This window comes from Sus scrofa, chromosome 4 (genome assembly GCF_000003025.6).
Source record: "Sus scrofa isolate TJ Tabasco breed Duroc chromosome 4, Sscrofa11.1, whole genome shotgun sequence".
Taxonomy (NCBI): Eukaryota; Metazoa; Chordata; class Mammalia; order Artiodactyla; family Suidae; genus Sus; species Sus scrofa.
In genome coordinates this window covers 95,321,889-95,383,947 of record NC_010446.5, presented here as the reverse complement: position 1 = coordinate 95,383,947, position 62,059 = coordinate 95,321,889, and the positions used below count along the sequence as shown (strand labels likewise).

Here is a 62,059-nt window from a genome sequence, read left to right as displayed (position 1 = left end):
TTTCTGGCAGAGGGAATAGCTTGAACAAAGGTGTGGAGGTAAGAAGCCATAAATAGGAGTTCCCGGGGTGGCGCATCAGAAACGAATCCAGGAGTTCCCGTCGTGGCACCGTGGTTAACGAATCCGACTAGGAACCATGAGGTTGCGGGTTCGGTCCCTGCCCTTGCTCAGTGGGTTAACGAACCGGCATTGCCGTGAGCTGTGGTGTAGGTTGCAGATGCGGCTCGGATCCCGCGTTGCTGTGTCTCTGGCGTAGGCCGGTGGCTACAGCTCTGATTCGACCCCTAGCCTGGGAACCTCCATATGCCGCGGGAGCGGCCCAAGAAATAGCAACAACAACAACAACAACAAAAAGACAAAAGACAAAAAAAGACAAAAAAAAAAAACCAAAAACGAATCCAACTAGGAACCATGAGGTTTCGGATTCGATCCCTGGCCTTGCTCAGTGGGTTAAGGATCTGGCGTTGCCGTGAGCTGTGGTGTGGGTCGCAGAGGCGGCTTGGATCCCAAGTTGCTGTGGCTGTGGTGGAGGCTGGCAGCCATAGCTCCGATTAGACCCCTAGCCTGGGAACCTCCATATGCCGCGGGTGTGGCCCTAAAAAGGCAAAAGACAAAAAAAAAAAAAAAAAAAAAAGCCGTAATAATATTGTAGAAACGTATTTATATTCAGAAAATGAGGTTGAGAAAATAAAGATGGGCCAGATCTTTTAATATGAACCACAATACCAGCAATTTGCATATTGTTGTTCTCATCTTACACATCAGGAAATAGAGACTCAGAGAGGTTAAGTAACTTGCCCAAGTCACACAGCCAGCAAATGGCAGAGCTGAGATGGAAACACTATCTGTCTGACTCCCGGCTGATGGATTAGAGATGGGAAGGCCCCCTTTGGTGCAGGAGCCAGGTGGGGTCTGAGACACCTGTTCTTGGGCTTCAATAGCCCTCTTTCAAACTCACCTATCTGAACAGAAGGCTTTCTGCAGCCTTCTGGTTTTAGACTGCAGCTTGTAGTCCCTCTTTGATCATTTTCAGGTCTGTATCTGCCACAAGTAGGGGGAGGGGCAACCACAGTGGGAGCCCCACCGCAATGTCATTTTATTTATTATTTATTTTTTATTATTTAAAAAAATTTTTAGTGCTATACAGCAGGATCTCATTGCCTATCCATTCCAAAGGCAATTGTTTGCCACTATTAATCATATTTATTTTATTATTTTTGAGGGCCACACCTGTGGCCTGTGAAATTTCTCGGGCAAGGACTGAACCCGTGCCACAGCAGTGATCCGAGTCACAGGAGCGACAATGCTGGATCCTTAATCCACTGAGCCACCAAGGAATTTTAAACAGCAGGAGAAAGGGCCAGTGCCAAAAGATCTACCTTCCAACATGTTTTTTTCCCTCGCCTGTGGGTGTGGCTGGAGCAAGCCCACCCAAACCAGCCTCTGGCATGGGGTGGGTCGGGGCAGGTGCCTGGTTCTGCCAAGCACTGCTGATGGGAGGTTCCCACAGAGAAACCTAGAAGCACGCCGGCTGCATTGCAGAAACCCTATTTCTTCAGGCCGGATCCTATCCCCTGGGGGCTTCCACCAAACCATGCCCACTCCTGCTGCCCCAGGAGCCTTGGTCCTGGTCCTGAAGCCCAAAGTGGAAAAGCACATCTTCATAGGCACTTGCTGGGCCAGAAACTTCTCAGCCTAGACCTTATTTCAGTAATTTTCATTCCTTCCAAACTCAGCTCTGAGGCCACCTGTCAGATTCAGGGTCCCTGGGGAACCTTGGTGGGCCCTTTAAAGAGATGGTTGTGGTTGCTTCTGAAAGCCAAGTACCAGTTTCTATCTATCACATCAGGAGGGTGGACGTGCCTGTTTTGACATCGATGGAGCACCTGTGGTCTGGACCCTGTGTCAAGTGTGTAGATCTTTATAACCATGGTATCTTCATAACCATCCTGATATTGACTTTCTTATCTCTCTCTGACATAAGAGGAAACAGAAACTCAAAAGATTTCACACAGCTGTCACAGAAGGTGGAGGTCTGGAGGGGATACTTCCATTTGGAAGCTTCCAGAGCCCAAATCTGTCCCTGGCCTGTGCTGCAGGGAACACAGGCACGGAGAAAGGATGAACCTTTACTCTATCGAGGATCTCGATGCCCGAGCCTCATCCCAGATCCATTAAGTCAGAATCAAATCCATTAAATCTCTGGGCGTGAAGCGATACATCGGTGGCTTTGGGGGCTCCCCGAGTGATTCCGAGGGGGCAGAAAGGGCTGCCAATCGCTGCTTTACTCTAACAGTAAGAGGCACATCGCCTCCTCCAGGCTCTCCAGGTGCTCCTTTCACAGAGTAATCCTGGTCACGAAACCAAAAATCAAAACCGAGCTGGTGGCGTCTAATTCTCCTGTTCTCATCAATAGAAGGAGAGGGAGGGAGAGTTCGCCCCCGCTGGGCTCGGGGCTCAGGGCCTCGCGGCTCAGGTGCGGCGCTGCGGCCGGAAGCCACCCCCTCCGCTCGGCCGGTGCGCGGGGCTGTTGCGCCATCCGCTCCGGCTTTCGTAACAGCACTCTGGGCCGGCCGAGAGACGACTCCAGCGCGAGTTCCTCAAATGTTTTCCTGCGTTGCCAGGACCGTCCGCTGCTCTGAGTCATGTGCAAGTGGGAAGTCGCACTGACAAGGAGCCCAGCCAGAGGGAGCCGAGTCGAGTGCGGCGCGGGGCTCGGGGACTAGCCTTGCGTGCTGAGCGCGGGCCCCCCGGGGATGGGGGCTGCCCTCGGGGCTTGAGCCCGCCCGCCGCCCCGCCCCGGCCGCCCGGCCGCCCGGCCGCCCGCCCGCCTGCCTGGCTGCCTCTCTGGGATCATGGGGCATTAGCTGAGGAGGAAGCATGCTGGCCGTCCGCTGCGCGCTTCTGACCGCTCTGCTTGCCGCGCCCGGGATGGCGCTGGCCCCGAGGGGCTGCTCCAAACTGGGTAAGGGCTTCGGGCGCACCTGAAGGGCTTGGACAGCTGGTGGGTGGGGGAACCTCTGCGGCTGCCGCAGACTCAGGGCAGCGGAGGGAGGCAGGAGGGGTGACGGCCCCCCCTGGTCGGGGCTAGTTTGGGTCCCCGCGGCACAAGGTGCGGTCCCGGGCTGCCCCGGCTGTCCGGTGGCGGCCCCTCGCTCGCGCGCCCCCTGCTGCGTCCTGCGCCTTTGGCCGGGCGCGCTCTCCCCGTGACGGCTCTGTGGCCGGGAAGCTCCCTGCGGTCTGCGTCCAGGACAAGGTGTGTTCTCGTATGTCCTTCCCAGGGCCCCCGGGAATCCTTACACAGCTGTCCCGGGTTACTTTAAGAGGCGATGCCCTAGCGGAGTGGAGTTCTTGCCCGGGGCGTCCTTGGTACCAGCGCCCCGTTTGCCCCTCAGCTTTGGGGAAGGCACTCCTCCTGGCTCTCCCCTCCGCCCCCTGGGTTCATGTGTGGATGACAGTGCCTTGACTGTGAAGGGACTGATTTCATGGGCTCTGAGTCACGGACTCTCCCGCTGCCTTGTTGCCGGCACTCGCTTAGGCAGACACGAGCTCTAGCAAGCTGGATGCCTACCCCCTGAGAATTGAGGCCAAGTGGGGAGGCTGGCCAGGGATTGGGGCGGCTTGAGGCTGGCACACACTGGACTCCACTGCCAGACCACAGGAGGGGGAGGCAGGGGGACAGGGGGCACTTGTTGCTCCTGCGGACTGTAATCCGCCTCTGGCCGGCAGTCCTTTCTCTGGGCTCTGGCGGCATGCCCAGCTGCGTGTCTAGTCGCTCCTCTGGAGGAGCCGGGCAACTGTTTGTCCAGAGGTTTATTTTAGGGTCTGAGGGCTTCTTTGAGGACACAGTGGAAAACCATGCGGGCAGCCGGCAGGCTTCTGGGAACGGATTGCTGGCGAGGTGGGGGCTCTGGCTTTCACTGCTAGAAGGCACTGCTAGACCCCACGGTGCTCCTGCCCCAATGAACACCCACCCTCTGCCTGTCTCTCACTCCCTGCTGCAGAGAGCTAGAGGCTGATGTGCCTGCAGCTCTCTGCTTTCTGAATGGTTGTGTTCCTTGGCTTTGGAAGAGGAAGGTGAAGGGATTCTTTTTCTTGGCACACATTTATAACTCCTGTGGGTAGTAGCCATTGTTGATGGAGGCCTCTGGTGCTTGACATGAGTTTTCTAATCCTTCACCACGGGATCTAAATCTTACTTGGTTCCAAAGAAGAGACTGAGGGTCACAGAGGTTGGGATAGGAGGTTGTCAGGCTCAGTTGGTGGAGGCCCACTCCTCCATGTTCCTCTGCGCCCATGTGGTAGGTCCCGAAGACTCCCAAATGTAGAACTAGCCCAGCAGGCAGAGCTGGGGGTGTTTGGGGGGCAAGCTGAGGGTCCTCCTTGGCTGGCTGAGCTCTGGGCAGAAGAGGCCAGGGGAAGGGAAGGCCTAGGTTGGTCGGCTGTGCTGTCAGAGGAACCCGAGGCAGGGTTGAGGCCTGGGTCACCTGGGAGGGAGCAAGGCTTCTTTACCTGCCTCTGTTGCTACTCGCACCACACCCCAGGGCACCTGCCCCAGGGGAATGACTGCTGTGGCTGCCGCTTCCTTTTGCTTCTGAGTGATTGCAAGGTACGGTGAGGGCAGCCGGTTGCAATCAGTTCTCCATTTTCCTGGTCCTTAGGTGGGACAGGCAAAGTGGTCTCAAGGCCTGGATGGCCTGTGCAAGGCAGAACTGAGAGTTTGGGGAGGAAGTGAAAGCCCTCCCAGTTCAGAAGGAAAATGCAGAGAAGTAGAAAATACCCAGCTCCCCCCTCCCACACGCACACAGACTCAGCCCACAAACTCAGAGCAAAAATAAAGACCTCGCACAGGAAACATGGAGCGAATGACTGTGAGCGCTCTCGCTTTGGAGAAGAGAGGGGCCGGGGGGAATTGCAGAGGCTGGTTTAGAGGGGGAAGTCCGCTGCTTCCCGGGCTGTGGGCTCTTGTAGCCAGAAGGCGTGTTTTCCTTGGGAACAACAGCTGCCCACACCTCTGATTGCCGGCGGGGCTGCTCAGGTGAACTTGCTAGAGGCCTGGACTAGCTGGGACAGAGGTGTCGGGTGTGGAAGGCCTGGACATCGGTGACTCAGGTTCCTTCCGTCTTCTGCAACGCAAGACTCTACACAACACAAACACCTGTCAATCTCTCAAAGTTCTGTCTCAACCTCTGAACTTCCCTTTCTGCCCCCAGTGCCTACCTGCCTTCCTAGCTTACCCGGATTCAGTATATCTCAAAAAGGTAATCCCTGGATCTAGTAGAATTGTGTGTGTGTGTGTGTGTGTGTGTGTGTGTGTGTGTGTGTGTGTGTACCCATGCGCATGTGCTGGGAGTGGGGGAGAGGTGTTTGATCAAAACACTGATTCTCAGAGTTCCCGTCGTGGCGCAGTGGTTAACGAATCCGACTAGGAACCATGAGGTCGCGGGTTCGGTCCCTGCCCTTGCTCAGTGGGTTAACGAACCGGCGTTGCCGTGAGCTGTGGTGTAGGTTGCAGACGCGGCTCGGATCCCGTGTTGCTGTGGCTCTGGCGTAGGCCGGTGGCTACAGCTCCGATTCAACCCCTAGCCTGGGAACCTCCATATGCCGCGGAAGCGGCCCAAGAGATAGCAACAACAACAACAAACAACAACAACAAAAAAGACAAAAGACAAAAAAAAAAAAAAAAATACTGATTCTCGGCCTCCACCCTCAGATATTTTTTACTGAAGAGAAAGACCTAGGAGTGAGGCTCAGGAACCATCCTTTTCAACAAACACTCCTTGGGGTTCCCACATTTGAGACTGACTGGCTAAACGCTGTGATTGAGGAACTCAAGGAAGCCCCCCACCCCCACCTTGGGGCTTCTAGCTGCCAGAAATCCTGGCTTTGGCTCTGCCCCTTGTTTACTTATTATAGCACACATTTCTGGAGTCGTGTGATGCCCTGGGATCAACTACCAGAGTCTGCCCTAAAAGGAGCTTGGTCAAGCGGCTGAGAAAACCCTCAGACCCATCCTACTTGGTACCAGCTACCCAAAGTCAAGTTGTCTGGCGAGAGGGGTAGACCAAGACCCCAGCAGCAGACACATGGACCCTGTCTGCATATCTCATCCCTGACCCTCAGCATCCCTTGCTGCAGACTGGCTTAACAAACCCTCCCCTTCCAGGGTGTTTGTAGGGATTACTGAAAGCCACCCAGGTGCTCGCTGCTGTAAATACCCTTGCCCTCTGGTTCTCCTGTCCCCCCAGGCCTGCGTGCCACCAGCCGATCAGTGCTCTGACCACCAGCCAGAGCATTTCTATCAGCAGATCTGGGCTTCTCCAGGCCAGTGTTAAGGGCCTACGGCTGCTGTCTAATACAGTCGTACCTTACTAAGTGTGGCTCTTTGAGTTTTCATTAATTAAAATGAAATCAAATCTCAAATGTTGTTCTTGGAGTTCCCACTGTGGCACAGTGGGCTCGGAGGCATCTGCAGCGCCAGCACACAGGTTCAATCCCTGGCCTGGCACAGTGGGTTAAGGATCTGCAGTTGCCAGCATAGATCGAACCTGTGGCTTAGATCTGATCCCTGGCCAGGGAACTTCCATATGCTGTGGGGTGGCCAAAAAAGAAAGAAAAAAAAAATGTAGTTCCTTAGCTGTACTAGTCACACTTGGCTACCATATTGGACAGCTCAGAATTAGAGCGTTTCCATCATTGCAGAAAATCCTACTGGACAGCGCTGAATAGAGAGCTAAACAGTTTCTTCCACAGGTTTTCTCTTGTGTCATCCTTTATCCTCCTCTGGACCTTTTTCTCTCCACCCGAACGCAGCTCATCCTGTACAGTTAATTGTTAAGGGTTTGGAGCCAGACAGGTCTCTGCCCAGCCCTGCCAGGGAGAAAGAACGTGAGCCCAGGCGAGGGCTTTTATCTCTCGGAGACGCACTGTCCTCACCTAGGAAAATAGAAATAACTACTACATTACCTCGCAGGGTGGTTACGAAGACGAAATGCACTAAGTACTGCACACACTGTGTAGGGAGGTCTCTAGCACCAAGCAGATACTTAAATATGTGTAGCTAGTAATTTACTCACTTGAAAATGGTATTAGGAGCTTCTCCTGTGTTCCAGGCACTATTCTAATAGATCTATATCCAGGATCTATTCTGGATACAGCAGTGAGTAAAAGAGACAAAAATCCCAGCTCACTGGGGCTTCATCCTGGTGGGGATGTAAATTAAATATATGGTATGAGAGTGGCGAGTGCTAAGGAGGAAAAAGAACGCAGGGGAAGGGAGAGGGGGACTGAGTACATGTTGAAGAGGATGTAGAATTTTTTGTTTTTGTCCTTTTTAGGGCCACACCGGTGGCATATGGAGGTTCCCAGGCTAGGGGTCCAATCAGAGTTACAGCTGCTGGCCTATGCCACAGCCACAGCAACTCGGGATCCGAGCTGCGTTTGCAACCTACACCACAGCTCATGGCAACGCCGGATCCTTAACCCACTGAGCGAGGCCAGGGATCGAACCTGCATCCTTGTGGATCCTAGTCAGGTTCGTTTCCACTGAGCCACAACAGGAACTCCAAGGATGTAGAATTGATCTTTTTAAGGGGAGGCCAGGGAAGTTCTCACCAAGAGGGTGATGTTTGAATGAAGGCCTGAGGAAATGTAAAAATATTTAGGGATTTTTTTTTTTTTTTTTTTTTTTGGCTGCCCCCGGCATAGGGAGTTTAGATCTGGAATCAAATCTGAGTCACAGCTGCAACCTATGCTGCAGTTATCTGGATCCTTTAACCCACCGTGCTGGGCCAGGGTTTGAACCTGTGTCCAGGTGCTGCAGAAACACTGCAGATCCCATTGCCTCACAGCAGGAACGCCTTAGGGAATTCCTTATACTCCCATCTTGGGCAGAAACATTCTTACCTCCTTTTTAACAATTTGTTCCTACTTGAGGTCCTGTGGGTTCTGAAGCAGAGGGTTCCCTGGGGACGCGTGGGTGATCCCTGCCCTGGTGAAGCTTGGGGTGGTCACTGGGGAGACCAGGCATCAGACATTGGGCCCTTGCGACTCCAGTGGGACAGGGAAATGCTAAATGTCCGGTTATTAACTGTGCCGAAGGATGAGTCTTTAGAAGAGAATCAGTAAGGGCCGGAGTGGCAAGAGGAAGATGGTTAAAAAAAGAAAAAAAGGCTTTTACCTCTTAGAGACCCTCCTTGGTGACCCCTGGGGAGTGTCTGAGTTTCTTTTGGGTAATCTTTGCTCTCCTCTGGACTCAAGATCCAAAAAGGTCCAAAGTCTCTGTCAGAATCAGGGGCTTTTCTGGCACAGTCCTTCCTGGGTTTGGCCTGACTTCGAGCTGCACCTGGGCAGGCTCCCCCACGCTCACCTGCCCCCACCAGCTCTGCCCTCTGTCTTTGCCCCTAGGTTTGTGCCCCTGCAGCCCTGGCTCCAGGCTGTCTCCCAACTTCCTTTCCTGGAAAGCATCCTTTGGTCTTCCCTCTTCCCATGGCGGTTAAAACAACTGTTACCATCACTGAGTACCGATTGTACACAGAACTTGCTAGGCTCTTTGCATCCGGGACCTCACTTGCTCTTTACAGCAGCTGGGTGGAGAGGAGCGCTTATACTGCATAGCTGGGGTCCACTGCAGGACAGCGTGTTTTGTTGGAGGGGGGGGGTAAAATCAGGAGGTCAGTTGAGTATTCCATTGGACAATGGAGAGAAGATGCTGAAGAGTTGGATACAGGATCTAGAGTCTGGGCATGAGGACTGAAGTTGAACTATGAATTTGGAAGTTGGCTGACAGCAGATGTTATCTCAAGCCTTGAGAAGAGAGGCAGGAGCGCAGATGAAGGAGAGAAGAGGCCCTGGGCTGAGTCCTGGGATGCTCCGATCTTCTCTGGCTGGAAGAGGGGGAAGAGACTGAGAAGGTGAAACCGGTGAAGCAGGAGGAGAAGCAGGAGAATTGTTGTCCTGAAAACCCAGTGAGGACAGTGCATCAAGAGGCGGGAGCTGGAGTTGCCTTGTGGTGCAGCTGGTTAAGGATCTGGTATTGTCATTGCAGCGGCTTGGGTTGCTTCCGTTGCTCAGGTTCGATCCCTGGAGCTAGAACTTCCGAGTGCTGAGGGCATATCACCTCTCCCCACAAAAAAGAGGTGGGAGGAGTTCCCGTCATGGCTCAGTGGTTAAGGAATCCGATTAGGAACCATGAGGTTGTGGGTTCGATCCCTGGCCTTGCTCAGTGGGTTAAGGATCCGGCGTTGCCGTGAGCTGTGGTGTAGCTCACAGATGAGGCTCGGATCCTGCGTTGCTGTGGCTGCGGTGTAGGCCGGTGGCTGTAGCTCCGATTCGACCCCTATCCTGGGAACCTCCATATGCTGCGGCAGCAGCCCAGGAAATGGCAAAAAGACAAAACAAAACAAAAAAGAGGTGGGAGCCATCAGTGGTGTCAAATGCTGCTGAGAAGAGGACAGTGTGACCCGTGGACTTAGCTACATGCAGGCTGTTGGTGATCTTGATGTTGTGTGAGGCGTTTCTTTGAAACGGTGGAGGGCTAAGGTTGACAGGAGTGGATCCACGAGAGAATGGGAGGAGGGGAACTCGAGCTGCCAGGCAGAGGCTGCTCCTCTGAGGACTTCAGCTGTAAAGGGGAGTAAAGAAATGGAGTGTCGTGGGCTGGAGAAGTGGGGCCTTGAAAAAGATGTTTTACAAGATGACGGCTCTCTCAGCACGTTTGCCTACTGATGGAAATGATCTAGCAGAGACCGAAAACGGACGGAGAGGTGAGAATTGTTGAAGCAGTGTCCTTGAGTAGGCGAAAGGAAACCGAAGCTCAGAGAGGTGAAGTAACTTGCTCGAGATCGCACAGCAAGGAAGTGACAGACCTTGCTTTGAACTCTGCTTTTTCCATGATATCACGTGGGCTGCCAGCTACCCCCACCCTTCCCAAAGCCCTCGGACGTCAAGGTCATTGTCTCTCTTCTCAGTATTCTGAGACTCAGTAACTCCATTCCCACCAGTGTGGCAGAGACAGCCCACTTTTTGCCCCAGGAAGCATCATACTTCTTCAGTACTTCTTTTGAGAAGAATCCTTAAGGCCACAGCATCTGTTTAAGCCCTCGTACTGTAACCCCAGCCTCCCCATATCCATTCAGCTCATTTTGGGTCAGGGGAATGTTTTGCAACCACATGTCACTGTAATGAACTTTCTCTGTCTCTGAACGAGGCAGCTGGGCTGGAGAGAGGGGAAATGAAAATAGCTCAGGGGTCAGACAATCCAGGCCTGTCTCTTGGCTGTCCACTTAACAAGCCAGCCGACCTTGGGCCAAGTCACTCCAAGCCCAGGCAGAGCGCTGCTTTTTGAGGCTGAAGCAAACCAAAGTGGGTGCTTAATAGCTGTTTTTGATCCCCAGAGTCCGTTGTGACGGGAGGAGGCTATAGTATGGAGACCTTCTCGGAGTTCCTGTCGGAGTTCGTTGGCGCAGCGCAAACAAATCTGACTGGGAACCATGAGGTTGCGGGTTCATTCCCTGGCCTCGCTCAGTGGGTTAAGGATCTGGCATTGCTGTGAGCTGTGGTGTAGGTCGCATCTGTGGCTCTGATTAGACCTCTAGCCTGGGAACCTCCACATGCTGTGAGTGCGGCCCTGAAAAGCCAAAAGCCAAAAAAATGACTTTCTCACAGAAAAGGGGAAAGACACACTAAATGCCATGGGAATAATAATTACAATTGCTCACATTTTTTGAGAGATCAGACGTGTCTTGAAAATAGTGTTAAGTTTTAAACACTGATTATCTAATGCAGTCTTTGCAACAACAGTTTGAAGTAGGTATTATTATTTCCATTTTATGGATGGGACAAGTGAAGCCTAAAGGGGTTAAGAAGCTAGTTCAGGGTCACAGCTAGTGACTGACCCAAGGTTGGAACTTGGGTGTGTCTGAATATTGGGCTGGAATTCTAAACTATTGAACCCAGTGGACTAGGAAAGAGTTCATTTATTTCTATGAAATAATGAACTTCCTCTTTAGTTTAGTTTTGTTTTGTATTTCATTTTATGGATACACCAAATTTATTTACCTGGTGTCCTTTTAATGGACATGGGCTTTGGCTTGTTTCCCATCCTGCCATTACAGACGGTGCTCCGGGGAATAATGTTGCAAACCCCTCTTGCCTGAGTGCAAGAACATCTGCAGGATAAATTCCTCGAGGGTGAATCTGAGGGTCAAAGGTTCTGTGCACTTGTACTTTTGAGTGAGGATGGAAGTTGCACCGCTTCATAATACTTGCGGCAGCGATGCGAGAATGTTCTCTTCCCCACACCTTTGAGGAAAATGTGTTTCTGCACAGAAATGGTGTCTGTGTGGAATTAATTTGCATTTATCTTTCTTTTTTTTTTTTTTTTTTTTTTTTTTTGCTTTTTAGGGCTGTACTTGGCGGCACATGGAGGTTCCCAGGCTAGGGGTCCGATCAGAGCTGCAGCCACCAGCCTACACCGGAGCCACAGCAACTCGGGATCTGAGCCGTGTCTGCGACCTCTACCACAGCTCACGGCAACGCCAGATCCTTAACCTACTGAGTGAGGCCAGGGATCGAACCTGCATCCTTGTGGATCTTAGTTGGGTGTGTTTTCTGCTAAGCTACCAAGGGAACTCCAATTTGCATTTATCTTATCTGAGTGTAATTGTACAGGTCTTTCTGTGTTTAAGAGACATTTGCATAATCTTTGTATAAACTGTTGGTTCATATTCATTGCTTATTTAAAAAATTATGTTGGTCTTTTACTTATTGTTTACAAGAGTTCTTAATATATTAAATAATTGTGATTTGAGTTACGAATATTTTTCTCTATTTTGTCATTTATCTTTTTTTGCGGGGTTTGGTTCTTGCCATGCATTTTTTTTTTCTTTCCTTTTAGGGATGCGCCCCAGCACATGGAAGTTCCCAGGCCAGAGGCTTGCATCGGAACTCCAGCTGGCAGCCTATACCACAACCACAGCAACTAGGGAATCCAAGCCGTGTCTTTGACTTACACCACAGCTTGTGGCAACGCCAGATCCATAACCCACTGAGTGAGGCCAGGGATCAAACCTGCATCCTCACAGATACTAGTCGGGTTCTTAACTCGCTGAGCCACAACAGGAACTCCTTGCCATGCATATTTTTAAAAAAAATTTTAGTTGGGGGGAGTTCTTGCTATGGCGCAGTGGGTTAAGAATCAGACTGCTGGAGTTCCTGTCGTGGCGCAGTGGTTAACGAATCCGACTAGGAACCATGAGGTTGCGGGTTTGGTCTCTGCCCTTGCTCAGTGGGTTAATGATCAGGTGTTGCCGTGAGCTGTGGTGTAGGTTGCAGACGCGGCTCGGATCCTGCGTTGCTGTGGCCCTGGCATAGGCTGGTGGCTACAGTTCCGATTTGACCCCTAGCCTGGGAACCTCCATATGCCACGGGAGCGGCCCAAAGAAATAGCAAAAAGACAAAAAAAAAAAAAAAAAAAGAATCAGACTGCAGTGGCTTAGGTGGCTATGTAGGTTTGCTGTCAATCCCCTGCCAGGTGCATCAGAATAAAGGATTTGGTGCTGTTGTGGTGTAGGTCACAGCTGGGCCTCAGATTCAGTCCCTGGCCCAGGAATTTCCATGTGCCTCGGGAGCGGCCATAAAAAAAAAATTTGTAGTTGAGTTAATCAGTCTCTTTTATGATGTGTAGGTTTTGTATCATATTTAAGAAGATCTTCCCAGACCCAGAGTTGCTCTGTGGCTCAGTGGGTTAAAGACCTCGTATTGTCACTGCTGTGGCTCTGTTCAATGCTGTGGTGTGGGTTCAATCCCTGGCCTGGGAATGTCACCATGCCTCCTGAGTGGCAAAAAAAAAAAAAAAAAGATCTTCCCAATGCCAATGTTGTTTTTAAAAATTCTTTTTTTTCTGGTATCTTTAAGAAGTTTTTATATTTAAATATTTGATCCATTTTGAATTTATCATGGAGTGAGGTATGAGGTATGGATCTAACTTTTTCCTTCTGGTTATCATCTGATGTCCTGTTTTATAGTTTATTGAATAATTCATCTTTCTCATTGATTTTATTATTTTCAATAAATTTATTTTATTGAAGGATAGCTTTTTTTTTACAATGCTGTGTTAGCGTCTGATGTAACAAAGTGTTAAAGTGGGGCTTGGTTCTATGTTAGCAAAGTGATAAAATGTGTACTTTTTTAAGATTTAATATTTTTCTATTATAGTTGATTTACAATGTTCTGTCAATTTCTGCTGTACAGCAAAGTGACCCAGTCATACATACATATATATATATTCTTTTTCTCACATTATCCTCTATCATGTTACGTCACAAGGGACTAGATGTTTCCTGTGCTTTATATACGTACTTTTTATGTTCCCTGATCTTACATACGTACTTTTTCACATTCCTTTCCATTATGGCTTATTACATTTTTTTTTTGTCTTTTTGACATTTCTTGGGCTGCTTCCGCAGCATATGGAGGTTCCCAGGCTAGGGGTCCAATTGGAGCTGTAGCCACCGGCCTACGCCAGAGCTACAGCAACACGGGATCCGAGCCGCGTCTGCAACCTACACCACAGCTCACGGCAATGCTGGATCCTTAACCCACTGAGCAAGGCCAGGGATCAAACCCGCAACCTCATGGTTTCTAGTTGGATTCATTAACCACTGAGCCACAATGGGAACTCCAATTATGGCTTATTACAGAATATTGAATATAGTTCCCTGAGCTATACAGTAAGTATAGCTTCCCCCCACTGATTTTAAGTTTACCTTTAAAAATCTGCTGTATATGCTTGAGTTTATACTGCCTGTCAGCATATTGAGTAGTTAAAAATCACAAATCCTGAGGCCTGATTGTCTGAGTTTGAATCCAGGCTCACCCCTAATTAGCCGTGTAAGCAGCCTTGTTGAGATAGGTTCTTGGGAGGATCTAGTAGGTGATCCATGTGCATGCTTAGGATAGCACCTATATGTAGCCAAAACTCTAAGCTATTTTCAAATAACTGTGGTAAGTTACACATAGCATAGTCACACAGTTACACGTTTATCATCTTAGCCCGCTTAAAGGGTACAGTTCAATAGTGCAGATTGAGCAATTTTGGTTACTATTATTTCTGAACTTTCTAGTCTCCTCCATAGCTTTATCTGTCTATTCATGTGCTACTACCACACTGTTTTACTTACTGTAGCTTTGTAATATGCTTTAGAGTCTGGTAGGGCTAACTCTGCCCCCAAGAGCTCTGCCTTTTCAGAATTCTCCTGGCTGTCCTTGCTTGTTTACTTTTCTGTTTGAACTTTAGAATCAGTTTGCCTAGTTCTGAGAAAAAAAAAAAGTTCCATTGGGTTTTTTTTTTTTTTTTTTTTTTTTGATCTATTTAGGGCCACACTTGTGGCATACAGAGATTCCCAGGCTAGGGGTCGAATCGGAGCTGTAGCCACTGGCCGATGCCATAGCCACAGCAGTGCAGGATCCAAGCCGTGTCTGCGACCCACACCACAGCTCACAGCAACGCCAGATCTTTAACCCACTGAGCAAGGCCAGGAATCAAATCTGCATCCTCACAGAAGCTAGTCAGATTCGTTTCCACTGAGCCATGATGGGAACTCCTGTTGGTATTTTTACTGTTGGTATTTTTATTAGGATCAAGTTTAACTTCGAGATAACTTAGGGAGCACTGACATATTTGTAATGCTGAGTTTTCCTATCTCCAAACATGGTAGGCCTGGTGGGGCTTATTTATGAGGGGAACGGGGCAGGAGCAGAAAGTTGGAATCCAGATTTCACGGTTTCGCTGAGGGTAGATGTGCCCGCTCTTCCATTCTGAGCTGCTTCCTTCATGGAGACAGGACGCTGGGCCAGTGTGTGCGCGCGTGCGTGCATGCGTGCGTGCGTGTGTGTATGTGTGTGTGTGTGTGTGTGTCCTCATGGCACTTGGAGATAAGGAGAGGGACATAGGTTTGAATTCAGGCAGGAGGACTTTGGGGCTTTATAAAAATGTATATGACATTATAACATATACACGGAAGGGTGGACTCAGCAGAAATCTAACAGTCCAGTGAATTTTCACAAACAGCATAGACATGTAACCCCCATTCAGGTACGGGACCAGCCCCAGCAGCCTCTCTGTGTCCCCTTTTAGTCCTCCCACACATACCTCCTTTCTGTGACTTCTTAAGTCTTTAGCTTAGCTTCTCACCACCCAAAGCGGTGGAGGAGTGGAAGCCAGGGGTGGATATGGTTTGGGATGGGGAAGGGGGAACAGATAGCTAGTGGGTGCTGCCCCCACCCCCACCCCCTTGCTTCCACAGACACATCAAAGCTCCTGATGTGGGCCAGGCTCCCAGTTAGACTCGGAGACCAAGTTCAGAGACAGAAAGACAACACCTGTTGTGCTGTGCTCCTGGGAAGGCAGTGGGCCGGGGTTCCCCACGATCCAGAGTCCCAGGGCCCAGGTTCCAGTCCCAGCTACACCCCACACTGGCTCTCTGACTTCTGGGCCCTGGTTCTCCTCATCTCTAAAAATGGGCAGGTTGGCCCGAATCATCCTTAAAGGCCTTTATCGCCCTAGAAGAGTGACCCTTAGCTCAGCACCCACTCGGTGGCTGAAGTGCCAACACAGCCCCTTTCAGGACCCAAGTCCTGGCTGTATCCACCTGTTGGCATCAGCGCCCTTCACGCCCTGCTTGGTCTTGTCTTCACTCTTTTGATTTTTCAATCTGCTTCTTGGGGTTTGGTGGGGGTGGGAGCGTTGGTTTGTTTGTCCTCCTTTGATATCTCTTCCTCTAATTAGTTTATAATCTCTGAGAGGTGACCCAGGCCAGACCTTCTGGGCCCGGGGCCAGCTGCTTATCTGTGATGCTGCCAGGGGAGGATTAAATGTTTTTCTCTTGAGGAGTTGGTCACACGCGCTGCTCTGAGTCAGCAGCCAGTGTTACCTTTTTTATGGTCCAAAGGAACCTCCCAGGCCCTCTCCCCAAGCAGCAAGTATATAGTCCACTGTGCGGATGGAGGGGAAGGCTGCGCCAAGGTAAATACTGACTCCGCCAAATACAAGACAAACACGAGCAGGTACAGGAGTACAAACACATTACAGGGGGAGGACAGCGGGAGTCCGCTGAGGAGGGGGCTGTGGAGGAGGTGGGGCTGGGGGCTGAGTTAGAGAAGGCGGCAGGGGCCAAGCCCTAAGTGGCGGGGCAGCTGGGTCTGGGGATTTTAGGGAGGTGAGTGGGTGATCTGGTGAGGGCCTGAGATTGGACGTCGAGGGGAGGGGGAAAACTTTTTAACTCGTTTTTAAGTCACAGGATTTTTTTTTTTTTCTTTTTTCTCTTTTTAGGGCCACACCCACGGCATATGGAAGTCCCCAGGCTAGGGGTTGAATCGGAGCTACAGATGCTGGCCTACGCCACAGCCACAGCCACGCAGAGTCCAAGCTGCATCTGTAACCTATACTACAGCTCATGGCAACGCTGGATCCTTAACCTGCTGAGCGAGGCTGGGGATTGAACCCGCATCCTCATGGTTCCTAGTCGGTTTCGTTAACCACTGAGTCGTGAAGGGAACTCCAAAGTCACAGGATTTTTTTTAAGTCACAGGAGTGCTGCTGCTCTATCGGGAAGGGAGGCAGGTCCGGGGTGCTTGGATCCTGGCTCCCTATGGGAGACCCCGACGGGCTACTGGGTGTGGCAGGGCTGCAGGCTGTAGGAGGGGAGGCTCACTCCCCGATCACACAGACCGTCTCCCCGCCCCAGGACTCCCTTCTCTGCCGCAGGCTGGAGGAGAGGAAATTGGGAGGGGGGGGGACTCGGTGCTGGGCACCCCAGAGAAGGGGGTCTGGTCTGGAACACAGGGAAGCACCTAGATCCCTGGGAGCAGGGGGGTTTTGGCCAGACTCCCCCGGAGCCAAGGCAGACTCCCCCAACCCCCACTCATTGTGTGAATTGGGGCCAGGGCCTTAACTTCTCGCATGTCCATGAAGATGGGGACGGGCCTTGCCTGCAGCAGGGTTGCTGTAGGAGGCAGAGCTTTTAAGTAAAGCTCCTGGCATGTGCTAAGCGCTGTAAGCAGTGGTGAGCGAGGGGCTTGTGACTATGCGGGAAGTCAGGTCGTCAGTTTCAGTCCTTAGATGAGGATGCAGGGAGAGGGTCAGAGCATACTGGGGACTCGTTCTAGGCCCCGTGGGACCAAATTCTGCACGCGTCTCTCTTTGGACATTGTGCACAGGTTCTCCTCCTCCTGGAGATGTTTCAGCAGCCGCCTCCCTCCAGATCAGGGCTGTGATCGCTGTCAGGGGCCCTGTGTTTCCTCTGTGACCCCTTCTGAGATCCTGTGTCTCTGCGACCCCAGAGGCTGGAGGCCATCCTGTGCTGCCAGCTGGCGTCCCTGCTCAGAAACCAGGGCGGTGGGATTAGCAGGCGTGAGCTAAACCCGGGTCTGTGGTGGCACCGGGCAGCTGCTTCACCGCTTACATAAACGGGGCCAGGAAGCCAAACTTGTTTTTGCTGGCAGGAGCAATAACAAGCTGCAAGAGAGTTGAGAAATATGTGTCTCCATGTGCGTGTTTTTCTCTGGTTATTGACATTTGCAAGTTTACTTGAAGAAGGAGAAAAGTAGAAAAAACAACAAAGCTGTCTGGGTTTCTGGCACCCAACCTTAGGTCCGGAGTGGAAAAGGACCCCACTTCCCAGGGCTGTACTGCAGAGTTCCCAGGCCTGAGAGGTGTTGGCTCTGGTGAGGGGCCCGGTGGTGCAAGGAGTGGGAGAGAACCAGGCTGGGAGGTGCGGGCTTGGTTGCCAGGGGTGACTGGGACCTAAATTCTCTGCCCCTTGAGGAATGGGAGGCGAGGGGGCTTGTGGGAATTTCCCTACCCTTGAGCTCTCTAGGGATGAGATGCATTTGTCTGAGGGCGCTGATATGCCCTGGTCGACATCTTTCTCTAAAAGTCATCGGCTATGAGATTAATAAATCCGTAGATTAATTGTGTTTTCACCCTGGGCTATTGTCTGAGATAAACAGACATGCTTCCTGCTCTCTGAGAGCTAATGATTCGGTGATAAGGTGCTGTGGCAGAAATGGGACAGCAGGGAGCTTCAGGTTCTAGTCTGAACCCTCGTCTCACAGAGGGGGCGAGTGGGGCTCTGCCAGGGGCTGCAACATGCAAGTCACTGGCAAGACTGGGAGTAGAACTCTGGTCTTCTGATAACACAGGACTCTTTCCTCTCTGCCAGGCTGCCGGTCACTCTTTGAGATGTGCTTTATGTTAAAGGACAAATCAAGACAAGTGTGTACCTTGGTGTCAGCCCAACCCTACCCAGGGAGTAGTCAGTGACTAGACCAGACCAGACCAGATGCCAAGTGCATTGACAGTTAAGGAGGCAATTTGGGAAGGCTTGTTTTCAGGAGAGGATGCTTTTCTGCTCTCGGTCACAGGTGGGGTGCTTTTGTCCTCTGCTCCATTCCTTTTCTTTGTAGGAACTTGGGATGAAGGGTGCTGCCACCCTTCATCTGACATTGGCCTTGGTAAGAGCAAAGATGGCTCAATGGTCCTTGGCTGCCCCCTTCTCTCTCCTGCTTCTGGGATGCTTCAAGGTGCACTGGGAGGCCAGGAAGGGGCCATGGGGGTGGAGGGTGGGGGGCGACTGGATGATTAACAGAAGGGGGAAGCACTGTTGGCTCCTGTCCAGCAGGTGGGGGTTGGAGGTGGGTGGGCACTGAGCTTGCCTTCAGAGTCAAGTCTGATCCCCTTGAAGGACACCAGAGATACCTGCTCTCCCTGGGCTCTCACTTCTCGAAGCCTTTCCATGCTGTTCCTTCTTTATAGAATGCCATTCCCTATAACTCCACTTCTTTTTTCTTTTTTTTTCAAATGGCCACACCCATGGCATGTGGCAATTCCCGGGCCAGGGATTGAATCCGAGCCGCAGCTGCGACCTATGACACAGCAATGCCAGATCCTTTAACCCACTGCGTCCGGCCGGGGATGGAACCCCCGGCCTGAGCCGCTGCAGTCGGATTCTTAACCTGCTGCACCACAGCTGGTTGCAAGTCCTGTAGCTCCACTTATTAAACTCCACTCCTGTCTCAAAGCCTAACTCAACTCTTCCTTCCCTTGGATCCCTCCTCACTATGTTGGGGACATTTATCTTAGGGTGGCCTGTATTATAGGCAGCTTTAAGTTCTCCGGGGTGGGGGCTTGTGGAGAGGCATGTCTGTGCATAGTAAGTGTTCAATAACTGCCCGTTCTTTCTCCTGGATTAGGATTTCTGGCCTTGCACTTGATCGTGCACAAAAAAATTCTTGAATTCTTAAGGAGGGGACAGGCAGAGGCTTGCCATCCTGGCCCCACATGGCTGAGCAATTGCTCAAGGGCAAATGCAAAATTGCGTGCTGTGCTGAATGTCAGCGTGTGCTAGGCAAAACCCTCGCTCCCCGCCCTGTCCCCTCACCGCCCAGAGAAGGAGTGTGGGGATTGCTGGGGCCCATCTCTGCGGAGCAGGAAAGACTGTCTCAGGAGCTCCCTCCTCACCTGTTCCCCACTGTGCCTCTCCCCTTCGGCTCCTCCTGATCAGGGAGGGCCCTGGCAGACTCCGGGGAGCAGCCAAACAGGGCAGGTGGGGAGGGATGCTGTCCTTGTGTCCACCGGGGTATGAGGCCAGCACAGCGGAGGGGCTGTGCGGCAGCCAAAGCGACAGAGCACAGAGCTGCAGGGGTGGGGTGTGTACGCTCTCTGGCCTGGGAGGTGCTTTCCGAAGCTGCTTGTCCTGAAAAATCCACTCTCACCCCATCCCTCTTCCCAGCCCCCTCCACTCTGCTCCACGTCCTCTTTCTCCCGGGGCGTAACCACCTGGACAGACCCAGGCGCTGTGACTTGTTTGTTTTAAGTAGATGTTTATGTTATTGTAAGAATAATGAAAACAATTTATAGAAAATTGGAAGAAAAAAAAAAAACCTGCCGAAAGATGAAAGGAAGAGAAAGACATCACCTCTAGCCCCATCATTTGGAGAGGTGGGTAGAGGTACCAGCAGGGCATTCTGTGAATATCCCTTCTTCCTCTTCAAAGAAATGGCCCTCGGGCTCCGGTGCAGCCATGTGGGTGTCACAGGTGCTGACTCAGAGATGCGGGTCAGGAGGCTGAGGGGCGGGGAGGGGGAGGGGCAGCACTGCCCACTCGGACTTGAGCAAGTGTATTTTTTTGGTGGTCTTTCCTCTTGGAGTATTTGTGATCCTCCTGCCCAGGATGCTTTTAAAGGCGTCGTTAACACAGCGTTGTTGGGAGGCTCTAGAAGAAATGTATTTTGCAGAAGGGCAGGGACAGGCACTCCTTGCCAATGGGTGGTTTATAATTAATCACTCCCCATTAAAAAAAAATAGTGACTCAGTTTTAAAGATTCAGAAAACCATTACTCAAGTTCTTTGGCAGAGGAAGCGCCTATTATGTTGCTCCAGAAGCTCTGCTTTAGCAGGAGGGGAAAAAAAAGTCTTTTTATTGGCCATTTCTCTGAGCTGCCCAAATCCTCTGGCCATTGTTAGTGAATTCAGGAATAGAACAGCCCCTGCTATTGTTCAAGCTGGTCACTAAACATGGCAAGGGCTTCCATCTGAACTGGGGGTAAGGGAAGTGACCAGAGAAACGTATTTCCTGGAACTGGCAAAGGCAGAAACAGAAAGGACAGTCCCCTCTGGCTCCAGGCTCATAGTTGCTTTGCTCAGCATCTCCTGGTTGTGACAAGCTGGCTCCTCTGGTCTCTAGTGTAGGGCCTGCCCGCTGCACAACACAAGGGACACCGCACAATGCAAGATCACCTTGTCCCATGTGACAGGGGCTCCTGGGAGTCTTCGCTGTGGAGGTCCTGACCCCGTGGGCACCACTTAGGTGCCCTATATTAAACATTTCTTAAGCACCGACTGAATTCTCTGCTGAATGTTAACAGGAAGTCACAGTCTCGTAGGGTTAGGGATAGGAAACCTGTATATAGTTAAGGATGCTGCCATGTGAAATGTACCAGTGCAAGGATGAGCCTGCCATGGTTCTTGACCCCTACTTGGCTCCTCAGGTTAAGGATCCGACTCGTATCCATGAGGATGGGGGTTCCATCCCTGGCCTTGCTCAGTGGTTTAAAGGATGTGGCATTGCTTTGAGTTGTGGTGTAGGTCATAGACTTGACTCGGATATGGTGTTGCTGTGGCTGTGATGTAGGCTGGTAGCTGCAGCTTCCATTCGACCCCTAGCCGAGGAACTTGCATATGCTGCAGGTGTGGCCATATAAAGAAAAAAAAATTTAAGAAAAATTTAGGGATCCATGAGTAGCAAATCTATTTTTAAAAGTGAGGGAGTGATGGAGTTCCCGTTGTGGCTCAGCAGGTGAAGGATTCAACATTGTCTCTGTAAGGATGTGGGCTTGATCCTGGGCCTCACTCGGTGTGTCAAGGATCCAGTGTTGCTGCAAGCCGCAGCTTAGGCTGCAGATGCGGCTGGATCCAGTATTGTCGTGGTCATGGCATAGGCCCCAGCTGTAGCTCTATCTAATTCGACCCCTAGCCCAGGGAACATCCATATGCCCCAGTTGTGACTGTAAAAAGAAAAAACGAGTGAGGGAGGGATAAACCCAAAATGTAACACCTTTAGAAGCAGGGAGGCTGGGGGCTACAGAAGTACAGGAGAAGCTTCAGAGACAATGACTCCCCCCAAAAATAGAGTTGCCATATGAGGCAGCAATCCACTTCTGGGGATATATCCAGACAGAACTATAATTTGAAAAGATATATGCACCCCTATGTTCACAGCAGCACTATTCACAATAGCCAAGGCATGGAAACAACCTAAATGTCCATCGAGAGATGAATGGATAAAGATACGGTATTATATACACAATGGAATACTACTCAGCCATAAAATGGAATGAAATAATGCCATTTGCAGCAACGTGGATGGACCTAGAGATTATCATACTGAGTAAATTAAGTCAGAAGGAGAAAGATAAATAATCCCATGTGATATCACTTATATGCGGAATCTAAAATATGACACAAATGGACATATCTACAGAGCAGAAACAGACTCACAGACATAGAGAAAGGACTTGTGGTTGCCAAGAAGGAGGGGGTGGGGGAGGGAAGGGTTGGGAATTTGGGGATTAGCAGATGCAGACTGGTATATATGGAATGGATAAACAAGGTCTTACTATATAGCACAGGGAACTAAATTCAGTATCCTATGATAAACTATAATGGAAAAGAATATATGTGTGTATAACTGAATCATTTGCTGTACAGCAGAAATTAACACACATTGTCAATCAACTATAGCTCAATAAAAATAAAAAACAAAAACAAAAACATTCCTCCCAAGAAAGAAAGCTTTGCAGTCAGGGGGACACTGGTGCTGGGCCTCCAGGCCCAGGAGCACAGGCAGGAGGTGAGGTCAGGTGCCCAGGCTATTGCTGGGCCTCTCAGAAATCTTTGATCAGACTTATGGCTGCTGTTGGCTAGTAAATGGCTACACATTTGGTTAGAACGGCCAAGTGTGCTTAGCATGAAAACTTGCTGTTTTCTCTGGCTTCATTTCCCTCAGCTAGTTAGACTAATTTAATGAAGTAATTTTTAAATTTCTTTGGCTGCCCCGAGGCATATGGTGTTCCCAGCCCAGGGATCAGATCCAAGCCATAGATGCAACCCAGGCCACAGCTGCGGCAGTGTCATATCCTTAACCCACTGTGCTGGCCGGGGATCGAATCTGCATCCCAGCACTCCCAAGAGGCTAGTCCTGTTGTGCCGCAGTGGGAACTCCAGTTAGACAAATATTTATATATAGTCTTTTCAGGGCAGCACCCACGGCATATATAGGTTCCCAGGCTAGGGATCAAATCAGAGCTGTAGCTGCTGGCCTACACCACAGCCACAGCATTGCCAGATCCCAATCCCCTGATCAAGGCCAAGGATTGAACCTGCATCCTCATGGATACTCGTTGGGTTCATTATAACTGAATCACGATGGGAATTCCTAGTTAGACTAATCTAAATCTTAGATTCTATGAATCTATCTAACCCATACTGAAAAAAAAAAAAGTTTACCTGTTTATTTATTAATTGGCCATGCCCTAGGCATGTGGAAGTTCCTGGGCCAGGGATCAAACCTACACTGCAGCAGTGACCCAAGCCCCTGCAATGACAAGACTGGATCCTTTACATGCCACACAGGAACTCTTTTTTTTTTTTTTGCTTTTTAGGGCTGCACCCGTGGCATATGGAGATTCCCAGGGTAGGGGTCAAATTGGAGCTACAGCTGTTGGCCTACACCACAGCCCCGGCAACAAGGGATCTGAGCTGCAACTGTGACCTACACCACAGCTCATGGCAATGCCAGAGCAGGGCCAGCAAGTCCCTTAACCCACTGAGCAAGGCCAGGGATCGAACCCGCAACCTCATGGTTTCTAGTCAGATTCCTTTCCGCTGCACCACGACGGGAGTGCCTCCTTTAATCTTTAATATCCTTTCCTTGAGTGGCACACTCATAATTTTTTTCAGGGGGTGAGGAGTACCTTTGCTCTTTTTTACTTTCCAGTTGGGTCCCTGGAATAAAATGGGCATTACCCAAGGTGGTTTAATAGATAGGTGTAGGGTTCTGGAGGGAGCACTGAACAGAGCTGGAGACCTGGTTTGCATGTCAGCTCTGTAGCTAAGTGATGGGTGATCTGGACAAGTCTCCTCATTCCTCTGTGCCTCAGTTACTATCTGTAAAATGGGCCACCTACCATAGAGACCCTGGGATTCTGAGACTGCCTGCATTCTCATGCCTCTTGTGAGTCCCACTGGGCCTAGGTGCATTCATTCATTTACACATGTACCCACCCAGTGCTCAGTGGGCCCTGGCCGTGTGCCAGGCAATTATCTAGGCACTGAAATATAATGGAACAAAACAGAGAACCTATTCTTGTAGCTTTTGGAGTCCTGAAGAGAAGAGGCATATGGAATTGGTAATTATAAGGTGACACAGTAGAGCAGGTAGCAGTGAATAAGGGCCTAATGCAGCAGAGGCTAGGGAAGGCCTCCAGGGAAAGGACATTAAGCTGAGACCTGGCAGTAGGAGGAGGTGGGGTGGGGGTGGAGTTGGGGGAGAGTGTGCGAGGGAGTCTTCGGGGGAGGGGCCCTGTCCCTTCTAAGGCAGAGAAGGAAAGATGGGGCCTCAGAGCTCAGCAAGAGGCATGCCTGGACCAGGCCTCTAAACTTGGACTTCATGCTATGCACAGTGGCAGGCGCTTGAAGGGGTTTCTGATCAAAGGGGTCAGGGGGCCAGATGGTGGCTTGAGAAAGCTCCCTCTGTAGCTGGATGGAGAGGGCCAAGGCTGGGGCGGAGGCCACAGGGAGGCCATTGCCATAATTGAGGCAGAGGTGACGGGGCCTGGGCCTGTGGATGGACTTGAGAGATGTCCCACCCTGGAGCCTCTTGTGGCTCTCAAATCAGAAACGGAGTCCCTTCCTCAGGCTGCTGTAGGCTTACCGAGTTCTTCTCTCCCCCAGCAGAGGTGGCGCAAGACGTGCTAACCAGCCTGCCGGGGGCCAGCGTTACCCTGACCTGCCCTGGCGGGGAGCCGGGGGACAACGCCACCATTCACTGGGTGCTCAGGAATCAGGTCACAGGCTCCCCCGACGGCCGACCGGCTGGCGTGGGAAGGAGGCTGCTTCTGAAGTCCGTGCAGCTCAGTGACTCTGGAAACTATTCATGCTACCAGGACGGGGTCCCAGCTGGAAGTGTGCGCTTGCTGGTGGATGGTGAGTTGTGTCCTCAGAGCTCCCAAGACAGCTCCCAGCGCGGCCCCGCGCATTCCAGTGAGAGATTCCCTGCTTGACCCCTTAAATTCCTGTTATTGCCTTGGCCTAAGCATTTCGGGGAAAGGCCCAGTGATCTCGGCCATGGAGACTGGTGGAGCGGCCAGCTGGGTGGGGGCATCTGGCTGATGGAGATGCCGTCCAGCTGGTCTTGTTGTGTAGTTAGGGCTTAGAGGTCGGGGGCAAGGCGGCCTGGGTTTGAATCTTCCTCCTTCATAACTTAGCTGCCCCTCAGTTCTGTGTTGTAAAATCAGGTTAATTTTATTAACATCAGGATTGTTGGAAAGATTAAATGAGTGTGTGTGTGCGCGCACATACTTAGGGTGTTAAAAACTCTGCATTGCACAGAGTAAGCTCTCAAATAAACTGTCTTTTTTTTTTTTTTGGCCATGCCCTAGGCATTGGGAAGTTCCTGAGCCAGGGACTGAACCCTTACCACAGCAGTGACAAATGCTGGGTCCCTAAAGACTAGGCTACCAGGGAACTCTCTCAAATGAGCTATTTTTTTTTTTTTTTTTTTGCTTTTTGCTTTTTAGGGCCACATCCTTAGTATATGGAGGTTCCCAGGCTAGGGGAGCTGCATCTGCAACCTACACCACAGTTCATGGTCCTTAACCCACTGAGCAAGGCCAGCGATTGAACCCGCAGCCTCATGGTTCCTAGTTGGATTCGTTAACCACTGAGCCATGACGGGAACTCCTGAACTATTCTTATTTTTAGAAATAGTAGGTTCTTAGCTCACTCCCATCTCATAAGACACCTGAGAGTCAGATGCCCTGTGTGCCAGGTACTTTCTTCCTTGGTGTCTTGTGTCATCCTTCCAATGTCCCAGTGAAAGAAACAGAATTATTATTATTATTATGTTTCTTTTTTGGCTACCCTGCAGCATATGGAGTTCCCAGGCCAGGGATCAGATCTGAGCCCCAGCTTCGACCTACACTGCATCTATGGCAGCGATGAATCCTTTTAACCCACTGTGCTTAGCCGGGGATCAAACCTGCATCCTGGTACTGCAGAGCTGCCATCAATCCCATTGTGCCAACAAGGGAACTCTGAAAGCTGTATTATTAGGATTATCATCGTTTAATTTTACAGTAGAAACTGAAGCGAGGTTGGGACTTTCCCAGGGCTGCACAACCAGGTCTGTGTGACACTAAAGCCCTTTTTTTTTTTTTTTTGGTCTTTCAAGGGCCGCACCTGTGGCATATGGAGGTTTCCAGGCTAGAGGTTGAATTGGAGCTGTAGCTGCCGACCTACACCACAGCCACAGCCACGCCAGATCCAAGCTGTGTCTGACCTACACCACAGCTCACGGAAACGCCGGATCCTCAACCCACTGATCGAGGCCAGGGAGCGAACCTGCAACCTCAGGGATACTAGTTGGATTCGTTTCCACTGCGCCGCAACAGAAACTCCCAAAGTACCCCCCCCCACCTGTCCGTCTCGTTCCCCTCTAGGCCAGTTAGCTCCCTGGGTGCCTCCCTTCACTTGCACCCTTTCCTAGCCCGACACGAGGACTTTGCTGTTCTTGAGTTTCTGGGCCACAGTTAGATCTGTGTGTGCCTGTCTGTGTGGCCTGGGGCCAGGGCTGGGGTGGGGTGGGGCCGGGCCAAGGGCTCCCTCAGAAGGGAGGTGAGCTGTGTTGCCCCTCAGCCTCTGTGCTCTCTTTGCAGCTCCCCCCGAGGAGCCACAGCTCTCCTGCTTCCGGAAGAGCCCCCTCAGCAATGTGGGCTGTGAGTGGAGACCTCGGAGCCCCCCGTCCCCCACCACCAAGGCCGTGTTACTGGTGAGGAAGTTGTAAGTATCTTGGGTGGGGCTGTGTGTCTGTCTCGTCCATCCTTACTGAGGCCGGGGGAGTGTGGGGGGCTCTCAGAGGAGCCAGGTAGGACTGGCTGGCCAGTGGGTCCAAAGTGTTATCATAGGAAAGTAACTTCTTTGGCCTGAGGAGAAGGGAATGGGGGAGGGAGATGAGACTGCCCCTCCTGTGCCACGTATTTGTCCCAAGAGCCACGGGGGGTGGGAGCAGGTGTTGTCCTTAACTGATGGAGAAACTGAGGTTCACGGAAATTGATTCTCTTGCTTAAGGTCATCTAGCTAGTAGGAGGCTCTGCCAGGAATCTAACCCCAGCCTATCTGATTTCATTCAAAATATAAGGGTTTTGGGCGTTGCTCTTAAGAAGATGCAAATGTCCTTGGGAGGGGAAGGGCAGCGCGAGATCAGAGTCCTGACTGTGAGCTTATCAGGCTCTCTCCTTGATAAGGGCAGAGGAGAGGAAGTGGTGATAAAGTGGGGAGAGGGAGCTGGGGGCAGGGGGGCAGGAAGTCACGCCTGCTGGGGGGGTCCCTGTGACCCTGGGAGCTGGCACAAAGTGGGGGCTCCACGATGCAGAGATCACATCTCTGCAGTCTGGGGTCTTCATCTCCGACTTACGGTCCCCGTAGTCCAGAAAGGCCAGCATCCAGAAAGGCCAAGCCGTGACTTCATCCATTGTGTTCTGGTTTCCACATGCGTCTGTCTCGGGAGAGTCACCAGATGGTAAATACATGTGTTGATTGCCCACGATTGCACATCTGCACACCAACAGCCACCCTGAGGGCTGTTGGCTCACACTCTAAGAGAGGGAAGGTCAGAAACTTCCACAACTCAGAGTTCCCGGTGTGGCTCGGTGGTAATGAACCTGACTAGCAACTATGAGGACGCGGGTTGGATCCCTGGCCATAATCAGTGGGTTAAGGATCCAGTATTGCTGTGAGCTGCAGTGTAGGTGGCAGATGCAACTCAGATCCTGTGTTGCTCTGATTGTGGTGTAGGCTGGCAGCTGCAGCTCTGATGGGACCCCTAGCCTGGGAACTTCCATATGCAGAGACTGCACCCTAAAAAGACAAAAAAGAAAGAAGGAAAGGAAGGAAGAAGGAAGGAAGGAAAGAGAAAGAGAAAGAAAGAAAGAGAAAGAAAGAAAAAGAAGGAAGGAAGGAAGGAAAGAGAGAAAGAAAGAAAGAAAGGAAGGAAGGAAGGAAAGAAAGAAAGAGAAAGAAAAAGAAGGAAGGAAGGAAGGAAAGAGAGAGAGAGAGAGAAAGAAAGAAAGAAAGAAAGAAAGAAAGAAAGAAAGAAAGAAAGAAAGGAAGGAAAGAAAGAAAGGAAACTTCCATAACCTGAAGCCGAGTTAGGATATAAATTGTCTGGGACCTAGAAGTCATTCCTTCACAAGTCAGGCTGTTCTGCTGGGGGGAAGGAGCCGATTCAATTGACACTAGCTCACAGCCTCCTCCTGCCAGCGACCTCAGGCGCTTCCATCCTCCTCCTCCTGGGCTGACTGCACTGAGCAGAGGAAGGGGTGTGGGGAGCCACAGCAAGAACCTGGGGTGTGCAGCGTGCTCAGACCTCACTCAGGCCTCTCCTTGGAACTCTGGGGTGAAAGAGGCCCCTGGAAAGAGGTTTTGTGTTCTGCTCTTTTTCTCCTGTGTGTGCACACGTGGTCACTCCCTCCCCCCAGGGGGCTCGCCTGCTTGCTCACTTGCTGGCTTGCTCTTCGTACCTGTTTGGCGAGACTTGAGCATCAGCCGTGGGCTGGGTGCTGTACTAGGGCTGAGGAAGAGACAGGAGGCAAACAAGATAGGCCCCTGCCTTCAAGCCCCATGGGGTGGGGGACACACCTGTAAGCAGATGAGCCCACCTTCTCAGTGTGAGGTAGGATGGATGTGTGTCGGGGGGAGGTTCTAACTCAGGGCAGGAAGGTTGGAGCAGCCGGCCCAGAAGGAAAGAGTTTGTCCTGAGCCCAGGGGTCCAACTCAAACTAGAACTTGGTGATCCATCACTGCAGCGGCCGAGCAAGTGGCTGCCGTGGCCTCGCATGCCCACACATGTCATATGTGGGTGAAGTCTTGGGCTTCTAGGGCAGGTGGGACAGGGTCTGACTCACCTCCAATATCTTCCTCACCCAGAATTCCTTTCCGAGCTCACCTGCCAGAAACACTTCCACCTCCTTGCAAACCCCTCCAGCAGCTGGTGCCTCTGGAATGACAGTCTACTGGCTATCCCAGTTCTCGGAGGGCAGGTCTTTTCAGTAGTGCCCTGAGGCCAGGGTGAGGCCTCTCCATTCCTCTCTGCACCCCGCCCCCCTACAGTGCCAGGAGCACAGGACTTGGCAGGGAGCCCCAGTGCACCACCTCTGTGATGCCTCAGTGATGGAGCGTGTGCGCCCTCTAGTTCAGCCCCTCTGACCCCCCAGGTGCTAAGCCAGATGTTTTACACTCATTTTTCGATTAATCCTAACAAACCCTTGTGAATTGGGTATTGTTAATATTCCTATTTTCTTCCTTCCTTCCCTCCCTCCTCCCTTCCTTTCTCGTCTTTTTAGGGCTGCACCTGCGGCATATGGAGGTTCCCAGGCTAGGGGTCAAATTGGAGCTCCAGCTGCCAGCCTACGCCACAGCCACAGCCACAGCAACATGGGATCTGAGCTGCATCTGAGACCCACACCACAGCTCACAGCACAGCGAGGCAGGAATTGAACCTACGTCCACATGGACACTAGCCAGGTTCGTTACCACTGAGCCACAACAGAAACTCCTAATATTCCCATTTTCAAATGAGAAAACGGAGGCTTGGAGAAGTTGGTAATTTACTCAGAACCCCAAATGTTGGGGTTCCCATCATGGCACAGAGGAAACGAATCCGACTAGGAACCAAGAGGTTGCAGGTTCGATCCCTGGCCTCGCTCAGTGGGTTAAGGATCCGGCATTGCCATGAGCTGTGGTGTAGATTACAGACTTGGCTCATATCACCCATTGCTGTGGCTCTGGCGTAGGCCGGCAGCTGTAGCTCTAATTCAACCCCTAGCCTGGAAACCTCCATATGCCGCAGGTGCGGCCCCCCCACCAAAAAAAAAGAAAAAAGAAAATCCCCAGTGTTACAAACTGTGGAGCAGGGATTCAAACCCAGGGTCAGCCTGAGGAGCTTGAGCTTCTAACCCTTGCCCCCTCCTCTCTCCCCTCCTGAATTGAGGCAGTGACCGAGAGCCTGATTGCGAGCCCCACCCTTGTTTTGTGTCCACAGTCAGAACAGTCCCGTGGAAGACTTCCAGGAGCCGTGCCAGTACTCCCTGGAGGCCCAGCGGTTTTTCTGCCAGTTGGCAGTCCCGGAGGGAGACAACTCTTTCCACATAGTGACCCTATGCGTCGCCAACAGTGCTGGGAGCCAGTCCAGCACACCCCAAACATTTGAGGGTTATGGAATCTGTACGTAAGCTCTTCAGGCCTCCCTCTCAACCCCTGCAGCCGTTTGCTTCTCTTGTGATTTCGTGCTCCGCTTGGACTTCTTGGAGGGGCAGGGGGCAGCTGGGTGAGGGGTTTGGTGAGCTGGTGCCTTTTGGGCTTTACTTGCAGGAGATCTGACTGTGGTGGGAAGCGGTCTGCGGCTGGAGGTGGGGTCCTGTCTGCTGGGAGCTTGTAGTCTTCATGGGTTTCTCTTGAACTTGCTGCTACATAAGAGCCATGCTCGCTTTCCCCACAGTGCAGCCCGATCCACCTGTCAACATCACAGTCTCTGCCGTGGACAGAAACCCCCGCTGGCTCAGTGTCACCTGGCAGGACCCTCCCTCCTGGAACTCCTATTTCTACAGGCTGCAGTTTGAGCTCCGATACCGAGCTGAACGGTCGAAGACCTTCACAACATGGATGGTAAATTCTTCTTTTACTTCTGGATGGAAGAAGAGCCTCTAGGTCCTCAGGGGCAGTAGCAAGGGTGTTAGAAAAAAATGAGTTTAGGGTCCGGCTCAGCCACTCACTATCTGCGTGGCCTTGCATAAGCTGCTGAACCTCTCTGAGCCTTGGCTGCCTCGTTTATAAGATGGGAATAATAACACCAGGCCAATCGTCTCTTGACAGGTCTGATGTGAGAGCGAGCATGTGACCTGGGCAGAGAGATGTGCTGTGCGCATGTCAAGGGTGTGCTTTGCAGAATTCTGTGGTGCGTGGGGGCGGGTCAGTGACGTAGCTTCTGCCCTGTGGGCTCAGGGGGCAACCCCACCAGGCTCTGAGCCTCCAGGGTGCTGTAAGCCTTTGGAGCATCTCTGCCCAGATGTGTCACCCACGGGACCTGAGAGAGGGAGCAGTTGAATGGTTGGAGGTGGCCTAGGACTCCCATGTCCCTGCAGAGCTGTTTCTCGAGTGCCACCCAGGCTCCACCCCCGAGTCATGGTGCCTCCCGCCCTCAGGTCAAGGAGCTCCAGCATCATTGCATCATCCACGATGCCTGGAGCGGCATGCGGCATGTGGTGCAGCTTCGGGCCCAGGAGGAGTTTGGACACGGCTTGTGGAGTGAGTGGAGCCAGGAGGTCACAGGCATCCCTTGGACAGGTAGGTCGTGAGCTTCGCGACTCTATCCATCATCTATTGCTTATGTACCGAGTCACCTCCAAACTCACGGCACCATAGCAACTGTTCATCTGCTCCAGATTTGGAACAGCTGGGCAGCTCTTGCGCTGGTCTTGCCAAAGTCAGGAAAGCAGCTGCCTTAGGGCTGCACGGTCCAGGATGGGCTCCCTCTCACCTGCGATGGTGGCCATGGGCTGCTGGCTGGGGCCCCCGGTGCTCCCTGAGGTCCGTCATCTTCCAGGAGGCCAGCCCAGACCCCAGGGGAGAAAATCCCTTCACAACTGGATGGGAAGAGCTGCAAAGAATTTGTAGCTCTTTTTAATCTACCACAGTTACTGATGCTTTTGACTTGACAAAAAAGATGTAAAGGTAATAATAACCACCTGTGGGGAATTACCGCCATGAGCGTGTTTGTTGCCGAACATGAATAATTCCAGAAAAATAAAAAGAAGGATGATCAGCAGCAGTCTTACCACCTAGGGAAAACCAGCGAGAACATTTTATTATACTCCTTTTCTAGGTATATTTGTGTGTGTGTGTTTGTTTTTTTTTTTTTTTTTTTTTTTTCTGTCTTTTTGTCTCTTCTAGCCGCACCCGCGGCATATGGAGGTTCCCAGGCTAGGGGTCTAATCGGAGCTGTAGCCGCCACCGGCCTACACCACAGCCACAGCAACACCAGATCCGAGCCACGTCTGCCACCTACACCACAGCTCACGGCAACGCTGGATCCTTAACCCACTAAGCGAGGCCAGGGATTGAACCCGCAACCTCATGGTTCCTAGTCAGATTTGTTAACCACTGAGCCACGACGGGAACTCCGATGTGTGTGTATTTGTGTCTAAAATATCATGAGCATTCCCATGATATTAAATAGTTTGGGAAATGTATTGTTTAGCAACTGCATGACTAATTTTTTTTTTAACCCATGGGAATTTTTGTAAACTTTAAAAATTTTTATCAAATTAAAACATGCTTGCGGCAAAGAAGGGCTTAAAATAATAACCAGTGTCCCTTGGCCCACCCCTTCCCATTTCCAGCCCTGCTTTCTAGAGGAAGCCACACACTTTGTTTCCAGTTCTTTGTCGGTGCGTCCTTCGCGCTGAACAACAAATTCATGTGGCTGGGTTTTTTTCTTTTTGAGAAAATTAATTTGAGATGTTATCTTTTAACGCCTTGCTATGAAAAATTAGGATTTAATAGACCTACACACAGTGGAGGAATCTCCCTGACTATAACCCAGAGAACTGTCGCCTAGCCTCTGCTTGAATGCTTCCAGGGATGGAGAGCTTACTACCGCTTTTGCAGCCTGTTCCGTTGCTCCCAGTCTCCTTATTATAGAATAGCTTGCAAGCTCGCTTCAGTGTCAGATCTCTTTAGCCCAGCAGCATAATTGAACCAAATCAGTTGTTCTTAATTACCAGGCAATTAAAAAATACCCATTTATTGAGTGTGTATGGATAAAAGGGAAAGATAGAAATGGCATCAATTGCTCAGGCCCGTTCTTTCTCCTACCCCTGGCTTCAGGAAGACTTTTACGTGGAGGCTGGCGTTCTTTCCCCAGAATGGATGCTGTGATTTGATGGGCTTTCCTCTTCCCTGCCTTTGCTATGTGCCGTCCTTGTCTTTCCTGTCCTGGGTGAGCCCGAGGAGGGGGCTTGGGAGGTAGGGTGTCTTCTTCATTAGATGTAGGCAGTGTCCAGGGCAGGTTCAGATCTTTGTTGGTGTTGGCCCCTTCTCCTGTCCATCATGAGCAGGAGGCAGATTTCTACTAGATGCTCTTCTCGAAAGTTTACTTCTGGAGTTTCTGCTGTGGTGCAGTGGATTAAGGATCTGGCGTTGCTCCAACTGTGGTGTAGGTCTCATGTGTGACTTGGATTCGATCCCTGGCCCAGCGACTTTCATATGCCGTGGGTGTGGCCGAAAAAGGGAAAAAAAGTAAAAAAAAAAAAAAAAAAAAAAAAAAAATTTACTTCCTGGGAAGACCTGGGCCAGAAGGGAGGCCTAAGTCCTACATCTTATTTAGGAAGACCATTTAAATAAATCAGAACATCCTTCAGGCTAGATTGTGTTGACCTGTCTATGGTTGTCTTTGATCTGTATGCACTTTGAGCCAAAACACACGCCTTCTTTGAATGCCAAATGTTATTATGGCCTCGGGAGCCTTTGCAAAGGGAGAAAATTTGTAACACTGTGCAGAGGAAACGTTCCTGGTACAGGCTGACACCTGTTTGCCTTTTATCCCAACTGCTTAATTTAGATGGTCACAAATAGCCTTAGGATGGTCAAAAACAGCCTTTTTGTTAGAAAGCTCTTTCTTTTTTTAAAATGTGTAATTATGATGAAATGTACATAATGTAAATGTACCATTTTAACCATTTGTAAGCGTATGGTTCAATGGCGTTACTTACATTCAGATTGTTGTGCACCCACCACCATCATCCGTCTCCAGAACTATTTTCATCTTGCAAAATGGAAACTCTCCATCCATTAAATAGTAACTTCCCATTCCTCCCTGTCTCCAGCCCCTGGCAGCTTTCTGTCTCTATGAGTTTGATTACTCTAAGTACCTTATATAAGTGGACTCACATGATATTTGTCTTTTTGTGGCTGGTTTATTTTATTTAGGATACCATCCTCAGAATTCATCCATGTTGTAACATGTCTCAGAATTTCCTCCCCTTTTAAGGCTGAATAATATTTTCTTTATCCATTCATCTATAGATGGACACTAGGGTTGCTTCCACCTTTTAACTATTGTGAATAATGCTGTTATAAACATAGGCGTACAGGAGGTTCTGTTGTGGCTCAGTGGTTAACAAATCTGACTAGGAACCATGAGGTTGTGGGTTCAATCCCTGGCCTTGTGCAGTGGGTTAAGGATCCGGCGTTGCCGTAAGCTATGGTGTAGGTCACAGACGAGGCTCCGATCTGGTGTTGCTGTGGCTGTGGTGTAGGCCGGTGGCGGCTACAGCTCCGATTTGACCCCTGGCCTGAGAACGTCCATATGCTGCGGGAGCTGCCCCAGAAAAGGGAAAAAGACCCATAAATAAATAAATAAATAAATAAACTTAGGTGTACAAATAGCTGTTTGGGTCCCTGCTTTCAGTTCTTAAGGGTATATACCCAGAAGTGGAATTGCTACATCATGTGGTAATTCTATTTGTAATTTTTTGAGGAGGCACCAAACTGTTTCCCACAGTAACTGCACCTTTTTACAATCTTACATTCCTGTCAGCAATACACAGTGTTCCAATTTCTTCGCATCCTTGCCAACGCTAGCTATTTTCCCTCTTCTTCCTTCTTTTTTTCTTTTTCAGGTCCACACCAGCGGCATATGGAGGTTCCCAGGCCAGGGTCAAATCGGAGCTGTAGCTGCCGGCCTACACCACAGCCACAGCCACGCCGGATCCTTAACCCACTGAGTGAGGCCAGGGATCAGACCTGCAACCTCATGGATATTAGTCAGATTTGTTTCCGCTGAGACATGATGGGAACTCCTTTCTCTTCTTTTCTTTCTTTCTTTCTTTCTCTCTTTCTTCCTTCCTTCCTTCTTTCTTTCTCCTTCCTTTCTTTTTTCCTTCCTCTATGTTTTTTTAATTTTTACTTTATTTTTTTATTTTTATTATTATTTTTTTGTGTTTTTGCCTTTTCTATGGCCGCACTCATGGCATATGGAGGTTTCCAGGCTAGGGATCCAATTGGAGCTGTAGCCACCAGCCTACACCAGAGCCACAGCAACTTGGGATCCGAGCCGCGTCTGTGACCTACACCATAGCTCATGGCAACGCTGGATCCTTAACCCACTGAGCAAGGCCAGGGATTGAACCTGCAACCTCATGTTTCCTAGTCGGAGTCTTTAACCACTGCACCACGACAGGCACTCCTGTTTTTTTTTTTTTTGTTTTTTTTTTTTTTTAATAATAGCCATCCTTATGTGTGTGGTATTGTGGATTTGATTTGCATTTCCATAATAAGTAGTGATGTTGAGCACCTTTTCATGGGCTTACTGTTCATTTATGTGTAGATGTTTATTGGAGAAATGTCTATTCACTTCGAGAGTTCTTTCTCATGTGAACGCAGCTCTGGCCTCACAGGGCCTTGCTGTCTAGGGTAATCCCTGACAAGTCTGCTCATCTACTCTCTCTGGGTTTCTGTTCCCCTGCCAGAATATTGGATGGCTGGTGGCTTCCGCCCCTGTCTGCTCCCCTTGCCTTGAAGCTGCTCTCTTTTGTGGATGCTCCTCTTTATATTGTTTTGTTTGTTTGTTTGGTTTTGTTTTTTTTTGTCTTTTTCTAGGGCTGCACCCACAGCATATGGAGGTTCCCAGGCTAGGGGTCGAATCGGAACTGCAGCAGCTGGCCTACGCCACAGCCACAGCAACTTGGGATCTGAGCTGCATCTGAGACCCACACCACAGCTCACGGCAATGCCAGATCTTTAACCCACTGAGCAAGGCCAGGGACCGAACCCACAACCTCATGGTTCCTAGTCGGATTCGTTAACCACTGAGCCACGACGGGAACTCCCTCCTCTTTATATTGTTGATGTCATCCCCCCACACCCCCACCCCATGGAGCATGGAGTAGCAGGGACATGGTCTCTGCCTTTTCAGCCTTGGGTCACCATGCTTCTGTGACTCGCTAGCGTAACTGTGTAAGCCCAGATGCAACACCTGGCCTCTTCTCACGTAAGCAGCTGAAGAGTTTGTGGTGCCCACTCGGAGCAGGTGTGTTTTGGGGAGGTCTTCACACCCCCAGTGGTGCATATATCCAAGAGAGAACCCAGCTGCTCCCCTCTGCACTGAGGGCAGAGCAAGAAGAACTTGGATGATTCTGATGCAAGAGAGATTTAGGTTGGAAATTGAGGAGCCCTTCTGGAAAATGAGAGGGAGTTTAGAGCTCTAGGTTCGGGGTGTCTTACTGACAGTAGGGATATCTGACTGTTCAGGACATGTCAGTGCCCCAGCTACTGCTCTGATGGCCTTTCCAACCCCGAGGACCTACCTCCCACCCTCACAGCCCAGACATATAGGATGTCCCTCGCCTAGGGGTGGGAGTCATGACCCAGAGGTCATGGGAAGTACATTGGACCTGGGAATCAGGTTGTATGACCTTGGTAAAGTTAGCTTATCTCTTGGGGCCTCAGTCTTGTTATTGGTTATGTAGAGATGATATGACCTGTCTTGTCCTCTTTGGAGAGTTTCTGTTTGTTTGTTTGTTTTATCTTTTTGCCTTTTCTAGGGCTACTCCCACGGCATATGGAGGTTCCCAGGCTAGGGGTCGAATCAGAGCTGTAGCCACCGTCCTACGCCAGAGCCACAGCAACGTGGGATCCGAGCCATGTCTGTGACCTACACCACAGCTCAGGGCAACGCCAGATCCTCAACCCACTGAGCAAGGCCAGGGATCAAACCCACAACCTCATGGTTTTTAGTCAGATTCGTTAACCACTGAGCCACGATGGGAACTCCCCCCTTTGGAGAGTTTTTATGAGTTTAGTGAAAAGATATCCCTTAGACATAATAGCCCTTACTGCACATGTAGGGGGATTAGCAATTGCAGTGTGTATTGGTTGGTTCCTAAAGAGAGTGAGGCTATGGGCATGCCAGAATCACTGCCTGGATGCAGTCTGGAACCCACTGAATTGGAATGTGGAGGGGGATGTGGAATGGGTAGTTTGGGAAAGATTTCCCGTTGATTATAGGACGTGTTGAGGGGCTGGGGGATCTTCCCACTGTGATCTAGTGGGAAGTGATAAGGCCGTGGCGTAGACACTTTGTGGGGCCGTTTTGAGAGAGCAGGAGATGTTTGAGTCTTGCAGGATGTGTAGGAGTTTCCCACTTGGAGGATGGGGTTGACAGGCAGAGCGAACAGCAGGTGCAAAAGTACAGACTGTGAATAAAGGCAGGATGGTTTGGTGAGGCTGGACGGTTTTGTGTGGGTGGGAGGTCCGAGTGGGCCAGGCGGCGGCTGGCATCTCCTGCTGGAAGGCCTGCAACAGAGTGGGGTGGGGGTGAGGGGGTAGGGGGGTGGGGGAGGGAGCTATGGAGCCTGGACCTCAGTGAGTGCTGCCCCCTCGAGGATAAGCCTGACCATAGGCAGGCTGTGCCCACAGGGAGGTTCCCTGAGTGAGGGCAGGGCCCTGAGTCACGCAGTCTTGGGGCCCCTGCTTGGCGGGCAAGGCCAGGTGACTGCTGACAGCAACTGCTGCGGTGACTCATCGAGTTCCTGCACATCAGGGCTTATGTCACGCTGATGTTAGTGCAGGAAGACGAGGTTACACATTGATGGGGGCTTGTCAGCAGCTCTTTCCAGAGTAGGAGTTCCCCCAGATGTATCTTCTCTGATAGCACTGGCAGGGCTGCCATCATGCCAGTCTGCGGGCCCTTGGCACAGCAAGCTTGGGGCACAGTGCCTGGGAAAAGCCCAGTCGGACATAAGAGGGTTATTTCCTGCTCCTCCCAAATCCCTTAACCTCCCTCTCACACCTACGCCCTGTTCACCTACACGCAGAGAATAATTAGTACCATTTGTGACGGGAAGCGAGCCGTGGGGACCCGTGCTTGGGAATCACACTGATGGAGGAGGTGCTAGAGCTTTGCCTCCGCAAGGCTTTTGGGGGCCTGGAGGCCAGGCCTGTGGACTCTCGGGGCAGGTGGGTCTTCCTGGTCTGTTCCCTCAAACCCTCCGGTTGTCCCATTCCCCAGAATGGAGGGGTGTCTTTTTATTCCTCTCCTCAGCACCGCCCTAAGGGGGAAATTGTGCAGGTTAAAGAAGAGATCGTGCCCTGTTCGCCTCTCTGTGTTCATCCCCTGAGTCCACTGGTACCCCATTTTCCATGGTATCTCCACGTGCCCATTCCATGGGGTGGCCTCGCTGTGTCCACTCTGTACAGTGTCATTGGGCTCTGGCTGCCCTGCCCATTACCAGTGTGACAGTAGGGAAATGCCTAATAGAGCCCAGGTTTGTTTAGTTATCGAATGGGAATAATAATGCCTGCCTCCAATCCCCTAGAACCAAAAAACCCACCTCGTAGGGTTGTGAGGATTAAACGGGGTGGAGAGCGATTAGTGCACAGCCCAGCACATGCTAAGTGTATATTAAATGCCAGCATCACTGGTGTTCACCTGTGTCTCAGGCCACACATGTGTCTTGAGCTCTGGATGCTTGTCTCCACTCTGTTCAGAGCTGAACTCGAGTCCTCCTGCACAGACCTCCCTGTGTTCCTTGTCCAGCTAAGAACACCACCACCCCGCCTGCTCCCCAAGCCAGGACATCCCCAGGACATCAGGCTAGAAATCCCCCTCCCTTGGCTCAGGTTCTTGTCCCATATCAATAGAATTCCTACAAAGACCCCCTGCCCCCAGCTGATCTCTGCCTCTGGTGTGCGAGCATCCACGCCACTGCTATGGGCATATTTCGAGATCCCAAGCCTGGGTCTGCCACTCCCTAGCCCACAGCCACGGCTCCCATTGCCTTTGAGGTGATGCTCAAACTGCTGAGCTTGGAGCAACCAGAGGGCCTTCTTGGGCTGCCTGCCTGCCGTCCCTCGTGCCTGGCCCTCCCTTGCCTATTTCCCTCCAGCGGGACTGACCCTGGCCCATCACCTTTGCACGCACGTCCTGTCCTCCTGCTGTGTCTCCATCTGCTGACCTCCGCCCTCCTTCCGCGCCCATCTCCTCTTCACCTCCTCCCAGACCTTCCCTGCCCGCCAGCCTCTGCGCAGGGGTCAGAGGTTCCTGGGATTTCTGTAAAATTTTTTAAAAAGTTTCGGGGACCAAATAAGGCTACCAACTTTTATTTATTTATCTTTTTTTTTAAAATTGTATTATATTGGCTGCAGCATGCAGCATGCAGCAGCCTGATGTGGGATCTTCGTTCTCAGACCAGAGATGGAATCCTGGCCGCTTTGGTGAAAGCGCTGAGTCCTAACCACGAGGCCACCAGGGAACTCCCAGTCTCCAACTTTTAATTTTGCTAGTAAGGAAATAAAATCAAAAGGTTAGGTAAAAAGTAGCTATTGCCAGAGTTCCTCTTGTAGCTCTGCAGGTTATGAAGCCCACTAGTATCCATGAGGATGCAGGTTTGATCCCTGGCCCAGGGGCTCGGTGGGTGAAGGATCTGGGGTTGCCGCGAGCTACAGGGTAGGTCAGAGATGCGGCTCAGATCTGGCTTGGCTGTGGCTGTGGCGTAGGCTGGCAGGTGCAATTCCAATTCAACCCCTGGCCCAGGAACATCTTTTTAGGCGCGGCCCTGAATAGAAAAAAAAAAAGAAAAAAGAAAAAGCCGGAGTCGCTATTGCCGTTGCCCATTGCCCTTATTTCCTAAAAGAGAGGAGGAGACAAGCACTTAAGCTCAGAAGGAGGGACACTTTGGCAGCCTAGTACCCTGTAGACAGATGTCCACGCTGCCTCGTCCATCTGTTTCTCCTCTGGCCTCAGACAAGTAGACGTCGCCACAGACCATCCCGCTTGGTGCTGGGACCCAGCTGGAGGTGCTTTATTTCTCCTCAGGAATCTGTCAGCTTCTCAGTGAGGTTTTGGGGTTTGGGGGTATTGTTTTTCACAAGTGGAGGAGCAGTGGTTAACCTTCTGGTGGGCGCTCAGAGTGGAAGGCACTGCCTGGCGAGGCTCCGCCGCTGGGTCGCTGTGTCCCCTGCCCCCGCCCCTCCGTGAAGGTCTGGCTTTGCGGTCTGCCCCTCTCCCCTTGTTCCTTCATCTCTCTGCCACCTTCTGGCCTCCTTTTGCTTTCTTTGTCTTCTTATTCTCAGCCTGCTCCTGTTTTCTGTCTCTGTACTCCAGCCCCTGAGCCCAGTAGCCCATAACTTAACTGGTCTTAAGGCAAAATTTAAAAATATTATGTTACAAACTGTTTTATGGTCTCTGTTCTGAATTTTGAGAGTTTTGAGAGTTGGGTCAATTTTTAAACAGGTATTAGGAGTTCCCACTGCGGTGCAATGGGATCGGCCGTGTCTCTGGAGCCCCAAGATGAAGGTTCAATCCCCGGCTGGGCACAGTGGGTTAAAGGATCCGGCATTGCACTGTGTGATGCTGTGATGCTGCAACTGCGGTTCAGATCTGATCCCTGGCCAGGGAACTCCATGTGCTGCAGGGCGGCCAAAAAACAAACAGATATTGTGTGCTGGGCCAGTGCTAGGTCCTTTGAGCCTGTGATGCCAGGTGGTTTGTGCAGGAGGAAGTCATCCCCTTGCTTAGAAATGAAGAAACAAGGCCTAAGAGAGGTTGAGGGTCCTGATCAAGATCACACATCTGGTATGAAGGGCTCTGCCATCTTTTATTCATCTATTTTTTAATTTTTATTTTTGGCCCTGGCATGCCAGTTCCAGATCAGGGATTGAACCCGGGCCGTAACAATGCAAGCACTGCATCCTAACCACTAGACCATCAGGGAACTCCCTGCCATCTTTCGTATTGGATTTCTCGGTTCCAAAACCCAAGCAAGCAAACCCAAACTAATTCTCAAATTAACGGAAATAAGTCTCTTGTTTTAAAAACTCATGTGGGAAAAGCTCTCAGATGGTCTTTATCCATCTCACTTACTGGAGTATGTTATTCATTCATTCACTTTGTTATGAATATAAAAGTACGTCTTCCAGTCTGGAAATATGAATACAGGGGGCATAGTGTCCATGTAAATGTATCTAATAGTCTTTTTTCCCCAAGTGATTTTCCATAATTGAAGTTTTACTGACCACACCATATTAAGTACTGAGTTTACAAAATTGAGTAAGATACAGTCCCTGAAATTGAGACATATTCAATCTAGAGATGATTTTTTTAATTTTTCAAAATTTTAATTTTTTTAATTTTTAAAATTAAAAAAAAAAATTTATGCCTTTTAGGGTCGCGCCCGCGGCATGTGCAGGTTCCCAGGCTAGGGATCGAATCGACCACAGCCTCAGCAACGCAGGATCCGAGCCGCATCTACAACCTACACCACAGCTCACGGCAATGCCAGATCCATCCTTAAACCACTGAGTGAGGCCAGGGATCAAGCCCGCAACCTCATGGTTCCTAATTAGATTGTTTTCACTGCACCACAACAGAAGCTCCGAGATGATTTTTTTTTAACGAGTTAATTCATGTGAAGTGGGTAGAATGGCGCCTGGCACATGGCAATTGCTCAATAAACATTTGGCTTGTTATCAATGTTGCTTTCTTGTCTCGTTACCATCACTGCTGACCCTACCCCTGTTAACTTCCTGGCACACAGGGGGCACAAGAGGGCTCACGAGGGCCAGTGAATGATAGTTCTCCCGCTCTTTCAACCAACATGCCAGCAGTGGTGAGGCGTTAGGAAGTTCTCCCGCTCTTTCAACCAACATGCCAGCAGTGGTGAGGCGTTAGGAAATGTAAAACTCTTGAGGAGAGATATAAAATACTTTTCTTTGGAGTTCCCATCATGGCTCAGCGGAAACGAACCTGACTAGCATCCATGAGATTGAGGGTTCAATCCCTGGCCTTGCTCAGTGGGTTAAGGATCCAGCATTACTGTGAGCTGCGGTGTAGATTGCAGACGCAGCTCATATCCTGCATTGCTATGGCTGTGGTGTAGGCTGGCAGCTGAAGTTCTGATTTGACCTCTAGCCTGGGAACCTCCATATGCTGAGGATGTGGCCCTAAAAAGACAAAAAATAAACTACTTTTCTTTTTTTTTATTTATTTTTTTATTGGCTGTACCTGTGGCATATGGAAGTTCCTGGGCCAGGGATTGAACCTGAGCCCCAGTTGCGACCTGAGCCACTGCAGAGACAACACCAGATACTTAACCCACTGTGCCACAGCAGGAACTCCTACTTTTTTTTTTTTTTTTTTTTGTCCTTTTTGTCTGTCGAACCTGAGTTCTCATGGATGCTAGTTGGGTTTGTTAACCGCTGAGCCATAACGGGAACTCCAGAACGCCTCCTATTAATATTATCAATCTAATTTATGTTCCCCAAGCCTCGGTTTCTTCATCTGTAAAATGGGAATGATTATTATTCATAACAATAAGGAGTTGCTGCACCTTCCATCTCAGGGGACAGAGGGTCTGAATCAGGGGTCCCCGCTGCCATCTAGAGAGCTTTTAAAAGTTTTGTTATGGGAGTTCCCTTCGTGACCCAGCAGAGATGCGTCCGACTAGGAACCATGAGGTTGTGGGTTCGATCCCTGGCCTCGCTCATTGGGTTACACAACTGACGTTGCTGTGAGCTGTGGTGTAGGTCGCAGACGTGGCTTGGATCCTGCATTGCTGTGGCTGTGGCGTAGGCTGGCAGTTGTAGCTCTGATTAGCCTCCTAGCCTGGGAACCTCCACCTGCAGCAGGCGAGGCCCTAAAAAGATAAAAGGAAAAAAAAAAAAAAAAGAGAAAATAGTCTTGTTATGTAAGACAGTGTTATTATGCATTAGAAAAAATGTTATTCATTCTGATAATATTCCTGGGTTATTTGAGATAAAATTCCCACTTTATCCCCAGAAATCTGAGCCATCAAAGGCTAAACATCCTTTTCTGGATCAAATACCATGTTGGGGGGGTCATAGCTGAGGGTAGAAATTACAGCGGTCTGCCTTTCTTCCTGAAACAGCTCTCTGGGTTTGGGAAAAAAAAAAACAAACCCTGATGTCTGAATCCTGTCCCCAAGATTCTGAGGTCATAGGTCAAGGATGGGATATAGAAGATGCTGAGCATGGCTGGATTTGGGAACCACCAGACTGAATGACCACCCGTGGTCAGCCACATTTCCTATGCAGTGCTGCCCCTCTCCTGGTTTTAGCTTTCATTCTGGTGTTCCTTCACCCTCTCTCTGTTCATCCTTCAGTCACCCCCTGTCCTGAGTCTAACTGTTCTCTGGGCTGGGAGGGACACAAAGGAATAAGAGACTGTGTCTCTCCCATTCATCCTAGGTTGATTTGGGGCTAACTTGCTGTGTGACCTTGGACAAATTGCTTTCCCTCTCTGGTCCCGTTTCCTCTCTGTACAATGGGGAGGGTGAACATGCTCTTGGGTCCCTTCCAGCGCTGCTGATCTGTGGTTTTTCTCCCCTCCTGGGGATGGCACACTCCCTCTGGAAATTCTCTCTTGAGCAGAAGCAGGGTCACCCTCTCCTCTACCCCATTGCTAGTCCTTATTCTACTCCTGGCTCAGGGAGGCTTGACATCTTTGTGTAAACCAGTTCTGTGGTATTTTCAGTTTCTTGATGGAAAAATGATGAACTGAAAAGAAAATATTTGAAAATCCAGAGCATTCCACCCATGGCCTGTCACGGTTCGGCGCCTGGTCCCTCGGGCCCACGTTTGCCGCTGAGCCTGGCTCTCGCTTTGATGCTTGACCTTTTGCTGCCTTGGGGGTTTCTGCAGAGCACAGTTCCCATGGAGTGGGAGGGGCCTGGGAGGGTGCCCAGTCTGCTACCCTTCTCTGGCAGAGTGCCTTAAACCCACCTAGGTGGATGAGAATATTTGTTGTTTATATATTTTTTATTGCAAAAAGGTGCATAGGAAGAGATTCAAGTGTTACTAGTGCTTATATCTGGTGCTGTGGATCCTTCTATTTTTTTTTCTCCTTTCTCTGTGTGAATATATATTATAGTATATCATGTAACATAATGAATAATGATGTAAATATGTTTCTTTAGAAACTTTGCATCAAACTCTGGACTTTTTCTTGCATTTTTCATATAACATTATATCATATTCTCAACTGTTTTCTAAAAAAATTTTTTTCTTTTCTTTTTTGACTGCCCCACAGCACATGGAGTTTCTGGGCCAGGGATCAAATATGAGCCTCAGTCTTGACCAAAGCCACAGCTGCAGCAATACCAGATCCTCAACCCGCCGTGCCAGGCCAGGGATCAAACGTGCAGCCGGGTGCTCCTAAGTTGCTGCCGATCCCGTACTGCCACAGTGGGAACTCCTAAAATATTTTTAAAGACTGTTGCAATATAAGGCTATAGCATAATTTATATAGCTAGTTCCTTTTTTTTTTTTTTTTTTTTTTTTTTTTGCTTTTTAGGGCAGCATATGGAAATTCCAAGGCTAGGGGTTGAACTGGAGCTGTAGCCATAGCCACAGCAACGTGGGATCTGAGCCACGTCTGTGACCTACACCACAGCTCACGGCAACACCAGATCCTTAACCCACTGAGCGAGGCCAGGGATCAAACCTGCATCCTTATGGATCCTAGTCGGGTTCGTTAACCGCTGAGCCAAGAAGGGAACTCCCTAGTCCCTTAAGTTTAGATATTTGGTTGTTTCCAACGTAAAACTTTTTTTTTTCTCCTTCTTTTGGCTGCACCTAAGGCATGTGGAAGTTCCCATGCCAGAAATCAAACCCATGCCATAGGAGCGGCCCAAGGTGCTGCAGTGACAATACCGGATCCTTAACCTGCTATACCACAAGAGAACTCCATAACTTTTTTTTGTTTGTTTTGCTTTTTAGGGCTGCAGCCACAGCATCTAGAGGTTCCCAGGCTAGAGGTCAAATTGGAGCTACAGCTGCTGGCCTACACCACAGCCACAGCAACACCAGATCCGAGCCACGTCTGTGATCTACAGCATAGCTCACGGCAATGCTGGATCCTTGACCCACTGAGCGAGGCCAGGGATCGAACCTGCATCCTCATGAATGCTAGTCACTTCGTTTCAGCTGAGCCACGACAGGAACTCCCATCACTTTTTTTTAATTTTCATTTTTTGTGGAAGTATAGTTGATTACAATGTTGTGTTAATTTCTGCTGTACAGCAAGTGATTGAGTTGTGTGTGTGTGTGTGTATATATATATATATATATATATATACATTCTTTTTTAAAACATTCCTTTCCATTATGGGTTTACCACAGAACACTGAACACAGTTCGTGCTATATGATAGCACCTTGATTCATTCCCTCCATGTGTAATAATAGCTCAATGTAAAACTCTTTTAAATAATAGTGTGATGAACTTTGTTCTGCTTCTGAAGCCCACCAGACAGGACTTGAGGGGCCAGGAATCATTAATAATGACTCTTCTATCCCCAGAATCCAGGAGTTCTCCAGCTGAGACCGAGCTGCCCCTCTCCACGCAGGTGAGCTCATGTTCTTGCAAAAGCATCACGGCGCGGGAGCAGCACCTAGTGTTTAGGGTTGTGGGCTGACACCAGGCAGAAATGAGTTCAGATCCCAGCTCTGCCATTCACTAGAAACCTGGCCATGGAGCAAGCTGCCTGCCCTTTTCACGCCTCTGAAAAGCAGGTTAAGAGCAGTTCTCTCTATGCAGAGACGCGAGCCATGTGAAGTGTGGAGAGGCGCTGACCTCGCTCACCCAGCTGCTCTGTGTCTACTGGTTGCTGTTTCATCTCCAAACCCCTGGGTACCACTAATGAGCTTAGCTTATAACTCAGATTCAGTTCATCCAAGCTCTTCCCCCTGTGGACTCCTGGTGTCATAATTTTCTAGAAAGAGGATTACCTCTGAAGCTGCCTAACAAATCCTTGAGTAATCCAATTTTGCATCCAGCTTCATCTTCTCTCCTGGTCCTTAATTCCCTAAATGCTAAGCTGGGAGGCTCAGCTGCTCCTGGAGCTGGGCAGCACTGGGGAAGAGCCCGGGGTCCTGCACCTCGGCTGTATTGGATGCAGGACTGTCCAGGCACGAGGGGAAGGAGCTCCAGAGTGAAGCTCACGCTCAGGAGGCCAGAGGGTGGAGGGAACTGACCCTGAGAATGTGTTTCTCGGCGCTAGGTTCTGACCTTGACACTTGCTTCCTCATTTCATCCTTAAGGTAACCGAGATTCGGTTACCAGGATGGTCGTGCCTACAAGGGAGGAAAACTGATGCCCACATGGGCTAAGAAATCTGCCCAGGGTCACATAGCTAGTAAGTGATGGATCCAGGACTTCATCCAGGATGTAGGCTTTTCCCAGTAAGAGGTGGTACCTATGCCCTGGACCAGACCCACGCAATCACGGCGGTTTATCTCCTCTGAAAGGTGCTGTGCCCTTAAGCTCCTGGTGGAGAGGCAGTGGCAAGCTGTAGATACAAATAATGCTGCAAAGTTGAGAGGGATAGGCCAGACTTGGAGAGGTCCATCAGATGGGAAAAGGAATGCCTTGGGTGGAGCAGGGAAGGGGTTAAGGAGCAGGGGACGCCTGAGCTGGGTCCTGAATGATGGTGCAGTCCACAGAAAATGGGCTAACAGTGAGGAATGTCTCTTGTAGGCACCTACCACTAATGAAGATGATGAAGATATTTCCTCCAAAGAGTCTGCAAATGCAACAAGCCTCCCAGGTAAAGACTGGATTTTTTTTTTTCTTTTTGCCATTTCTTGGGCCACTCCCACGGCATATGGAGGTTCCCAGGCTAGGGGTCCAATTGGAGCTGTAGCCGCCGGCCTACACCAGAGCCACAGCAACGTGGGATCCGAGCCGAGTCTGCGACCTACACCACAGCTCACGGCAACACTGGATCCTTAACCCACTGGGCAAGGCCAGGGATCCAGGGATCAAACCCGAAACCTGATGGTTCCTAGTCAGATTCGTTAACCACTGAGCCACGACGGGAACTCCAAGACTGGATATTTTTGTATTTCTGTGGCTTACCGGGCACAAAAGAACTGGTCTCTTGGCAGAAGGCCAGTCTGCTTAACAAAAAAGATCCGTGGCAGAAATATTCTTTTATTACTGTATACGTTCATGTTTGATTATTGTTAGCTAAGCTATAGTGAACGGAACATCAGAAGAGTGGGATAAGTCAGTGAAATATTTCACAGTTGGCCCGGAAGACAAATGAAAATGCTACACTTTACAAAGTTATTAGAGTTTGACGTGGAATTCATGGAGAGAAATCATTGTTTTGGAAGCCGTTGCTTTCAATGCTTCTGATTTCCTATACCTGCAAGACCGGGAAAACTTGGCAACGTTGCATCAAGAAAGATCCCAGGTCCTGTATTTGTTTCCTCCATGTGTGAAATGCATGGAGTCTAGACTCTGGAGGCTTGAGCAGATCCATCTGATGGCTCTCAGGCTTTCTGAGGAAGTCCTTGGCTGCTGTACTGTTCCCTGGGTCAATTCCTGCTGCCCCTGCCGCTGGCCGTCCATGCTCTGTCATCCTAGTTGCAAACTCCTACCTAGTGCAGTACACCTAGGGGGACCTACTAACTACCTGGGGTTAAGCTCTGCTGTGCAGGTGGGGACTCAGAGGTAACCGAACCCTGCTTTCCAGGAGTCTACTACAGTCCAGGAGTAAAAGAGTAAAATAGTGGCTGTAACAGAGGACAGACTGTGAGACTGGCTGAAAGGGAGCCACAGATAAAGCAGAGCTGGGATTGAGAGGCTTGAGTGAGCATGTGCATTTGAGGGAATCACGAAGTTCACAGAGGAGGTGTCATTTGAAATGAGCCTTGAATGAAGCAGGGGCGGGGGGGATGGCAGTAGGTGGGGGCAGCAGTTCAGGGGCTGCTGTGGAAGAGGGTCCCTTGAGTCTTCTCCAGCCACTCTTACTGAGGATCTATCTCATTCACCCCAAAGTCTTTAAAGACCATCTATAGGCTGGTGATTTGCAAATTTGCATCCCCATCACTGACCTTTCCACTAAGATCCAGGCTTGTGTATCCAGCTGCCCAGGTGACATGGGGACCTGGGTACCTACAGAAACCTCAATGTGTCTGAAAGAAAATGCCTGATGATGCCCTGGCTGTCTAACCCAAGTCTCTTTTTCTCCATCTTCCTCATCTCAGGACCTGAGACCACATCCTATGGGTTGCTGGGGCCAGGGGATTAGCTTCCTCTTCTTACCCTTCATCTGATGTCCCTCAGCAGGTCCTGTCACTTGTACCTTGAGGCATGCCCAGGAGCTGACCACCTCTCACCCCCTCCACTGCCAAGACTTGGTCCAGCCACTTTCCTCCTGTAGGACTTTGGAGCTGCCTGCCAGTCTGCTGGCCTTTAGTCTTAACCTTCAATAGACTCTTCCAACCACCAGCCAGAATGACTCTTAAAACCCACATCCAAGCTCTGCTTGGCTCAGCACCATCTCCTCCTCTGGGGAGGAGGAGAAAGCCAAAGACCAAACAAAGGCCCCAGTCTCCATGGGATCAGGGCCTAGACTTCATCTCCCCTTTTCTCCCTCCACTCGCTCTGCCCTCCTGGCTCTTCCATGTGTGCTCGACTCATGGCCTCTGCACTTGCTGCTTGCTCTGCCCCGAGGCTCTTCCCCCAACCTCCACCTGGCCAGCCCCTTCGCACATCGAGGCCTCTGCTCGAATGCCCCCTTCTCAGGGAGACTTTTCCCGACCACCCAGTCTGGCTGACACCCCTCGCCCTCCCCCGCTGTCCCTCTCTCTCTCCCCTTGCTACGTTGTGGTTTTCATCATTGCCCTCGTCACTACCTACATCATATTACATACTTATTTGTTTGTCTGTCTCCCTGAGTTAGAATGTAAGATCCAGGAAGCAGGAGCTTTTCTCTCATCCTATTCTTTGCACCCCAGAGGCTGAGAACAAAGCCTGGCACATGATAGACACTCAATAAATATTTGTTGAATGAATGAAGGAACAAATACAAAAGATGATGAAATATTAGTAAATGAGTCAGCCAAGCAGTGTGTGAAATGACTGTCACTGCCAGGAGATGTAGGACATGCTGGGAAAGACCTGTCCTTGAGGTCAGTGCCCGCTACCAGTCTGGGCTCAAGGCAAAGCCTGGATCCCCTGGGCACCTCAAGTGATGCCTGGCAGGTGACATCTTCATCAGCAGTGGGTACCACTTAGAGTGGAAGAGCCTGAATCCCAAGTCCACGAGACTGCAAGTGTCTGCCTTTCTGGCAGGAGAGGATGATGCATTTGTTTAGATGTACTCTCTGTCCAGTCCAGGTTCTTTCTCTCTCTGGCAGCCATGGGAGAGACCTTTCTGCAGAAGGACATGGCTGCTGGGCAAGCTACTTTGTCCTTCCATTCATTCAACTACATGTTTCGATGAGCCTGCTTTGTGCAGGGCACCATGTGTACAGTTGGGAGTCTAAGAGTGAAAAAGACCTTCAGGGAGCTCCGACTTGCAGGTGGAGCTGGAGGAGTAACCAAGAGGGGCATGGGGCCAGCGCGAAGCAGGGTCACTTCTCAAAGGAAACGACATCACCTCATGCGACACCCAAAGGCCAAGTAGGGACTGGACAGCACGGGGCTGCCGCAAAGAGAGATGCGTGTCCTGGGAGTGAAGAGAACGCGTGCGGAGGGCTCTGGGAGGAGAGGGGACCTGACGGAGACGGTGGGACGTTCACGTGGCTGGCCCTTGAGTACCAAGGGGGGAGATAGGCGAGTGGTCACACCCCCGTGGGGAACCTGCACCCAAATGACGATGTCAGGGAGGCCCAAGGGCTTTACATCAGACATTGTCCTAGGGGAGCCACCCTCGATGGGGTCCCCCAAGCCTCTCTTTCTTGCACTCCCTCTGAGCCTTGTGGGGCAGGCTGAACGGCCCTAGAGAAGTCTCTCTGAAAGCGAGTGAGAGTCTGGGGCTGGCCGCAGGAGCTCAGGAGTACTGAGCTTGAGGTACATTTCTTGCCAAGCAGCAGAATCCTGGGGTCTGTCAGAGGAGGCTGGGGGTGGCTCTTCTAGACGAGGCTTTGGCCAGAAACCTGGCCAACCTGTCAAGTGGCCTGGTGTTAACAAAGAGCCATTTCCTCCTCCAGGGATGAGATTCTTGGCATGGCACCTGCTGAGGGTTCTTTTCCCCTTCCTTGCCTCTGCTCCTCCTTCTCTTCTTTCTTACCTTTTTTTTTTTTTTTTTTTTTTTTTTTTTTTCCCTTAGTGCAAGATTCTGCGTCGGTACCATTGCCCACATTCCTGGTGGCTGGAGGCAGCCTGGCCTTCGGGACGCTCCTATGCATTGGCATCATCTTAAGGTGAGGTGGGCCTGGGGGCACTCTCTGGGGGTCTCGTGTTTCTTATCTAGCCTTGCCAGTGCTCGGGTGGTGGCACTGGGTTGGAGAGCCAGGAATGCATTCAAGCTATATTTTAGAGGTGGAACTGACAAGATGTGATGACAGCTTAGATGAGAAGAATGGGAGTTCCCGTAGTGGCTCAGCAGAAACCAATCTGACTAGCATCCGTGAGGATGCAGGTTCGATCCCTGGCCTCGCTCAGTGGGTTAAGGATCCAGCGTTGCCGTGAGCTGTGGTGAAGGTTGCAGATGCGACTCAGATCCTGCATTGCTATAACTGTGGTATAGGCCAGTGGCTACAGCTCTGATTTGACCCCCAGCCTGGGAACCTCCATATGCCGTGGGCGTGGCCCTAAAAAGATTGAAAAAAAAAATAAAAGGGAAGAATGGAAGAGAGGGAGGCGTCAAGTCTGATCCACAGGTTTCTAGCCTAAGCAACTGGGCAGCCACTAAGACCGGGGGAAGAACAGCTGAGTGAGAAATGCTGATCACACGTCGGCACCACTGGGGAAACCCCAAGTGGGCAAGTTTGGGAGATCATTCAGCTGGTTGGCAGCAGGTAGATGAGGCCAACTAACCTGGGAAATACAACTGAAAAATTGTGAAGAGGAGGAGCTGAGAAAGGGTCTGAGAAGGAGAAGCAGCGGGAAAACCCAGTTGTGAAAACCAGTCAGAGAAGGTGTGTGTTAGACGCTGAAGAAACACCTTAGGTTCTGGGATTACGGTATGAATATGACCCTTCCTGTCTGCCAAGGGCCACATACGAAAATGATGAAAATACCATGTGAGAAGCACCACAACAGAGGTGTGTGCACTGGTGACTCCAAGGTGCCTGGCCAGATCTGCTTGGGAACATTCCATGTCTCAAAATAAACATACCTAGTGGGTCACCTTTAAATGCCCTTTCCATGGAGTTCCCGTCCTTAACAAACTACTAGGACCCGTGAAGACACAGGTTTGATCCCTGGCCTCACCTAGTGGGTTAAGGATCCAGTGTTGCCGTGAGCCATAGTGTAGGTTGCAGACGTGGCTGGAATCTGGCGTTGCTGTGGCTGTGGTGTAGGCCGGCAGCTGCAGCTCCGATCGGACTCCTAGCCTGGGAACTTCGATGTGCCACGGGTGTGGCTCTAAAAAGACATAAATAAATAAATGCATGTCCTGTCCTAGTGCCCTCCCCCCGTCAAGGTGAGGAAACACCCTGATGAAGGCTTGATTGGCACCCTGGTTCCTGTAGCACCATATGCCCATTTCATCCCATTCTCTACCTCTCCATGCGGTCACTGGTTTTGCCATTCATTCCCGAGCTTGCAGAGAAGGCGCCTAACAGTTCTCCCAATGAATGGGCAATAAAGACAGCTTCCAATGTTCATGATTTTCCTGAAGGAACTGACAATTGTGCCTATGCTGAAGCCCTCACAGAAATCAGGCTGGGCCCTGACTTTGGATGGCGGTTCATTACAATCTTAACACAAGTTGAAGAGATTCTGTTCTTCCTGTCTCTTCCCTCGAGTGTGACTCTCCAGGGCCTCCAGCTGGTGACTGTGAGAGGCGGTCTTTGAGGGTGTTCTGGAAGGAGGGGTGAGACCTTGGCAGAGAGCTTTCCACATGGTAGCTCATTGGAGTCTCACAGTGACCCCCCAAGTAGCTCGGCCCCAAGGTGGTCTGGGTCGGAAGATGCACAAGATAACTCACACTGTGTTCAGGGTTGTTTTTGCTTTGATTTAGCAGTGAAGTAGGGAACAAGCTGTCCCAGGGTGTGCAGAAGATAAGGGGCCCGAAGAGCGGAAGTAACTCCTCGGAGGAGCCGAGAACTCATTGAGTCTTACATCTTTGGGCCACAGAGGGGCCACCCCAGCTTTTGGAGGTCTTCTTACTGCCTCCTAAGGATTCCTTGCCTCACCTCAGGCACCTATTTCTGTATTCTGTCTGCTTTGTTTTTTAGCCACACCCTCCGCATGTGGAAGTTCCCAGGCCAGAGATCAAACTCGCTCCACTTTGGTCATCCAAGCCGCAGCAATGACAACGCCAGATCCTTAACCTGCTGAGCCATAAGGGGCTCCATCTCTTCCTATTGCTATATCGTTATGGCTTCAAGAGGCCTTTTTATTTATTTATTTATTTTGTCTTTTTGCTATTTCTTGGGCCGCTCCCTCGGCATATGGAGGTTCCCAGGCTAGGGGTCGAATCGGAGCTCTAGCAGCCGGCCTACACCAGAGCCACAGCAATGTGCGATCCGAGCCACGTCTGCAACCTACACCACAGCTCACAGCAACGCAGGATCCTTAACCCACTGAGCAAGTGCAGGGACCGAACCCGCAACCTCATGGTTCCTAGTCGGATTCGTTAACCACTGCACCACGATGGGGACTCCCAAGAGGCCTTTCTCATAACCCTCCATAGACCCTGTACATACCATGATTTCCACTTGACGGATGAGGAAATGAAAGCTGAAAGAGGGTAGCATGGTTACAGCTAGTTAAGGGTAAGGCCAAGATTCAAAAGCTCATGCATTTTGGATAGGGCCTTAGGCGTCATTTAGTCCAACTCTTTAATTTTACAAATGAGAAAAACAGCCCTGAGAGGTAAGATGCGTTGCCCATAGACACACGACTTGTTAATAGAAGAGACAGGACTAGAACTCATGCCCTGAGAGTCCCTGCCCACTGCGCCAGCCTGCTGTCAACTGAGAGGTGGGCCCAGTAGGTCCTATCCGTCTACTGTTGGCCAGCGGCCCCCCTAACAAGCCGAGCCATCTTGGTGTGCCGGGAACCACGAAGAGAAGCCATAGGCTGGGGGAATGGGCCACGGTGTCCATCACAGAGCTTGCTTGCTGAAGTGCTGATGGTATTTGTACTTGACTGGTTGCTACACAACCAGAGTCCCTGAAGGCAGAGAACTACGTATCAGTCATTTATTTCCTAGCCTGGTGAGTTTCCATTTCCTCCCACATAAGGCAAATTTATTTGAAGAGAGGCCAGTTATTTCAAGCAATGAAAAACCCCTCTACTCTCAAAGTCCTCCATGTCCAGAAAAGAGTAGAAATGCAGAGAGAGCTGCTGTGGGCCTGAGGTGACAAAATGGCTGGGCCACCATGGTGGTTGGGGTGGCCCTACTACAGTGGATGGAATGAGAGAGGCAGGTGAAGGAGGTAAAGCCTGCCAGCCTATGATGCCATCTTTTAATTTTCGTACATTTACTGTGCTCCAGCAGAGCGTGGTGTTTTCCCAAGTGTTTTTTTCCAACAATATCAGTGATAATTAAAAAAAAAATTTAATGTGCCATTGAAAACGGTGTGCCCGCTATTTAATTGGACGTTATAATTTATAGGGGCCTTCTCCTCACCCTGTACCCTGTTCCCCACTGCTTCGCTCTTTATTTTATGCTATCTGGCACTGGTAAAATAGGATTCTCATAGCAGAGACTTTTCTGCACATTTATCTAGAATGGCTAACACTATTAGGTAAAGACCTCCTATGTGTATGCCTCTAATTTAAATCATATTGTATTGAATGTATTGTCTCTTTTCTCTTCTCTTCTCTTCTATTCTTTTCTGTTTTTTAGGGCCGCACCCATGGCATATGGAGGTTCCCAGGCTAGGGGTCTAATCGGAGCTGTAGCTGCTGGCCTACACCAGAGCCACAGCAACAGCAACGCCGGATCCGAGCCACATCTGTGATCTACACCACACCTCACAGCAATGCCGGATCCTTAATCCCCCGAGCAAGGCCAGGGATCGAACCTGCATCCTCATGGATGCCAGTCAGATTTGTTTCCACTGAGCCACGATGGGAACTCATTTCTTTTTTTGTTTTTGGGCTGTGCCCATGGCACATGGAAGCTTCCTGGCCAGGGATGGAACCTGTGCCACAGCAGCGACCAGAGACACAGCAGTGACAACTTTCAAGTACCCTGGGTCACAGAAGTGGCTGGGTACAGTGAGTACCTTCTGTGGCCTTTGGGGGTGTGTGTGTCACTTTCTTTCGCTAGGTCTTGGTTTCATCTTTTCTTTTTCTTTTTTTCGTTTTTAATTAATAAGTATTATTGGAGTTCCCATCCTGGCTCAGCGGAAATGAATCTGACTAGCATCCATGAGGATGCAGGTTCAATCCCTGGCCTTGCTCAGTGGGTTAAGGAGCCGGTGTTGCATTGAGCTGTGTGGTATAGGTTGCAGGTGCAGCTTGGATCCCGAGTTGCTGTGGCTGTGGTGTAGGCCAGCAGCTGTAACCCCGATGAGACTCCTAGCCTGGGAACCTCCATATGCCGCAGGTGCAGCCCTAAAAAGACAAAGCACTAAAAAAAAAAAAAAAAAAAAAAAAAAAAAGTATGAGGGTTATAAGTTTTTAAAAAATTTCTTTTGGCTGCAGAACCTTTTCTTTAAACCGAGCATTAGGAGGCCCAAGTATGCAAATTAGGTAAAAGGTGGAGGCTGAGGGCAAATGAAGTCTGACAGCTCAGCTCTTTGTTCCTTCTATCCGCCCTGCCCCCCTCCAGCCTCCAGGTCCTGCTCAGCCCTCTGCCTGGGGGGCGGGCAGTACCAGGCATGAATGCATGCCAGGCTGGCTGATTTCGGAGGCCTCTTAGAATTTAGTGATTTGCAGAAAAATTCTCATTCCTTCCTTAAAATATTTCAAAAGAAGGAAAGCTCATCTTTCTCAGTTACCCATCCAATTGCTTTGAAAAAAACTGAGGACAGGAGTTCCCATCGTGGCTCGGTGGAAATGAATCTGACTAGCATCCACGAAGACGCAGGTTCGATCCCTGGCCTTGCTCAGTGGGTTAAGGATCTGGTGTTGCCGTGAGCTGTGGTGTAGGTTGAAGGCACGGCTCAGATCCTGCATTGCTGTGGCTGTGGCGTAGGTAGGCAGCTACCGCTCCGATTCAACCCCTAGCCTGGGAACCTCCATATGCCGCGGATGCGGCCCTAAAAAGACAAAACAGACAAAAATTTAAAAAATTAATGAGTTCCCGTCGTGGTGCAGTGGTTAACAAATCCAACTAGGAACCATGAGGTTGCGGGTTCGGTCCCTGGCCTTGATCAGTGGGTTAAGGATCCAGCATTGCCATGAGCTGTGGTGTAGGCCGGTGGCTACAGCTCCAATTCGATCCCTAGCCTGGGAACCTCCATATGCTGCGGGAGTGGCCCTAGAAAAGGCAAAAAGACCAAAAAAAAAAAAAAAAAGAATAAATTTAGCCTTAGTTATAACATAAGCACGACTTCCCATGGCTCCAGATTCTTAGTAAACCTCACTTTCGTCACTCCTCCCTGAGGTGGATAGACCCAAGTTCACTTATCAGCCTCCTATTATGGCACATTTGTGTTGCGGTTTTGCTTTTATCAACAACACTGCGTTGAACATCTTGGTGCAAGAGCCTTTCATGGCTCTGCTCTTTCCTGAGGGTATCTTCCCAGAAGTGGAATTCTTGGGTCAGAACGTCTGACTCTTTTGAAGCCCAGAGTTTAATGACTCTGTCCTCAGTGCTCTCATGAGGGAGGAGGCTTCCACCCAGGGACCCAGCATAGCGCCAGTAAGTGCCCCTGCTGTGTCCCCTTCCTGTGCAGTGCCTGAAGCCCAAGTAACATCCTGCAGATTGTTTATTCCATTTGGACCACCGGCTAAGAGCCAGTGGCAGATTCGGAGCCAGCTATCAATTATTTATCCCAACAAGGACAGGAATAGCCTGTCGATATAAAAAGAAACCCAAGGAAAATCCCCAAACCTTGTTGTTGACATTGGTTTCCCCTCTTCCCTCCCAGCCCTTCCTGGAGTAGCGGGTATTTGGTAGACTTGAGAGAGACCACCTTGCTCCCACATTGGGGTCCACAGGCAGTAAGTTAGGAGGTGACGGAGTGGGAAGCAGGACAGGGGAGCTGCCCGGGCGGGCGAGGCTGCAGGGCCCCTGCAGGGAGGAGACCTGACTGTACCTTTGAAGATCGCTATCACCACCTCATCTTTCTTTGGGCTGTCAAGTGACTTTTCTCAGCGACTGAGCCCTGGCTTTGGGCCCAGAGTGGAGCAGCGTGAACGAAGCTGTGATCAGAGAGATGTCTATCTCCTTCCTGTTTTAACATCGACTTTCCTGTCAGATGAGTCACTTGTGCCCAAGTGGTACCCAGGGCCGGGTCTCTGAGAACGTGCCAGCGTGGTGGGAGGGGACCCCGAGGGCGAGGGAGAACTGGGGACGGTGGGACCACTGGAAGCTAGAGGAGCCGGAGGGCACTTGCGGGAGCAGCACAGCCTTTTTGCTGCTGTGAAAGGCAGTTGCCATGACCTGCCTCTGGCAGCCTTGATTTGACTGAGAGGCCCATTTTCCTTCCCCACTGAAAGACTACTTTCTCTCTCTCTCTTTTTTTCTTTTTAGGGCCACACCCGCAGCATATGAAAGTTCCCAGGCTAGGGGTCGAATCAGAGCTGCAGTCCCTGGCCACAGCCACAGCCACAGCTACAGCAGATCGCAGCTGCATCTTCAACCTGCGCTGAAGCTTGCAGCAACGCAGGCTCCTTAACGCACTGAGCCAGGGATTGAACCCACGTCCTCATGGATACTAGTCGGGTTCTTAACCTGCTGAGCCACAATGGGATGTCCTCTTTCTTTTTTTTCTTTTTTTTTTTTTTTTTTTTGCTTTTTAGGGCCACACCCATGGCATATGGAGGTTCCCAGGCTAGGGGCTCCAATCAGAGCTATGGCTGCCAGCCTACACCACAGTCACAGCAATGCAGAATCCAAGCCGCATCTGCAGCCTACACCACAGTCACAGCAATGCAGAATCCAAGCCGCATCTGCAGCCTACACCACAGTCACAGCAATGCAGAATCCAAGCCGCATCTGCAGCCTATACCACAGTCACAGCAATGCAGAATCCAAGCCGCATCTGTGACCTACACCACAGCTCACGGCAATGCTGGATCCTTAACCCACTGAGTGAGGCCAGGGATCAAACCGGCAACCTCATGGTTCCTAGTTGGATTTGGTTCCTCTGCCCTGTGACAGGAACTCCTCTTTTTTTTTTTTTTTTTAAGTAAATTCATTTGGGATTAATGATATGTCTCTCTGGGCAGTCTCTGGAGCAGGACAAATTAAATTAAGTTCTCAGTGCTATAAAGGGACACTCAAAGCCACATGCTCAAAACCTCAGTTTCCCCATGAGTCAGTTGGACCATCAGACAAACCCACTCTCTTGGGGTGTTTTTGATGACTCTTCAGTGGATCGTGTAGTTCCTGGTGACAAAAAACAGCTGACAAATAGTTAACACTCCTTAGAGCTGAAACCTGGGAGTGCCAGGCCACCAGGGCAGCCAGCTGTTGGTGTTTTTCTCTCGGGTTCATCACAGAGGGAACTTAACATGTGCATGTCCTGTCTTTGTGTATCTGTGTGAAGGTTCAAGAAGACGGGGCAGCTGCAGGCTCTGAAAGAAGGCAAGACGAACATGCACCCGCCGTATTCCTTGGGACAGCTGGTCCCTGAGCGGCCCAAGTCCACCCCAGTGCTCGTCCCCCTCATCTCCCCGCCTGTGTCCCCCAACAGCCTGGGGGACAACACCTCGAGGAACAGCCGACCAGAGGCCAGGGGCCCTCAGAGCCCTTATGATGTCAGCAACAGAGACTACTTTTTTCCCAGATAGCCAGCTGGGGGATGCCTGGCAGCCTGGGGCATCGGGCCCCCTGGGCTGCGTGGATGACACGCGGATGACAAAGCACAAATTGGCTCTGCAAAAGACGCTTCTCACTGCCATTCCAGCTCATCTCAGGTGCGTGGGGCCTCTGGCTTCACCTTGACAGAAGGGCCCCGTGGAAGATTCTGCGCTGGGTGGGAAAAGCTTGGCTGCATCTCTTCAGAAGGAGGAGGTGGTGGAGGTTTGGGACCATGCTTCCTCAGCTGCCCTGTTTACAGGGCTTAGAGTGAGCTCAGGTCCCCGTGAAGAGCACGGTGTCAAGCCTCTACTGGACACTCATGCGGGCAGAGCCGGGGGGCTGTGGAGGCCTCGGGCCCCCCGGCTTGGTGGGGACAAGTTGCTGGCCGCCCGCACACCCTGATGTTTCTCCAGGAGCTGCACCCGGAGGCAAGTAGGGTGGATTTCCAGCCAAAGACCACCCCCCGCACCCCCAGCTGCTTATCTCCTGGCCCACCACAGAGTTTCATCTTCTAGCTCAAACTCTTGAAACCCAAGTGCCTTCGCAACTCAGTTTTTTGAGGCCTGAGGCCGGCTCTCCTCAAACTGCCACCGCTGGGGGAAGGTCTCCCCTGCTTTTCTTGCCCACACCTGAACAACAGCTGAGAGGGGGCTGAATAGTATCTCAGGGCCTGAGGGTTTGCAATGGAATTATGATTAGTTCCTTAGCACCATTTTTCTTTCTTTCCTTTTTTTTTTTTTTAATTAACTATTTTTCTAAATGTGAATCATAATCCGACACACTTGCTGAATCCAGAAGCAACTGCACTAGCCGGATTGCCCTTTTTGGATCCCAGGACTTCAGCAGAGAAGCTAAGAGGAAAGAGGGGGTGAGGACAGGGTCTCCACTTTATCTATAATAGCATTGCTGAGGGGATTGCCTCTGCAAAGCAGCATCCTCCCAACCACCCCCCACCACACACACACCCGCCCACCCTTCCCCCACCCCCCTGCCCTTTCCCCATTCCCGCCCCCATCCCCCCCCCAAAAAAAAGGAGAACAGACGTTAGGGAGGTTTCTGCCCCTGGCAAATCCACACTGCCTTACTCCAGCTTTGTTTATTTCGTTTTCAACTGAGCCTAAGTAACCAGGGAAGAAAATATTTATGCGAAAAGACCAAAGAACCTGGCAAGAATGTATTTTAATTTGGTTTTTTAAAAACTGCTGACTGGTGGATCTTCAGAGGGTGGAAGAGGCAGCATTAGCAGACTGTCAGGGTGCAAATAACCTGTTGGGGGGGGTGGGATGGGGGAAATGCACGATAATGTTGCTTACTGCAAAACTGAGTCAAGTAAACAGGAGGAGAAAAAAAGATTTTCCCCTATTGGAGAAGAGACTCTGCTTTCCTTCTAAATTTTGGGTTTGCCTTTAAAAGCAGAAAAGAAAAAAAAAAAAAGCCTGCCTCTTCTTGAATTTAGCGGAAAAGCAGCTTGTTATTACTCCTGCAGGCGGTGGAGAAGGAAGGGGTGTCCAGCTCCCTGTCAGGGTTCTGGGAAGCTCGACTCCCACGGATTACCCAGCAGGTCAGCTGAAAATCCCCAGCTGTAAAAGCCACGAGCTTATCAGAGGAGGTTCATTAAAAAAAAAAAAAAAAATCCCTAACCTCAATGCCTTCCTCTTCTCAGTTAGTTCCTTGAATGTGATTCCGTTCAGCTAGTATTGAGGCACCGACTGCGGGTCCAGCCACGACACCTCGCTGACCGCTTCAGCTCAGTTTTCTCTCCAGGCTTTGAAAATTCAGAGAGATGAATGGTTCCTCCGTCAGGTACCCTCAAGTATCCTGGGATGTCCCAGAAGGAAGCTGTGATTAAAATCAGTCGTGTAACCACCACTCAAAATGTACCAGACCACAAAGCCTTTCTAGCGGCCCCCCGTCAGCAAAACAACCAGCAGCGCCAGACAGGTGGCAAAAGGATGGAAACGACCATGTTTTACGTACTGTTTGCCAGGTTCAACCTGTGACCGACCTTGGGCTCACAGAGCGATGTTCATGGCTGGCTTTGGCTTTAAATATCAGACCCTTAAGTTGACAAAAGTGAGGCAGGTGGTTTTTATTTTGTTTTTCGCTGAAGTTTCCTTGCTTGAGAATAGCAAAAATGCTGTTTAAGGGAAATGTGGAAAATGAGACTCTGCCTGAGAAAGGGTGGTTCCGTACCCACGGTTCTTTAACTCTTGACAAAGTTTTACCCACGTGTAAATATTACCAGAGCCGGGCAGAGCGGTGCTAGTGGAAGATGTAAATCCAGATAACTCACGACTGCTGAGAGCTAGGCAGCTTTGATCTCCAAATTGTTATTGCTTTCATTATTATTGGAACGGAACTGCCTTTTTTTTTTTTTTTTTTTTTTTACATTGAAGAGGGGTTTTTTTCCCTTTATTTTTTTTTTAATAAGCTAGTATAGATGAAGGAAAAATATTTGTCTTCTCCGGGTTGTAGGCCTTGCTCAGTGTACACAGGTCCACACCCTAAGCTTTCCCTGTCCTTGAATCTGGTCAGTGAATGTGGGTTTCAGTCCACAGGTCCTTCTAACTTGTGTTTCTGTAGCGCACGTGCTGTCTTTTATCCTCAACAGTGATGCAGCTCGGCCAATAATACCTGCAGCTATCTGCCACTCAGCCTGATGTGAAATGTTACAATTAACTCAGTGACAATTTTTGTGAAAGATGGGCAACTTATCCTGCTGGGTGGGAAAAGTTGAAACTATGCTCATTCAAAATTTCGAAGGGGTATTAATTCTTGTAGCATTAATGGGAAAAACAATTTTTTTTTAACTGTCAAGGAGGTAGCATTGATTGTGTCTACAAAGCCTTTGGTATCTCTGAGTGCTCCTTGCCCTTGAGGCTCTGGGTTCAACTGAGTCTCTGCCATTTCCCCCGCTGGCCCCGAAGGGTGGAGGGTGAGATGGGGTGCGGGGTTGGGGGAAGGCAACGCCATTACCAGGCATGGAATCTGTTGCCGGAACAGGTTGGGAGCCTACCTAGGGGTGACCAGAGCGCAAGGGGGCAGGCTGGGAGTGGTCATGGGTTTGCGGGTTTCCCGCAGAATGTTCAGGAATGTCTTGCCCAGCTGCTTTGGTGCTGTACTATGTCACCTCACTGAAGGCGTGTCAGATTGACCCAGCTGGGGAGGAGTCTGACACCAGCCCCAGGTGTTGGTGAGACATTATTTATCTTAACTTGGAGAAGCAGGGGCAACTGATGGTCCTTCAGAACATAAGCCTGGATCCCAGCCTGTCTTTGCAGCAGTTGGCAGTGGGGCTGTGGCTGGAAGGGAGGCCAACTGGCTCAGCTTCTGTGCCAGACACTCCTGAGCGTCCCCTAAAGGTCCTTCCAGCATCAGGTCCTTGCTGTAGCCTGGCCCCAGTGCCAGTTTCTATGGCAACCTTCGTGATTATTAAAGAACACTGTCAGTTGTATGAAAATGTGCTCAAATGAAGAGCTGCTTCAGAAGGCAGGGATTGGAACCGCGTGTAGCAAGGCCGTTAATTCATAGAGAAACCACATTCAGAAGGAGATCACGCATCTGTTAAATAGAATACCTCAACTTTATATTTTTTGGAGAGAAATAATAGTTATAAGTGTTGTCTTTATTTTTTTACCTAATTACCTGAAAGCATATACCAAAGGCTGATGTCTGTATATTGGGCAAAGGGTCAGTATGATGTTTTTCAGTGATTTGTTTTCTTTTTACCAGCTATTTTGCATTTAAAGTGAAAATTGTAAATGTTTGAAATAAATGAGTTCTAAAAATATGCTTGAGAGGTAATGATGCTTTGGCACCTGGGTCATTTAAAGGGAAGACTCGCATGATTAATGAGGGGAAGGGAGTAAGGAAAGATGGGTTTAAAATTAAGGCATTAGGGAGTTTCCGTCGTGGCGCAGTGGTTAACGAATCCGACTAGGAACCATGAGGTTGAGGGTTCGGTCCCTGCCCTTGCTCAGTGGGTTAATGATCCGGCGTTGCCGTGAGCTGTGGTGTAGGTTGCAGACACGGCTCGTATCCCGCGTTGCTGTGGCTCTGGCGTAGGCCGGTGGCTACAGCTCCGATTTGACCCCTAGCCTGGGAACCTCCATATTCCGCGGGAGCGGCCCAAGAAATAGCAACAACAACAACAAAAAAGACAAAAAAAAAATAAAATTAAGGCATTACCAGGGAGTTCCCGTTGTGGCTTAGTTGGTTAATCTGACTAGTATCCCTAAGGATTCAGGTTCGATCCCCGGCCTTGCTCAATGGGTTAAGGAGCTGGCGTTGCTGTGGCTGTGGTGTAGGCCGGCAGCTCCAGCTCG

At 50.3% G+C, this 62,059-nt stretch overlaps 1 protein-coding gene across 3 annotated transcripts; it reads left to right on the top strand.

Annotated features, from left to right (window-relative positions):
• Positions 2,555 to 61,522, top strand: IL6R (interleukin 6 receptor). 3 transcript variants are annotated; one of them, XM_021088726.1, is made up of 10 exons: positions 2,555 to 2,965; positions 24,512 to 24,763; positions 26,494 to 26,617; positions 29,877 to 30,058; positions 30,333 to 30,499; positions 31,036 to 31,177; positions 45,208 to 45,254; positions 46,385 to 46,454; positions 49,971 to 50,064; positions 57,481 to 61,522. In XM_021088726.1, exons 1-10 carry the CDS (start codon positions 2,881 to 2,883, stop codon positions 57,722 to 57,724), a joined length of 1,407 nt encoding a protein of 468 aa, XP_020944385.1. In that variant the 5' UTR covers positions 2,555 to 2,880; the 3' UTR covers positions 57,725 to 61,522.

Coding starts and splice junctions, on each gene's coding strand:
- IL6R (XM_021088726.1), top strand. CDS start 2,881: ATGCTGGCCGTCCGCTGCGCGCTTCTGACCGCTCTGCTTGCCGCGCCC. Junction 24,764..26,493: donor TGTGCGCTTGCTGGTGGATG/GTGAGTTGTGTC, acceptor CTCTCTTTGCAG/CTCCCCCCGAGGAGCCACAG. Junction 30,500..31,035: donor AGACCTTCACAACATGGATG/GTAAATTCTTCT, acceptor TCCCGCCCTCAG/GTCAAGGAGCTCCAGCATCA.